General features: G+C 32.7%; 2 protein-coding genes and 1 long non-coding RNA gene across 5 annotated transcripts; 2 read left to right on the top strand and 1 right to left on the bottom strand.

Moving 5' to 3' along the window:
• Window positions 1-12,724: 12,724 nt before the first annotated feature.
• On the bottom strand, window positions 12,725-14,890 carry LOC146917523 (uncharacterized). Its single transcript, XM_085719340.1, has one exon. The coding sequence runs from the start codon at window positions 14,481-14,483 to the stop codon at window positions 13,527-13,529; it is 957 nt and encodes a 318-aa protein (XP_085575466.1). The 5' UTR covers window positions 14,484-14,890; the 3' UTR covers window positions 12,725-13,526.
• An 18,167-nt stretch (window positions 14,891-33,057) lies between these two features.
• On the top strand, window positions 33,058-40,733 carry LOC146917522 (uncharacterized). 3 transcript variants are annotated; one of them, XR_015015670.1, is made up of 3 exons: window positions 33,058-33,241; window positions 33,323-33,452; window positions 40,348-40,733. It is a non-coding gene; the product is annotated as an uncharacterized LOC146917522 (long non-coding RNA). The 3 variants fall into 3 exon arrangements; XR_015015669.1 differs by lacking the exon at window positions 40,348-40,733 and adding an exon at window positions 38,110-38,389; XR_015015668.1 differs by lacking the exon at window positions 40,348-40,733 and adding an exon at window positions 38,104-38,389.
• A 2,560-nt stretch (window positions 40,734-43,293) lies between these two features.
• On the top strand, window positions 43,294-53,081 carry LOC146917521 (uncharacterized). Its single transcript, XM_085721889.1, has 8 exons — window positions 43,294-44,143; window positions 49,554-49,772; window positions 49,920-49,982; window positions 51,002-51,062; window positions 51,116-51,486; window positions 51,598-51,719; window positions 51,808-51,951; window positions 52,810-53,081. The coding sequence occupies exons 1-8, from the start codon at window positions 43,294-43,296 to the stop codon at window positions 53,008-53,010; spliced, it is 2,031 nt and encodes a 676-aa protein (XP_085578015.1). The 3' UTR covers window positions 53,011-53,081.
• The last annotated feature ends 4,720 nt before the right edge of the window (window positions 53,082-57,801 follow it).

The raw sequence follows: 57,801 nt of genomic DNA, 5'->3' as shown, positions 1-57,801 counted from the left end.
AAACAGTTAATACCGCGATTTCAAAATCCGATTTTATTGGACAAATACTTTAGGCTAGTTGTTCGTGAATTTCTCTCGCACTATGTAGCACTGATCTTTCATAATAATTCAAAAGAGAAAATTATGCCCTCTTTATTTGCAGACTAGCAAGAAGATTTATTTACGGTGGAATAGGAAGTTTTGTAACGACGATGACCACAGTCTACGGTGTACCGTCTGAGAGACTTCTATGGGTACACATAGTTTTATTTATAATGAAACTAGTGGAAAGACGTTCACTCACATATTCGTTCTTTTATTGGCCAAATACTTTAGGTTAGTTGTTTGTGAATTTATCTCGCACTATATAGCACTGATCTTTCAAAATTATTCCCTCTTTATTTGCAGACTAGCATGAATAAAGCAAAACAAAATTCTCGATCTCTTTAATTTTTTTTAACACTCCTAGGTTAAGTTGAAAAAGATTACAATCACTTCATATAAGTGCTGTTATTTAACTCACAAAGAAGTTGAAGAAAGATAAGATAAATTAAGAAAGGCAGAACGCCGCTTGGTGGAGACCCACCAATATATAATGCATGCATTGATCTATTGTCTTAACCTAGCAAGCCCCCATAAAGAATGTAGCCTTGGTGTCCCCATCCGTAGGTTTCAAAAGTACTACTACATTATTACTACTCCCTCCGTCCCAATTTATTTGACCTCTTGGCTCATTTCACACAGATTAAGAAAAATGTATAAATAAAGGGGAAAGTGGAATATATTGTATTGGGAATGATAAAAGTAGTATTATTTAGTGTTATATTGTATTGGAAATGATGAAAGTTGTATTGAAAATTGAAATGGGTCAGTTATTTTGGGACACTTTTTTTTAGAAAATGGGTCAGTTATTCCGGGACGGAGGGAGTACCAAATTCCATTACTTGCAGCTAAGCTTGCAAAAAGGTACTCCCTCCTTCCCGGAATATCTGACTCATTTACTAAAAAAACGTGTCCTAAAATAACTGACTCATTTCAATTTTCAATACAACTTTCATCATTCCCAATACAAAATAACTCTAATTAATATTACTTTCATCATTCCCAATACAATATATTACACTTTCCCCTTTATTTATACATTTTTCTTAATCTGTATGAAAAACCAAATTGGGCCAGATATTCTGGGAAGAAGGGAGTATGATTTTGGCTATTATTTAATTAGGAAATATCATCATGGCACTTTTCCATTTAATTTGTTTATTTATATACTAATTGGCACTTTCATTTATTTAAGCATTATTTTACTCATCACATATATTTTTTTTTTTTATAAACGCATGTATATAAAAAGCTTTATTTCACTCATCAGATATTTTTTTTGTTTATAAATACATGTAATTATAAGCATTATTTTTTGTTTATAAAATTATATATATATATATATATATATATATATATATATATATATATATATATATGTCCTCGTGAGCTTAACTCAGTTGGTATGTACAATGTATAATATATGCAAGGTTCGGAGTTCAAACCCCGGCCACCACAAACAAATATATATATATATATATATATATATATATATATATATATATATATATATATAATTTTGCTTGTGCTAAAAAAAATGGAGGGCTATATATGGTCTAAAATTGTGTAGGAAAATATATGCAAGAATTCAAGCTGAAAAAGAAAAACTACACGGGAGAATGAAATGGATCAAGTGAGTTGTACCATTTAGTCGCTTTGAATTTGAGGAGTCAAATACCATTAGCAAAAGAATTTAGCTCAAATGATTAGTGATTAATGAATTTTAGTTAATAACAAATGGTTTGATGTATAGTTCACATACTCCCTCCGGTCACTATTATAAGCAAAAGTTGACATTTTAGGTTCATTCAATAAATAATGTATGTGGTCTATATTTAAACAACATACATCTTTTATTGAATGAATCTAAAAAGTGAACTTTTACTTATAATAGTGACCGGATGGAGTACTTCTCAGTCAAAATCTAGTTTGACAAAAAAAAAAAAAGAATTTAAGGATCCTAATAATTTTATTTTTTAGAAAAGGAGTAATTAAGATTTTTTTTTGAAGAACAAAAGGAGTCAGGATCAAAAATGCTCAACTACGCATTAGTTCTTATAAATTGATCAATTTAGTTTTACAAAATTATCAGAGTCATATTTGCCTCTTAATTAATGGGTCTTTTTATATGCCCTAACAAAGAAAACTACAGAATCAGGATCATGCATGCTATATGCAACTGTTAAGTTGACCCTTAAAGTAGCAGTCTTTTATTGAAGAAAAAGAGAAGATTCGGTTTTTCCGTACATATAGGCCTCCTGCTTGAGGTGATCTATATAATAGACGTAAATCCATATGTTTCAGAGCCTGGTGAAGAAACAAAACCACTTGATTGATAGGAGCTTCTAGGATGACAAAATGGTATATAGTCTATTGCCGACAATAATAGAGACATGATTGATATTTAAAAATTGTTCGAAACTTGAATAATGATCGTACTGTTGCTATTCTAAGTAAAAAATTATAGTACTATACCCCTTCTCACAACTATGATAGGGTCACAATCGGTATTAGTTCGACAAAAAAAAATGAAGATTAATGCTTGGAAACTAAACTTTATTCATATTATATACTCCATCCGTTTCAAAATATAAGCAAAATTCATTTTTTAGGTTCATTCATTTAATGATGTATGTGGTTCATAATATGGACCACATACATCATTAAATGAATGAACCTAAAAAGTAAATTTTGCTTATATTTTGAAACGGAAGGAGTAGTTACTTCTTAACTAACATTAACTAAGTCATTTTCTTCACGATAAGTATACGGAGACCCTAAACTTTCAGGGACAAACATGGTCTTCCGAATATTGGTTTCCCTTAGTTTGTTCTTTGTTTAATTTTCGTTTTTGAAGGTTTTGGCCTAATTCCCCATTTTGTATAGTTTTTCCTTTTTTTAATAAAATTTTAGAGCAGGTGGTAGAGGATGGGAGCAACTATGGGGTGCCAACCTAGTTGAGATGTCTAGTTGCTTCATGATGCCTTCCTTGCTCTCTTGATTCATAAAAAAAAAAGACCATAAACTTTCTATTTAAAGGTGATAACATGACGTTAGTGAAATTTTGAGTGATTTTCAAGCATCGATCCATTGTAGACTAGAAACTATCCATTTTAAATAGTTTCTTCTCAATGAACACTAATTAGGTCAATTGCTTTAATTTTGTTGTATAATACACATACACACATCAATCACGATTGCAGCCTCCAATCAATTATGTTTGCAATTTTTTGTCATGACCTATTCTTAGGTAAACCCATGATATCCATTTTGTTGAGAGAATCAAAGACAATTGGAAAACAAGAGAAAGAAAATAATAGAAAATATTGCAAGTTGAAACATAATTTTCTGATTGAATATGAAAGTCGTTTACGAGTATTTATATTTTTAGAGTGAGGGATTATGCTAAGCTATTATGTGTTTATACTTACAAGATTATAACTAACTTTCTTAGAACAAGGGAGGTACACTAAGAATGTGTGGAATTTGCGTGGGACAATTTTCCATGCAAAGTGCAAAAAAACTCACGCAAAGTGTATTTTGCGGCGGAATTTGGCCACAACAAAAACCACCCTCGCAATTGGTTGTGTTGGAATATAGCCGCAGCAAATACCAATGTGTCATTGCGTGGGATTAAATCCGCCGCAAAAACCATTACGAGTTTCATAAAATGCCTTTTGCGTGCCACTGCATGTCTGCCGCAAAAGACATGCTGACTAAGAAGGGCATTTGCGTGGGACTCTTGGTTCGTCGCAAACACCAATTTTCTGCCGCAAAAGGTTTTTGTTTTGGCTAAAGTGCACTTCCCCCCCTTAACTTTCAAAAACTTACAATTTTGGCCCTCTAAGTATAAAAACTACAATTTTGGTCCCCTAAGATTTAGCCCCTTTGCATCTTTCGTCCTTTTGGTCAATTTTGACTTATTCAACACCTACGTGGCAGGCCACGTGTGTAATTAATTAATTAAAAAATTTAAAAAACCAAAAAATCAATTTTTAAATTAAATAAATTAAAAAAAAGAATTAAAAATCCTAATTAATTCTCTCTTCTTCTCCAGCGACACACACAACACAGCAACCCACATTCATCATCATCAACATCCAACCCACATTCATTCAACACATCATCAACAAATACAAACCTATCACAACAAAAACAACCCTCAAATAATACCCTAATTTGTTCTCGAACTTGGGTATTTACTCGTTAATTAAACTAAACATATGCATATCTAACCATAAAATACACTGAATTATTGTTGTCTATTTTCCTAGTGTCAGCCGAAGCAAGCAGTGATACAATATGTTATCATTCAAAACAAAAGCCACGCAACAAAACATAAGCACACTCAGGAACAAGAACATTTTCAAGACCCAAATTGATAATTGCTTTGGTTCCTTCAGCCAAAGTTCTACAGCCTTCAAGCTTCTTGAGAGCAACGTTAATGTAAAAAGTCAAGTATATTAGAAGCTTATCAGCAGGGCTTTTGATGTCAAAGTTTCTGAAGAACACATTGGCTCTGAAGAATGTGATTGCTTCATCCACAATATCAGTTCTATCTACCATTCATAATACACAACAACAACATATATCACATTCTGAAAAAAACCAAAAATTAAGTAAACGAGTTGAAAGAGAAAAAGAAAAAACATTGACCTGAAACAGGTGCATGACCCTTAATGTGGCTTTTTAAAGGGAGAAGAGGGCATCCACAAGCTCTATTAACTCCTTCATCGTCCACAAAACTAGAGTGATAAACCTTAATTCACACATCAACAACAACAAAGAAAGAATGATTTTTATTCGGGAAACAAAATTAGGGTATTATTATGAATAAGAATGAAATGAATTGACGTGCCATGCTTCAATTTACCATGCTTCTTTGTTCTGGTAATTTTTGTTTGTTTGGGTTGGATTGGAAGAGATGAACATAGACATGAACATGAAGAAGAGTTTTGGGTTTTTTTTTTCTTCTGATTTTTAAATTCTTTTTTTAATTTATTTAATTTAAAAATTGATTTTTTGGTTTTTTTAATTTTTTAATTAATTAATTACACACGTGGCCTGCCACGTAGGCGTTGAATAAGTCAAAATTGGCTAAAAAGACCAAAGATGCAAAGGGGCTAAATCTTAGGGGGCCAAAATTGTAGTTTTTGTATTTAAGGGGTCAAAATTGCAAGTTTTTGAAAGTTAAGGGGGGAAAAATGCACTTTAACCTTTTGTTTTTTAAACAAAATTTGCGTGGGCTTATTCTGCCGCAAATGCATATATTTCCAAAACAAATTTGCGTGGGAATCAAATCCGCCGCAAATGGATGCTGCTAAAACCATGAATTCTTGTAGTGGTAGTTATGACAGTTTTCTCAACTAGGGTAGAACAAGGGAGGTTGTTATGACAGTTATCTCAACTAGGAATTAGTTTAGACAATGATATCTTATGCTGCAAGCAACTATGGTCTATGGTTTTATTCTTCCTTATCAAGTAGCAAGCTTGATTTTATCTTATCTATGTTATTCTTCAATACTTTTGATGTAGTTGTAGACTAATTCCTTAAAATCAAGATAAGGTCAAGAGATATGTAGTTCTAAAGTGAATGTTAAGGTAAGATCTGAGTAAAATATATACAAGAGAAGTTACAATATAAAATATACAAGAACCTTAAACTTCTACTTAAAGGTGATAATATTGGTTATCGCATAAGTTTTGAGTGATTTTCAATTATCGCTTTCGCTCTAGTAATTGTCTTCATTGTATTATACACATATATGCATCAATCATGATTGTTGTCTCCAATCAATTATGCTTGCAATTTTTTTTGTTTATCGCGACCTATTATTTATTGGTTGAGCCCAAATTATCCTTTTATGAAGTTAGAGACTAATTCCTCAAAATTAAGATTGGTAACAAAGTTATATAATTAATGTAAATGTTAAGAACTTAAGTAAAATACATACAAGATTAATTAAAATATATATAAAATATAAAAGAACAAGAACAATATACTTAGAACCAAGAGGGACATGAACTCAAAACCCTTCAACGGTGGGTCTAAAGAAAGGGGGTTAATTGTCTTGTGATTGATACTGAAATGGAAATGTTTGAATTTTTTCAACAAATTTTATTCCAAACGCACCAACATGAGACACATTACTATGGCCTATAATAGCCCTATTGTGAAAACTAATTAATTCACAAAACATTAACATAGCCCTGTCGTTATTAATTGGAATAAGGCCACATGACAAAAGCCAAGTTTTACGGAATCTAAAAGAAAAATTATCCACTAACTACACACATGCAAATCAATAAATAGATACTCAAAGTGTTTAGGTATATTACACACGAGTGGACCAAAGGCAACCACAGACTCATACATTTCATATCACAGCCAAATATTTCTATCATCAACAAATATATTAGCATTCCTTCAAAAAAAAAAATATATTAGCATAATATATATTTACAATTATGGAAGAACCCATAATGATTAATCATGGAGCTAATGTTTGATAGAAATGTTTAATAAGAATAACAAATAAAATTTTTGAAAATTCATGACATAATGGCAAATTATTTAAAAGTTTAGTGACTTAATGAAAACTTGAGGGAACAATTATAAATTACTGATTACTAATAAGTTCAGAGATCTACGCTATAATTATTTTTCTTTGTTATTGCAGAAACTATTTCAAAATTTTCAAGTAGTTTATGTACTAGTAATTTTAAGATTTAATTCATTTGCACTGCAGGTGTAAAACTATTTCACACTATCAATTAGTTTGAAGTATCATATCACTAGAAACAAAGGGATCGCAAAATGTGTGAGGTCCGTCGGTTTGGCCCGTTTAACTTGTCTTTCTTAATGGGGTGGGATGAGATTTTAAACCCGCCACTAATAAGGCGTCCGCTTCGCCTAACCCACTAAAAGGTTGGGCGGTGACGGGGCGGGGCAGGTTGACCTATTGGGTTGATTTGTTAAAAAAGAAACTCTATTTTTCACTTCTTTTTATTTATAACTCACAATCAATTTTTCAATTTTCTCCTATGTATATTGGGGAAAAAATTCAATTAATTTTATCACTTTTGTTTCATGATTTTAGCCTCATTTTTTAACAGCTAGTCAATAACTCAGGAAGTTTTAATTTTGAATGTCTTATTGATTTATTATAGATTTTTAGATGATGAAATTTTTATGTTTGAAAGATTATTTTCATATTTTTAGTGGAATCATCAGTCATATATTTGAATTTCCTTAACTTGGCTTTAAATTTTTATATTTTTACATTGCTTATGTGAAGTTTTTAATTAATATCATTTAAAAAAAACATTGACGGGTCAACTCGCCAATCTGCCGGTCCGTCATAAAACGAGACGGGGTGAGATTTTCAACCCTACACCTCTAGTTGGCTCGCCCTGCTCCGCCTCTTTTTGGACGACTTATTGACGGGACGGGACAGGACGGGTTGACCCTTTTTGCCATCCCTAAAGTAGAAACCCTTGATTTTTATTTTAATTATTTACAATATCACATACATTATTGGTTGTGATAGGTTGAAGTGTAGACACATGCATGCATCCTATGGTGTGAGAGTTTTATAGGTTTCTTTTCTGTATATCATACATATTTCTAATCTAAATTCAAACTTCCTCTACATTGCATATAGATGTTGTAATGCATGATTATCAAAATTCAACATATATCACATCTACTCAATTCTAAAAATAAAGACCGAGACTTTTTTCATTGAAAGCAATCAAAAACCAAGGTTCGTGTCTACTCTTATATGTTGTTTAGTTTAATGCATGCATAAAAGTGCAACGGCTAACTTTGGGAAGCACCTAAAAAATGGGAAAACATTTCTAAAGTATAGCTGATTAATGGGACAAATTTTTTTTTTTTTTTGAGAGACAAATAAAAACAAACAAAAGAAATGGTTGGAAAAAGTTTAGAGTTATTCATATTATTTTAATTGGATGGCCTCAAACATCTCCATCACTATTTTACATGAGACAGATGGAAGGGCATATAATATATGTAAAAGTGATTTCTTTCCTTCCAACAAATCGTCTAATTTGCACATGATACTGTCGGTTTTGATATCAATAGTTTATTGTTTCTATTTGTTGTTTGATGTATGATATAACATCCATGCCATTTACAATCTCATTCATTATGAACTAAAAGAATTGAATACTTATATTTTGATTGTTATCATTTTGTGCAAGAAATTGCAAAGAACTTGCATGAGTACTAGTATTGTCGTTGTCCTACAAGCTCTATTTACATATTGATATTGCATTTAGATTTGACCAGACACTTTGATCATGCCATTACACGTACGTTGAATGAAGGTAAGTTAGATCACTTAATTATATGGCTAAGGGACCTCGATGAATAGTTGAGTTATATCAACTCAATGATGATAGTGATAAATATGTTTTGATTGCAACCATGCCTTGGTGTACTTACAAACAAACGGGTCAAAACATCATAGTTTTTTTTTTTTCTTTCTTTTGGAATAGTTTAACACATCTACATTATATTAATATCATTAATAATTTTTTTTTAGAAGTTAAAATGAAAATATTAACTGAAACTCTCGGTCTTCCAAGCACAAGGAGATCAGGAGAAAGACGAAATTGTTACATCAAATGTCCAAAAAGGGGGAATGGAAAACCGAGCCCAAAAAACAAAGCTTACTACAAAACAATTTCCAAGCACAAAAGAGGATTAAGCCACCACATACGATAGTTAAAAAAATATAATGTGATTCGCTTTCGGCCACCAAAAAAATTGAAGCCTAACTTTTTTGAGAAGATTTTGAATAGTATCCCTCTTTTGCTACAAAATCCGAGCATTTCTTTCGCGTCAGATGACCCAGACACATGAAACCAAATCATATGAAGAACTGAGCATATATTTTTTGGGTGCCCGTCTATTGATCCTAATTTCAGAAAATGGCATGTTATGTGCGCCTTGTGAACCATAGAAATGCCTAACCAGGTAGAAATACCAAACCAAATTTTTCCAAAAAAATTCACAAGATAGGAAAAGATGATCGACGTTCTCCTAGTTGTCACAACCACTCACACAGAGCTTCACATTAGGCTGAAGAACCTTCCTCTTAATAAAATTATCTATCGTTGGGATACGGTTATGAAGTAGACACCAAGCGAAAAGGCCGACCTTTAGGGGAACAAACTTATGCTATATTATTAAATTCTGGCTGGCTAGCAACAGAATGTTCTACGAGATGTTCCAACACCAAACACAGATTACGGATGTTGAATGAGATGTTTAGAACATCGTGCTAGCAGTGGACATAAATAAAACAACAAAATAAAAGACAGGAAAATAAAAGGCACAACAGAATTGTTGACCCAATTCGGTGCAACGTCACCTACTCTGGGGGCTACCAAGCCAGGAGGAAATCCACTAGTGTAGTCCTTATTCTCTAGCTCTCAGCAAACTCCTCGTTTACACTAAAGACCTAGGACCTACCCGTATTGACTTCAACCTAGGAACTCCTAGATCTGAGATCCCATCTCACTCCTTACAGTCAATCATAGCCCCCGTGATTCTCAGATTACAGACTCAATCAAAATGAAGTTACCTTCAAAAATAACAACATGCAACCTTGCTTAAAAGCTTAGATGCAGTTCACAGTCTACCTAACTCCTTGCTTAAAAGCTTCAGAGTAGTGCACAATTTACAACTCAAAGTACAGTCCTAAACATGCATCAAGATGATACACGAAAGGCTCACAATCAAAAGACTCAAAACCTAGATAAACTCTATTTCGTAAAATGATGTCTTGAATAATTCTTCAGGTCTTGCAGCCTCCTTTATATACTGAAGCAAAGCGTTTCATCCCTTCAATCATGCTTCAGATCGAACCAGTGACTCATTGCTCAATCAACATGGCCGGATAAGGAAACTCCTAGAAAGTAGGCACATTAAAAGTCACATTATTATCACCTTAAAAACACTTTCCTAAGTCAATACCATTCCCTTAGGAAATCACATCTGATCTTCTCATAAAAACACGCAGCTTGACCAACAAGAATAAATGATTCCTTAAATAGAAAAACGCGTGCGTAAATCAAGGCACATGAACAGGTCACACTGAACCTTGCCAGGATGTTGGAACATCGTATCCAACATCACACTTGAATATTTGTTTTAGGCAAAAGTGAAGCCAACATACAAATATCCAACATATTATGTTAAAGTTTTGATCCACCGGTAGCAGAGGTAGTTGTAAGCACTAGTGACATTGTATATTTTTATTTTTTGCATGCAATTGCCAAAGCTACCTCTCAGTTACATTAGCATGTAAAACAATAAGATTTAAAAGCTCGTAAAGCTCTCTCACCTATTCTTCCTCCCATGGCAACAACCTGCACCACTTCCAAACCTCACCACCCTCTTCGACCTAAATAAGGCATATCAACCACGGTTGTCATCTTAATGTTAGCCAAGATCAAAGAGATGACTAAACCTACACTTTAAAACCTCTTCATCTAACCCTCCACCAAAACAAACATCGCCATATCTCAACTCGATCACCACATAAGTTGTCATCAAACCATCAACCAACACCCACACCATCAATGCATCTAATACTACAAAAAGTATTTCCCTCCTCCCTGTAACGCGCTGCTAAAACTCAAAATCATAAACTCTCACACTCCTCCTTTAACCTCCAACACCATTTACCAAGTAATACCAAATTTAATTCTCTTATCCTCCTAACCCCCCAACCCACCATTACCTTTTCTTGAACAAATAGTATCCAAATTTATTCAAGAAATTTTCCTAATTTCCTCAACCCCACCCCCCCCCCCCCCCCCCCCCCCCCCCCAAAAAAAAAGGGTTGGAAGTAATAAATTTTTCATAAATGTATGTTATTATTACCAAATAACCCTTTGTCTATAGAGATATTTAATGTTAACTTTTCATAATTCAAGGTATAATGATAATATTAATGAAGGGTGTATTTGGAAAAAAGTAATGAATCCATCCAGAAATTTGTAGATAGTCTTATATTTATGGACACAACTTTTTTTGTAGAGTAGTTTTATAAAAAGGCACGGAGTTTTTTTTTTAGAACCTGCCTAATGATCCGAATTTCAGAAAATGATACTTATAGGAGCCTTGAAGAAGGAAATAAAATAAATCGGGAGAGAGCACAAAACAAACTTAAAAAGAATCAATCGGACGCCCAACGAAAGATTTATACTCTTCCACCCTGACATTTTAATTCGATCAAGCTAGGGACATAAAAAATTCAACTTATAAGAATCACCACCAATAGGTAGCCCCAGATAAAGAAAAGATAAACAACCCATTTTTCAATTTAGAACCGAAGAAACCTCAATTAACCAAGAATTAACCACAATAATAAACAAAACATACTATTGTGGAAGTTAACTTTGAGATCCGACGACACCTCAAAAAGGATAAGCAAAGCTTTTAAAACTTTGATGCATTATGTGAGTTCTCTATTTATAGAGAAAATTCACAACTAATATGCGAGAAACTTTGGGAACAAGTAATTCAAATATTAGATCTAGTACAAAAATATATTAAATTGAGTACCAAAATATATTCAGATCACGCACCAAAATATAATAGATTGCATGCCAAAATATTTCAGATTGTGCACCATGATATTTCAGATTGCGTTCCAAAATATTTTAGCAAAACTTAGAGACTAAGAAAACACTTTCTAATTAATTATTTAATTTAACATTTCCAAATAATAAATAAAATATATAAATATATATATATATATATATATATATATATTTTTTTTTTTCTTTAGTGCTTACTTCGTTCGCTTAATTTATGTACCCCATCTTAGAGGTACATCCCTGATATATAAACACTACTAATGTGTGTGTTACATCCGATGTAGGACTTCCACTTTTTTCAATCCACACAACAGTAGTTATACGATAGATCTTCTACACAACGTGTGAATTTGTATTTAGTCTTTTAACTAAAATTCCACACATGTTCCATCACTTCTGGTGCTAGATTTTTGTTGTGGTTTAATTGGCATAGCACTCTGGTGACATTGGTGACATTTTTCATATCTTTCTTAGTCGATCATTCTCTCTCACCAAAATAACTTATTTTAATCATTTATTCATCATTCTTTCTCATCTAAAATGCACTAATGTCACCAAAAACTAATGTCACCCGTTTAGTTGTTCATGTTTTGTACTGTCGGGCTTCACCCCGTATTTCCCTCACACACACATATATCTTGCCAACGTGCTTAGTGAATGCAATGAGAATATAATATCAAGATTTGATATCCAAGCATTTATATGAAGTTTAGAATGTAATCTTGCAGTTACGCAGTAGGGACTATCGAAAGGAAATTGCTGTTTGTCGCGAGAGAATACCTCACGACAAAATCACGAGTGCCTAATCCCTTATTATATTCCATAAATTACACCCATTGTCCTTCCATGTTTTCTGCTCAGCAGCATTTTTTATTGGCCAATTGCTTTTCGGGAACAGTTCGGGATAGAATCCCTCTAGATGAATAGCAGCACTACTATCGAAATATGACGGTCCACGTTCTGGCTCGAGTTTCAAATCACATGATCGTCAACCTGAACTATTGAATTAAGATCAGATGATTCAAGTTTTCAATTTATATTTTGAATTCAATTAATTACAAAGTAGGAACATGGTTATTCCTTTCTCATGATATTCCTATACAACTACGTATATTTCTTAAATCAACGTAAATTTGAGAAAATCACTATAAAACCGTAATTTCGTTATAACTAAAAGGCTTAATTGCATGTTTGGTCCCTTATGTTTATTTTAGTTTTCAAGTTGGTCCCTTACGTTTTGAAAGTTTCAAGTTGGTCCCTTACGTTTTAAAAGTTTCAAGTTGGTCCAAAACGTTGCTCATGTTGGAATAAGTTAGTCCCTTATGTTTATTTTAGTTTTCAAGTTGGTCCCTTATGTTTATTTTAGTTTTCAAGTTGGTCCCTTATGTTTTGGACCGACTTGAAAACTAAAATAAACATAAGGGACTAACTTGAAACTTTCAAAATGTAAGGGACCAACTTGAAAATTTTTAAAACGTAAGGGGCCAACTCGAAACTTTCAAAACGTAAGGGACCAACTTGAAAACTAAAATAAACATAAGGGACCAAACATGCAATTAAGCCTAACTAAAAAATTCATCCACTGTTCTTACATTCTAGTTGTTGGCCGTGAACACCTTTTATGCATGTGTCTGGTTCACATTCTAGCTTTTGACAAAATTATAGGCATATACGTAATTATGTCAAATTCACCGTCAACCCAATCATGTATATTATTATATCCATATAATTATGAATATGTTCAAATCATGTACCTCCAAGTGGTAAATATTCTTGCAGATAATCAATTTTCTTTTACCACATCATCATCAAACACCACGGTTAACCAATTTCATAAAACGATGATAAGATTCCATCCTCTGCAACTTCATCTGATTATTAAACTTCTGGATAAAAGCTTCAGCTCTTTTATTCAATTCTTCAGGACTGATTGATTTTTCTCTCTTCAATGAAGCTCTACTATTGAAAGTTTCAGACTTTTTGAACTCCCTTTCAGCCCAAGAAACAGGATCATCATCACCACTACAAAATCCACCGTTGTTACGAAATGGTTCTGCTTTCTCAATCCTTGCAGTCCAAGTGCCACTTTTCTTCAGATGCGGCTTCTTTGTTTTCTCCTGTGCTTCCATTATTGCTTGCCATGTTGCTTCTAAACTGTCATCATCACCTTTATCACCTGAATCAGGCAAGTTGTAATCGTTGCAACATTTTTCCGGTGATGGATCAGTGATGAATTTGTTATAGAATAATCCGAAGTCTTTAACTTTGTCATTAGAATCTGGCAAGTAATAGTCCTTGCTGCATTTTTCCGGTATCGGATCAGTGATGAATTTGTTGTAGAACAATTCGGAGTCTTTAACATCGACAACCCTTTTTTCTTCTTGTTCTTCTTCAACTTCTTCAACCTCTTTTTCTTCTTGATGTGGTTCATTGGTTTGGGTTTCTAGCTCAATTGGGTTGGTGTTAGTTTCTAAAATGCTTGCTGTTGTGTGATTTGGATCAGAAAAGCTTGAAGAAGCTACAATGGTAATGATGATGAAGTTAACAATGATGTAAAGGAAAGGAATTGTAAACCATGTTCTTATTGAGAACCAAAGTTCAGGAAGAGTTGAGAGAACAAGATCAAATGTGTATGGAATTATTGCAACTTTGAACAAAACAAGAGTTGAGATGATTCCTATGGACATGAGCACAAGTTTTGCTACACATATAGGTGTTTCCATTCTGTTTGATTTTAGAGATAATGGGTTTTGAAAAAGATCCATTTTTGATGAATTTTAACACTGTTATGTTATGAGGCTCTTGAGAAAACTCACAATAGATACTAGAAAAAGAAGGGTAATATGGTCAAGAAATTGAGTTTCTAGGGAAGGAATTTGTTTATCAACCAAGCATCGTGTGTTGAGGAGAATGAGAAAAGAAAAAGAGAGACTTTAGGAAATTGTTGTTGCGGATGTCGAACTGAATTTTAGACTGAGTTGCGGACTAGGTCGTCCAGTTCAGTTTTAGGCTTCTAAGTTTTGAGTCTGAATATCAAATTAGAAAGTTTGGTTTTTATAGAAGAGAGAATAAGAAACTTTTGAAGATAAGAAGGTTAGGATCATTGAATAAAAAAGGGACAGAAAACAAGAGAAAGAAATAAGGTATTTTTTATTTTTTTTAAGGTAGAGAGAGCTTTCAAAAAGCACTGTTTTCAGGTGCTGTAGTTAGATTAGAATGAGATAGAGTTAATCAATATTCCATAAATATTGGGAAGGGTGGGTGGTTTATGGAGTATAGAGAGGACCAAAGTTTTAAATACGGGTCTGTTACTGCGAAAATGATTGTGATAAAAAGCCGATACAACCGTAAAACTCCGTTACGAATGCGACACACCATTACGGAGGCGGAAAAACACAACACCGCTCATAAGGAAAAATAGATAATGAGAGGCTGTGATGAACCAATAGTATCTCATATTCCTTTCATCGCCTATTTTTGTGTTGTATAGTGTTGTAATGTTGTAATTATTATATTTATTTTACCCATCTTATATATATTTATATATATATATATATATATATATATATATATATATATATATATATATATATATAGAATAATAGTTGGATTTAAGTTTTTTTTTTTTAGGAAATAGAATAATAGTTCAATTTAAGTTATTATACACTATATGATAGAATAAATAATTTAATAATATTTATGCATTATTATGATTAATTTACACCACGACGACCGCGATCTGTAACGAAACATTTGTTACAGCCGAAATCGTGACAACTTTAACACGATCGCGACCGAGACCGCAACAGTTATTTAAAACCTTGGAGAGGACCACATGAGTCAAGAAGACTCCCTCAGGTGGGGATTTAAATGAAGAACTGACCTTTTTTTATGAATGAAATAATATTAACCAGTTGAAATTACATTTTTCATTGTGCTTTGCCTCTTCCTCTAGCTTGCAAATGACACCTCACTTGTGACCTATCTATCACTTGTGAAATAAAATAACATTTTTAATCATCAGAAAATATTACATTACTAGAATTGTATCCGTAGATTTTTTAATAAGTTTGCTAAAATTGCATCGAAGTAATAAAATTTATAAGATTTATTTTCACATAAGCTTGCAAATGACACCTCACTTGTGACCTATCTATCACTTGTGAAATAAAATAACATTTTAATCATCAGAAAATATTACATTACTAGAATTGTATCCGTAGATTTTTTAATAAGTTTGCTAAAATTGCATCGAAGTAATAAAATTTATAAGATTTATTTTCACATAGATTGTTTCAATTTCTACTCGGCAATGTCGTTATTATTAAGGATGTGTTAACATGGGGTTGCACAAGGCAATTGGTTTGGTATTAACACATAAACTAAAAGCAAATTTATGATAAAAGTTGGTAACAATTTTTAGGAACTATGATCAAGTCTTTAAAATCTCTTGTTCTTTTTGTTGGGTAAACTGCACCTATGATTTTAAAAATCGTGACATGATGCTGAAATCGTATTATGATTCTGAAAATCCTGCTATGATTTTGAAAATCTTGATACGATTTTCTCAGGACATAACCATTGATTTACCGCCCGTCATCATATACCACAATGCATAGGGCAATAAGTCACCAATCTTTCACATAAACTTTGGATTCACCTTTTTGGATTAGGGCTATGTTTGTCATGTTTAAGGTTGATGGGAAAGTACATGTCGAAAGCCAACCACATTATTGATTAAAAATTTCTTCTACACATGTCGGCCCGAATTTTTGAAAAAATTTCTAGATCGTATCTATCTGATCAAGGGAATTTATCTCGCTTCATATATAACAGATCTTCTTTAAATTCCTCAATCACAAAAGATATGGATTCGTGAATCAACTTTATAACCACATCACAAAGTTTTCCTTCATTTGTTATCCTTTTTATTGGTCGTGTGCACCAAAGAAACGATCATATTCACCTTCCTCCTCGACAAGGTTGCAACGTGGACAAACTTTGTATTAAGATCTTAGTCTCGTAACCAATACGTTTTAGCGCGAAAAAGCAACCTCTTGCACAAGAAGTTGAGCCATACAATTCCTTTAAGAATTAAAGGAATTGATGTTGTCGACATCTACATGATTACACATGATATCAATCTTTCTCCGGAAATCATCAATTCCGCGCCTAAGTGTTGGAAATTGTGCTTATTCCAATTGGAAAGGTTAGGAGCACACATTTCAAGCTTGTCTACGATATGTATTCCATTTGTCTTTAACAAAATCAGGATCAAGCAACCACACATTTTCAAACTTAAATATTGAGAGATTTCTTTTGAACCTTCGACCCGTTTCACCTTGTTGCATGATGGGGTAGTGGTTAGATGATGTTGCAGGAAGGTTCTCAAGAATAGCATTAGGAAAGTTGTTGTGCCACTGATCTGTACCTAAAGTGTTACATTTTGGAGGCAGATAAAGATGACACAATTGATCGTCTACAAGTTCTAACTCAAATGGTAAAAAAGTTGGTTGAACATTATGATCGAGATTCGAGTCCTGATTCCTCCACTCATGTACGTTACTTTCTATTGACTATTGCTATTTTGTCTATCTGAAAAAATTAACTAGATGGTTCAAGAACATGGCCTAGTTAAGCGGGATAAATAGTAACTTGGGTCAGTAAGAAAATTATTTTTTTCTGAATAAAAACTACCGGGTCAATTTAAACTGTGGGTGGATTTTTGTAGTTTTTCCATTTAAAAAAACTAAGTAGATTCGTGGTATCAACCTAGTAAGAATGACTAATCATGCTACTTGTTTTTTTTCCTTTAAATAAATAAATTAAAATAATATTTGAAAAAATGGGAAAATTAACCTACTTAGTTAAGTCCTCACAGTAGAATTCTCCCTTAATTTATGATGAAGAGAGGTTGTATGTTTTTACCATCTAAATTTAAATTGACTCCCTTTTAACTGACTTGCTTTAATCCAAAGAACAAAAACTAATTGTAAATTCCCTCCAAAAAAATAAAAAAATATTGGTTAATTATTGCAAGTCGTGCGTCAACCAAAATTAAGTTGATTATGTAAAACTAAACTATAGATTTGAATCTTATGTATATAAAAAAAAATGATTGAAAGAGGAGACTTTTTTTAAATCAGATTTTTCGGCAAAGACTTACTTACTGCTGTCAATAATGGTTATGTATACTTTCTAGTGATAATATACAGTCAAGAAAATAAAGTTTCCACACACGTGTAGTATGTACATTAAGCATCCCTATCCATTCATATGTTAGCTTTAGAATTTGTTCATAAAATTGGGCGAGAAAATTGACAACATGATTCACTATAGATGTATATAGTAGTAGGATCTTGTTGCTACAATCTATTCAAAAAAGTATTTTGTTGGTACTTGGTGTCATGGGGTCACAGGTCACTTGTCTTACCCTAGGGAACCAATCACAAACTGAACCACGTCCACTATGGCCAAAGCTGCTCTAACTAGAAAACCTCCTCATTCTCTATTTTTCTATAAAATGAGTTGTGTTTGATAACGTGGGTTTAAAGTGTCAGTGATCATGTCTTACATCGTTTTTGAGTGCGTAAAATGTTATGACATCATCTTTTTTTGATCAAGTAGTCGATTAGTTCAAGGTCACATATTCTAAATGTGAAGAAGTAGAGTGTTTGGGGTTCAAACTTCAGCCCCTGCATATATTATGCAATGTCTCTATCAACTGAGTTAAACTCACAAAAAACGGTCACCGTGAGCTTAGCTCAAATGGTTAGGACAATACATAATATATGCAAGGTCCAGGGATCGAATCCCGAACACACAAAAAAAAACTCACAAGAAACGGTGCATAAAATATTAGATATATAAAAGAGGTGAGGAAGTGGATCTTGTGTTGGATCCAGTTATAAGAGGATGGAGTCGCACTTATAGGGGAGATTGTTGGGTTTCAATTGTGAGTGGTTAAGTCCAACATCACATAAGAGTGGGAAAACTGTTGGATATATAAGAAATGTGACACATACATAATGTCTTGAAGTTTTACATGAGATGTGACATCTTTCTCTTGTTATGAAACTTAGAATAATAACAAAAATAGAGAGAAGAATATGAGGAGAAAAGAGAGAGAAGTATTTTGTTATTCTACTGTGATTTACAATTAGGTTACGTTACATGTGAGCTCTATTTATAGAGAAATGCAATGACATGTGAAACAGACACAATAGTATGTATGAGTTAATAATATGACACAATCATTTTATAGAATCATTTTTATTTGTTTTGCATGTACCAAACTAAATAAAAATAATAATTGGTTACTCAACTAAATGTATGAAGAAAAACTATTTAAATTATGTTGGGTGATCGATTCTAGATAATATTGAGAAATTAAATTCTCTTACTTGTCTTAATCTAGAAAAACAAAGAAAAATGTATACAAGTCTAGTAACGAGGATGAATTCTTTCATTGTCACAAGCATAAATGAATAGTATTTGGTTACACATACATTAATTATTATTTTTAATAATGTATGTGTGTCCAAATACTATTCATTTATGTTTCTGACTATGAAAAAATGCCTCAATAACGAGATCTATTGATGGGACGAAGAAAAAAGTTTAATAGATGTATTTTTCTTTTTGGTGTGTAATAGTTGAATAGATGTCTATTATGGCTCATTAATGTATGGTATACTGTTCGATAGTAATTGATTTTCTTTGACGAGACGGTTTGATAATTGATAAGTACCTAAAGCTATTGAATTATTATAGAATTGTTGCATCTAAAGCCAAATGGTGAAGACAAATTTGCGTGCTTTTGTTAGAAAAAAGCTGCATATCCTTGATTATTTTGATTGTATACTTAGCCCCATTCATAGAGTTGAAATAAAATTGTTAAGAGTCCCACATCGGTTAGGAGTTGGCCTGACAATTTGTTTATAAGTGGGGGCAATCCTCACCTCACAAGCCGATTTTGTGGGGTTGTGTTAGGCCCAACCACCATTTCTAATATGGTATCAGAGCCTCTTCACGATTCTTTGGGCCACCTGTTATCAGGTTTCCGTTATCGGGCCACCCATCATTTATGTTCACGCTTCAGATGTGCAATCCTGAGCGTGAGGGGGTGTGTTAAGAGTCCCACATCGGTTAGGAGTTGGCCTGACAATTTGTTTATAAGTGGGGGCAATCCTCACCTCACAAGCCGGTTTTGTGGGGTTGTGTTAGGCCCAACCACCATTTCTAATGTTTATAAGTGGGGGCAATCCTCACCTCACAAGCCGGTTTTGTGGGGTTGTGTTAGGCCCAACCACCATTTCTAATAAAAATATCATCAATCATTGGTGAAAAAGAATTGAACTACGTCAAAAACACCATTTTGCCCGATTCACGAGGTTCTATTTTATGTTAGACATGATAAATGATTAAGTAAAGGGTAATGTTAACCGTAACATAACCCTTAAGTAAATTCAATTCAACTGTGTTAAGTGATTTCATTACGCATTAGAATGTTCTATTCAATCTATTATTACTATATGCTTCCAAGCAGGTCTAGGAATTTATAGGGGGCATAGAAAAAGCAAGATTAAATAGGTGTGTATAAACAAGCATTGTTTAGTAAAATACGTTACAAAAATAGGTGAATCATTTTGAGAAATTTATGGAAAGATATAATAAATAATTTGGCATTGATTAGGGACTTAGGCCCCGACAAATATCACTAATACTTTGTTTGGAAGTTTAGAAGGGAGGAGAATGGAGGGCTTTCGGGGTGAGAAATATATGGAAAAATAGAGAAATCTTTTACATTTTTTGAAAGAGTGATTTTTTAGAAAATGATAAATTAATGCTTATGCTTAATATATTTTTATTTTTAAGAATAGTATAACATGATGAGGAGAATTTTGTATTATGAAGAAAAATGAGCCTCTAAAACCCTCATCTTCCAATGTCCTCTATTTTTTTCACTAATTCCTTTCTTTTTTCCAAAGTTCTCCCCTCCCTTCCCTTTCAAACTCACAAATGAAACCTAAGTATAAACTAAATTTTATATGTCATCTTTAAGGTGTAGAACTAACTCATATAATATACGCCTGATCAATCGATGCTTGCGAGTATTGTTCAATATTTAATCGTGGTCAGTTATGCTTCCATAAGTAGAAGCTTATAATATTACTCGTCGTCAATCTGGCAGTGATGGCTCATAATTGTGTCAATTAAAGAAAAGAAAACATATATCTGAGTCTCAAAACTCAACATCCCTTATAAGTTTTTCTTTTTGTTTTCGCCGAATAAATGTCGATCATGTCACTTTTTCAATTGTACGAACCTACAAAACTTAAAACTTCTACTTAAAGTGCCAACTTCAATCGTCTTCAATATTTTGAAAGATTTTCAATACCCATTGATCATTGGTGACACTTCTACACCTCTGTCATTTTTCATTTTATGTTTGATCCTCTCAGAACTGAGATTATTGGGTTGATGGTGTTAAATGTTCTTGTTAGCAAAGAAAATCAATAACTAGAAAGAAACATAACCGCAATAAGCGATGATCCTTTTCTCATGTTCTTTTATTCATATATATTAATATGTGTTTAAAAATCATGAGGAGCTAATTACTCTCTTCGTTAGGTCATGAAATAAGAACTACCCTATAATTATTTGTTCATGTAATTTTAAATAATTCTATGAATGTTTAGTCGATTATGTTGTATTTCATTTAGTTATTATGCAATCAATGAGTAATAACTCTAACTTTGGTTCATAAATCGAATAATATGTTACAATGATCATGTATTCTAGCTTTCTTGGCTTGACCCAGTTTAACCATTCAATTATTGGTTAGATTTAGACATAAACTAATAATAATTGTTACTTACTTTAGTGTTCTTAAACCTTCGAATTCAGTTAGGAATCTGAGGGGTAGGTAGTGTGACCGATCAAAGAGTGTTAGTAACTAAGACATTGGTCTGACTATTTTGATCAAAGGTATTGAAAACGAGTAATCAGTAGCATTATATTCATAATTCGTAGTCACTCAATTAATTCACAAAAGGAAATATGCCATGACCTAATCGTTTTCTATCTTTCTATCCTTAAATCATTCAACCAATCATTTGACACGTGCAAAACCCCCAGTTATTTACGAATAATTAACCAAATTGAATTCACGGTAGTTGAGTTAAAGCGAGGCAATCCCTACAGATATCAACTCTTTCACAAGAAATATTACTACTTGGTGAAAAACTAGTGCATTTTCTATTTATGTTCATTAGTTCATGATAAGACTTAAAAAGTGATGAACAACTTAGGAATTCTTCTATATCTCACGACGCGAGTTAATTCGTAGCGAAGCACTTACGAAATTCCTAAGATGTCGCGATGCGTGGTTCGTAGTACGCGGCGCGAGTTTGGCAATAGCTGGTCCTTCTGTTTTTCCTCTGTTCCTTTTCTCATTTCTTCTCACCAAAATGTTTGTACTACACCCCAAGAATTAACATGATAAAACTTGCAATAAGCGTAGTACGGTCAAGGAGTTGTTTGGTTTGAATAATTTTTTTATGCTTCCAAGATCTTTCTCCCAGTTGTGCTCTTTCTTGACTTTGGAACGAATCCTATACAAAACTTTACTAAAATACAAATAAACTAGCTACTTATACTCTAAAACCCTATATGATTTTATGTCATCGGTTAGAGATCCCTGTGTGGGTTGATAAACACTTAAGAGAGGAGTAGAAATAAGGACTGTCGTGTTGAATCTAATTTCTTGTAACCTCTTTGTATATCTTATCTTTGTGGAGACTCAATTATATTGGATTGGAGAGCTGCTCTCTCCCCCATAAGTTGGTCAATTTAGGCTAAATAGGGTAAACAAATTCTCATGTGTTTGTTTCTCTTCTCTTTTATCTTTGTTTTTTTTTTATTGTGAATTTTATATGCAGGTCGCTGGATTTAATATTGATTGAATATTGTTCCTTGGGTTGTTTGATTGTTGATTGTCTTTGTTATTTTCTCCACACAACATTATCTTGGGTTGATTTATTCGAATTCATAGCAAAATTAAACACAATTAGTACCTTTTTTTTTGCAACAGATAAGCATAACAATGCAATTTACTTTCCATTTGTTTCCGGTAAAGAGTCTAATATTTGACAAAAGATGGTTTGAACATGTGTTAATAAGTGGAGACAATTCTCGCCTCACAGGTCGGTTTTGTGGGGATGAGTTAGACCCCAATTTTAACATGGTATCAGAGCCGGGTTAAGGATTGCAATGGAGCAATGATAGGTAGACACCCCTAATGTGTACACCCCTTTGTACCAGTCTGAAAAATTTAAGTTAATGAAATATATGGTATGTGTGACCACATTTATTTAGTTGTGTGACCATTATTTATTTGGTTAACTAAGTGGAAAAATAGTGGTCACGCGCATTTTAGTTGTGTGACCACGTTTTTCATCTTTTAAATGCTGGAAAATAGTGGTCACGCAACTGAAAAAATGTGGTCACATAGACCATGTATTTGGTTAACTGAAATTTTTCAGAGTGGTACAAATGGATGTACACATTAAGAGTGTCCACCTATCTTTATTCATTGCAATGTGGGAATTGGACCTATGCTAGGCTAGAGGGTGGGTGTTGAAATTGGTTTTAAAGTTGTTTGTAGTTTGTTATTTCTCTCTCACATTGCTCAGGTTCCCGAGTTGTTGAGATTATAAACATACTTGAGTACCCTCACTCTTTGAGCTAACTTTTGGGATGAGATCCAAACCCAACCCGTTTATCAGTTTCAATCAATTTCAAATACAAACATGATTATTTTAAAAAAAAAATAAGGATCAGCAAAGTTATGATAAAAAAAATCAAATGCATATACTCCCTCCGGTCACTATTATAAGCAAAAGTTGATTTTTTAGGTTCATTCAATAAATGATGTATGTGGTCTGTATATAGACTACATACATCATTTATTGAATGAATCTAAAAAGTGAAGTTTTACTTATAATAGTGATCGGAGGGAGTACCAAACTAGTATGTCATAATTGTGCTTAATACATGTAAATATGTCAGTAAGCAGTAGCCTTATGAGAATTACTCCTAGCATAGGTTTTTACTACTCCCTCCGTCCCGGAATATCTGAGCCAGTTTGATTTTTCACACAAATTAAGAAAAATGTATAAATAAATGGGAAAGTGGAATATATTGAATTGGGAATGATGAAAATAGTATTAATTAGAGTTATATTGTATTGGGAATGATGAAAGTTGTATTGAATATTGAAATGACTCAATTATTTTGGGACACTTTTTTTTAGTAAATGGTTTAGATATTCCGGAACGGAGGGAGTAATCATTAATCACATTAAGAATACTAGGATACCCTGCAAAAAAGTTACAAACATTATTTTACTACTCCATCCGTTTTAAAATGAGTGTCACTTTAACCAAAAAAAATTGTTTAAAAATGAATGTCACTTTATATTTTCAATACAACTTTAATTTTTTTCTTCCAACTTTACCTTCAATAAATACTCCAACTTTTCTCTCACACAATTTTCAATGCAACTTTAAGTTTGTCTTTTTCTTATAAAACAAGGTCAGTTTATTAAAAGTGTTATGTCTAGTGATTATTTCATTCAATTCCTTAATCTGTGTACAATTGACTAAAGCGACACTCATTTTAAAACGAATGGAGTATAAGATAGCACAATGTCAACTTGTTAAAGAATTCATAGTTATGCTTAACTTTATGGAGTCATGCCTTTTACTACGCATCCATTCTAGATTTGTAAATATATTTAGGTGAGAACTACGTTACCCTCAATTGTTTAGGGGGTAATTACCCGTTCATGATATCAACCAATCAAAATGTAATATGCATAGACAACATTAAATGTCAAATAAATAAATCAATTTTTTCTAAAAATAAAAAAGTTAATCTTAATCATAAGGTTTTTAATTTTTATTTAGAGTAAATTACACTCCCCTCCACTCTTACGTTAAAATATACACTTTCCTCCCTTTAAAAATAAAATCTACACTCCTCTCCCTATAAGATGCTTGAATTACAATCATCTCTCTTAATAATTAAATATGTACTACACTTTAATCTATTTTAACATAAATAAATATTTTTATGATATATACTAATTTTGAACCACCATTTAAGAAAAATAAATTCATTTCTTTATAATTTAAATATCAATGGTAATTAAACTTAAATATTTTGCTATTAAGTTTATAATTTATAGTATAAAACTATTTTTTAAATAACCATATTTTACTGTATTTAGTAATTATTGTAATTTTATTTTTTGGTTGTTTAATATTTTATAATAGGGTTTAAAACTATATGTTAATGTAATTGTGAATAAAAAATAGCGAAAAATATGTATTCAAATTTTGATTATGTTAAAATAGACCCGCAGTACTTTTTTTATTTAAGTGTGTTAGATTATTTTATTTTTTTTGCTAGATTATTAAAAAAAATTGAGGAAGTAAAGTGTAGATTTTAACATAAGAAGAGAGAGGAATGTAATTCAAGCTTCTCTTAAGGGAGGGGAATGAAATGTTTTCTAATATGTTTGGAATAAGGGGGGAGGGGAGTGTATATTTTAACATAAGAGGGGAGGGGAGTGTAATTCAAGAATCTTTGAGGGGAGAAGAGTGTAATTTACTCTTTTATTTAATTATATTAAGATGTTCAATCTTAATTAATTTACACTACAAGACTTGTAACAAATAAAATTTTTACATGAAATTTCTTTCATCTGGATGTCCTTAAATTCATCACTTACATTCATAAAATTTCTTCCATTCCACCCCGAACATGAGAACTAAAACATCTCCTTAATTCAAATCTCTTCTTTATTCTTCCCTCTTGATCAATTCTTGTTTCTTTTTCGTTTTCTTCCCATTTTGATTGTTAAATTTTGTTGTTCTAAAATGCTGCAGTTTCAAATTATAGTGAGAATTGTCGTTGTTTCTAGAACCACGTCAGATATCGTGACTTTTTTTTATTTAAGCAGCCAACCTAATAAAATTTGCTAACACGCATAGACCTATCTCACTATCAGCCAAAGCCTTTAAGTCCAAACAAAAGAACAAAAGCCTCATGACATAACCATTTCAGCAGCAACCGAAAAAAATGCTAGCAAACTCCCAAAACATCACAGCGGCAACACCTGCTAGCAATCCTTAAAGTATAACGGATGACTTACTCAATTGTTATAATTAACTACCTCACAACCAAAAAAATCAAATCAAAAAGAAAAATCAACTCACCATACCTGACGTGCTTCTGGAAATAACGGTAATTCTCACGATATTTGGAATCAAAACGAACGACGACGATTCTCACGAAAATTGAAAAATGCGGCAGTTTAGAACGACAAAATTGAACAATCAAAATGGGAAGAAGAAATTTTATGAATGTAACCGATAAATTTAAGGACATTCAGATGAAAGAAATTTGATGCGAAATTTTAATTGTTCTAAGCCAGTCTTGTAGTGTAAATTAATTAAGATTGAACACCTAAATATAATTAAGGCAAGATTACATTAGGGGTCCTTTATCTTATTTTTTTTGTAACAATTTGGTCATTTATCTATATTTTTTCCCGTTTAGGTCCTTTATCTCTCTTAAAACCACATATACAGTACATCTTTTTTTCTCATTTTTTATTAAAAAATACATAATTTTATTTTTAAAAATATATTTTTATTATAAATGAAAAAAAAATCCAGAAATATGATGAAGATGTTCATCTTCTTCCTTTGAATCTTCATCATCTTCTTTAAATAAAAAAAATCTACTAAAATATATCTCCAAATATCGTGAATTAATGTGTTATATTCACCTCAAATCTTCTTTTAAACACAAAAATCAAAACCTTAATTTCACAAATGTTGCAAGGCGGATGGTGGAGGCTTAGTCACTGGCGGAAGGGTTAGGCTTTACAAAAGTTAAGATTGTTCTGGAAACAACAAAATTGATGTGCAAAGCTGCTCTCAATTTTGGGGTTATTTTTATGCCGGGTTTGAATATTGAGTTAGAAAATAATAATAATATAATGTGTGACAATTTATATAACTAATTTTTTTTGTGATGAAACTAAATCTCTTTTCTATAGGGTTTTGATTTTTGTGTTTAATAGAAGATTTGAGGTGAACATAACATTAATTCATGATATTTGGAGATATATTTGTGTAGAATTTTTTCTGATTCAATGAAGATGATGAAGATTCAAAGAAAGAAGATGGAGATGATGAACATCTTCATCATATTTCTGGATTTTTTTTCATTTTTAATAAAAATATATTTTAAAAAATAAAATTATGTATTTTTTTAATAAAAAAATGAGAAAAAGGATGTATATGTGCTTTTATGAGAGATAAAAGACCTAAACGGAAAAAAAATAAAGATAAAGGACCAAAATGTTACAAATAAATAAGATAAAGGACTTATAATGTAATCTTGTCTATAATTAAATAAAAATTAAAAGTATTAAAAGTTACCTAAAATTGATTTTTTTTATAGAAAAAATCTACTCATTTATTTGACATTTAATGTTGCCAATGTATATTACATTTTGATTGGTTGATATCATGAGGGGGTAAATACCCTCTAAACAAGAGAGGGTAATCTAGAAAAAAACGGATAATACTTTGGTAACATAATGTAACCGTGACATTAAATCTGGGCCACACAAAGGGTTGTGTTGTGTGGCCCAGATGTGTTGTATGAGTGACATTAAATCTGGGTCACACAAAGGTGTGTGTTGTGTGGCTCAGATTTAATGTCACAGTGACATTATGTCACCAAAGTGCCACCCGAAAAAAACCATATATTTATCTCAAATGAAGAAAAAGGAACCATAATTTATCCCAATGATTGAACTCGCCTTAAATAATTCAATTCAACACTCAAATGAATGCATTATCTTCTTTGATGTTCACATAATGGTCTAGATACATATTATATACTATTTGATATACACATAAGATAGCATGTGAGAAAGTGCACATATACACATAAGATAGCATGTGAGAAAGTGCACATGTGCCTAGAAGGGGGTAAAGTATTGTGGAAATGGCTAGGTAAGATTATTGCAGCGTGTGCTATGATCATGCACATAAAATGGGAAGGCATGCCTTCTAACTCCTAAGGGCCCTTAATTGATTCACATCTTGTTTATCTAAAGACAGCTTCTTAAAATTTCAAAAGATTCAATTCTTAATTTTGAGAGCCTCTAAAAATTTCAAAAGATTCAATCACCAAAAACCAAACTTTCAAAAGATTCAATGTCTGGTTAAATATATTTTCAGTCCATGTATGAGAGCTTTCAAATTTATTTCCTACATGATTTTAGTTCCTGCAAAAACATATGTTAGTTGACTTGATCACAAGTGTCAAATGAAAATTGATTGGCCAAACAAAAGTTGGCATGCTGCATAGACATTTTAACTGACATGGCATCCACATGGCATGCTGACTCACATTTATTCAATTTATTAAAATTATCAATTTATTATTCATTATAAAAATCAAATAAATTTTATTTGTTTTATATTATTAATTGTAATTAAAGCAAAACTATTAGTGAAGGGATTAAAAAAATTTATTTGATTTTTATAATGAATAATAAATTGATAATGTTAATTAATAAAAAAAACGTGAGGCGGCATGCCATGTGATGTCATGTCTACATTACATGTCAAGTAAGTTTTTTGATTGTTCAGATAGCTACCATTAAACATAAGAAACTAAATTCTTCTAACAACTGTTTTTAAAAAAGACGATTAAAATTACTATTAAAATTATTTAGGGACTAAATTTGAAAGCTTGTATATTTATAAAAACTAAAAACGTATATAACTTTAATGAGAAATAAGTTACAATTTATTTTTTTTACAACAACAAAATGATATTCATTCATTTAAATCGATAGAGTAAATTAGATACAAACATCCGCTAAAAACGTAAATGATGAATCTGCGAACAAACTCACATCACCCAAGTTAATAGCATACAATGACAAAATGCCTACAAATATTATGATAAAACCTAAGTCACCGAAATACCCATGTCTCCGGATCTGCAACGTTGATGCCCAAATCGTTGGTTGAATTTTTAATTGAGTGATGTCGATCTTTCAATATGAACTAAACGAACACCGCGACAAGACGCGAAATCAAACGCCGCACAAGACGACACAACATAACGCCGCACTTAGACGACAAAATCACAAAAAACACAAAAGCAAAAACTTGATATATATGAAAACCACTTATTTAGATTGAAAGAGAGGGGAAAATAGATGTAGAAGGGTGATTCTAGGTCAAAAAAATGACCTAAAACCACCCCTCCTCAATGAAAGAAGGAGAAAGAAAGCTTAGAGAAAAGTTAGAATTTCTCTTGGAAAGAAATAAAATGGAATTGGAAATTCAAAGTACAGTTACAAGGATTTTTTTTATCAATCGAGTATTTTATGTTTATAATTGTAGAGTTTAAATTTTCTTTTCAAAAATTTAATACTAATGCATTCTCAATGCTTAATAGAACCTCTATTTATCTCATCCAAGTGAATTTAATTAATTCTTTTAGGAGATCAAGTGAATTTAGTTTTTTTTTTAAGAGCCAAGTGAATCTAGTTAACTCATAATGAAGTTCAAGAAAAATAAATTTAAAAAGGCAGAACGCCGCTTGGTAGAGACCCACCATTATCATGTGTTGCTCCCTAGTCTTTAGTGGCAACAACTCCATTGCCACAACCTAGCAAGCCCCCTCAGTGTCCCCATCCGTAGGCTTCGAAAGTACCACATTACTACCAAATACCACGACTTACAGCTATGCCTTCAAAAAGGCAACATTTTGGCTATTTATTAATTAGGAAATAATGGTATAATGATGACACTTTTCCATTTGTTTATTTATATATTACTTTGCCACTATGATTTATTTAAACTAGCGATGACAAATGGATCCAGGTCCGATAGACACCTGCAAAAAATACTTGCAATGGGTAGGGTAAAGCCCCGTTTTTATGGATATGGGCTTGGGTCCGGGTAATTACCCGCAAATTTAGATGGGTATGGGTGCGGGTAAGGGCACTATACTACTCAGCCCCGTAACCCGCATATACATATTTATTGAATATAATAAATATTTTATTTATTTTTGGTGTATAATTATTTAATTTATTTAGCTATTTAAGGATAAACCTAAACCTAAAAACTTATACGGTAATTGTTTCATCCTTACCTTCATAAGCTCACGAGCTACAAATTTATGATTTAAATCAATTTGATATTTATTTTAGCATACACTTTTTTTTTATGTATTTTGAATGTTTTTATTTTAATTTTCGAGGAATATTTTGGATGTTTTTTTATTTGGTTAAATACTACGATTTCTACTATTTTATGAGTTGCTTTAAAAAAAATTGGATCATAGTTTTATTTCAGTTGTGATGTTTTTAATTGTCTTTTTATAATTAAAGTGTGGGTAATGGGTACGGGTATGGACACTTAGGTGCCCACATGGTATGGGGAAGGGCACTAAAGTTGTTACCCACCAGGGTACGGGCTCGGGTACGGGTATTTTTTTACAAACACGGGCATGGGGAAAGGTACTATAGTACCCTATCCATTGGGTACCCATTGCCATCCCTAATTTAAACATTAGTTCAATTCTCACATAGAAACTTAATATATATATATATATATATATATATATATATATATATATATATATATATATATATATGCATTTTATTTTATGTGTGTTTAGTAGTGCTACATGGTCTACAATTTGTGTTGGACAAATTTGCAACAATTGAATCTGAAAAGCGAAATTACATGGGTTGATAATGAAATCAATCAAGTGACTTACCATTTAGTCAGTCGGATTAACTTTTTTTAGGAATTTAGTCACTTGGATTTGAGGAGTCAAATGATTAACTTGATCTTTGAAATTGATTAAAGAAATTTTAGAATATTTTTATAATTAAAAATGCTTTATTATTGTCGTAATGGACTAATGGATTACATGCATCTTAAAGTAATCATCATTCGTCACATTATATTCATGTATATGTGTTGGACCTTTTTATATGCCAGGAAAACTACAAGATTATGCATGCTATATCAACTGTTAGAGTTGACACAAAGCATTATTTGTTCCTAGCTATATATCTTATTAAATTAGCTAGTCTTTTTCTTTTAGAAGAAAACAAAGATCTTTGGTTCTTCCGTACATATAAGTCTACTACATGGGAGATCTATAGTAGACTTAGTCACTTAGGTCCATGTTGCAGGGCCACTGAAGAAAGGATCAGGATTCCATGATTTTTTTTGCGAGAAAAGTCATGCGACTTTGTTGAGGGTCGATTAAGTGAATTTAGTGGTCTAGGACGAACCATCAAAATTCATACAAAAAACATTGAGTTATTTATTTAATATTCAAATGCTCAGATAATACATTTTCTGAGAGCATTTTTAGATGTAAAGTCATTAATAATTGTTTCAACATCAATATGTTCTATCATGTCTTTCTCAGTAAATAAAATGGCTAGATCATTCAACCTTTAATTATGACGGTGATGATCTCAAGTAATTTTTCAATAATTTTAACTTCAAAAACATCTTTTGATTTTGACGGAAGGGTTTGAGATGGTGGAAGACTATAGATTTGAACTCCATTTTTAACATCACAATAAATTATAAATGGGTCAATAAAGAACTTAGGAGTTAGGTCATTACTAACAACCACACCTCCAATTAGAATTTAAGTAATTTTTTTTAGGACCTAATGAACCCCTAATTTTTTTTTGTTGGGGTCCAAATTTCGTACTTATTTTTTGATAGCCATGCCTCAGATACGACCCTGACTTTGACATATTCTCGCTCGTCGGATCAGTTTTATGCTTCAGATCATGCCATGGGTCTTTTTATTATTTCTTTGAAAAAACAAAATAAATCACCCAAGTCATGACCCATTTCTTGAAATCAACTGAGTATTTGCAACCGTCATTGTAGCATCCCGATCGTTACTCCACCAACTACTTCTCATCTTTTAATTCTCCAACTTGCGCACAACGGCATCCTGAGCGCCACCTTTGACGGATGCATTCAACGACGTAAAACACAATTATTCTGGACAAAACACAAACTCAAGGAATCAAATTTGAACTGAGCAAAACTACATCAAAATTACAAATGTAAAACCAAAGAATCAAATGAAACATGAATTGCTTCTTGTTGTACACGTGTATTCGCATGCTTTACCACATGGTCAAAACGATTGTGACTTCTTAGAAGAACAAGAAAAGGAGAATAAGAGATGGAACAATGGGTCTATGCCGGGACTCGAAACACCGGTTGCATGAGGGACAACGATGACCTGCAGGGTGGCGACGACCATGACAGGCGAGACCACAACGGTTGCAAGCACCGGTTGAGGTCAAGAAACGGGTCATAATTTAGGTGTCAATATGATTTATTTGATTTTTAACAGAAATAGACATATGTCATGATTTGAGACATAAGAATGATCCGACGGGCGAAAATAAGCTAAGGTCACAAGACTTTCCCGCCAAAAAAAAACAAGGAATCCCGATCCCAAAGCCACAAGCTAAGAAATTTAAGATAAAAATATTTATCTCAAAAGTTTTACATTCAACTTTTTTAAGTCAAAATTTTATTGTTTCATATGGAAAACTTCTATATTTTTGGATTCCTTCAAGACCCTATTTTTAATTGCGAGCTTTGATCTCTATTATTGTAGGTCTTCTAGGGTGGGAAAATGTAATATATAGTCTACCAATTGATGAATCATTGATGATTAAAAATCGTTTGAAACTTTTTCAAACAATGATCGATGTTGCTCTCTGCAATTGAAAATTCATGGTTGAGTGTTCAAACTTCAATTGTTGACGTATCATGAACAATGCAAAAATCAACGAATTTTCCTATACTCTATCAGTATTAAAAAAACTAAAAACATACTTTTGGTATATGGAAATATAGAAAATTCATACTCTGAATTTTTTGTTTTTTTATTCTTTGCAATTTCCGAAACCGTAACTTTTAGTTTTATTAAAAAAAGAAATTGATGTGACAAATTTTTGATGATGTGGCAACGTGTGATAGGATATGATTACGTGTAATTCATAAAATGAAAAGTTCTTAATAAATTAAAAAAAAAACTTTATGTGACAAATTTTGGATGATGTGGCAACGTGTGATAGGATACGATTACGTGGAATTCATAAAATGAAACTATAAAAATGGTCAAAATTAGGGTAATTCACCAAAATTTCAAGCCTCTTCTTGAGATATCGTCATCGTTCTTTCATCTTTTCTAATCTTCTACACCTTTGAAAATATCAATAAGTAGATTTTGATCTCTGAATGAGACATCTAGGAAATACATGATTCCTTTGTGTGGATTTGACGTACGTATGAGAATGTACCACCATTGGAAATACAGACGTAAATTCTTAAGAAGCATTAAATGGAGTGTGGGTATCATATATCTTTTCTTATCATGTTAATTATGTTTTGTTGTTTTTATCATGTTAATTATATTTTTCTCTTTGTAGAAGAGGGTGACAAGAAGTTTTGATGGTATTGTAGTCAACCGTAAATCTCAATTTGACTAGTACATCAATTGCACACGTCTCTTAAAGCATCTACAATGGAGCACCAACTATGCCCTCAACAGAATCTCAGGTATACACGTAATTCTTTTACAATCTCTAAATATAAAAGCATAAAAAAACTTGGTATCGTAGAAAAATTTGTACGCGCGAATAGAATCCACCACGACTACGAGGCAGGTAGTTTAACTGATATCCACAAGTAAGATAAACAAATATTAAGACTATGTGTTAGTTAGTGCATACATATTTGAATTTAATTGTATCCGTACCCGCGGATAACCGTACCTTTTAATAAATTAATAAAATTACATAAATAATTCTTATTTAATACAATGGTAAAAATAAAATCATTTATAACTCTTTGTGAAAAACTATTTGTATTTAATTTGGTTCCCCTTGGAATTATCATTATTAATTTTTGATTTGATGAATTTGGAACTATAATTATGTGGTAAAAGGGGAAAAAAATAAATATGATGCATTTTATTTTGGTTAGAAATTTTGTTATTAAATTGAAAGTGAAATGTATAGATATATTTATGTGTTAATTTTTGTGCCTTTGAAAGAGACTGAGGAAATACTGGGTACTTAAAATATTTTAAAAAAAAATTGTTATCCATGAATATCTACAAATATTTGTGGATATATCAAAATCCACATATTAACCGATTAACGGATACCCACATAGATATGGATGAACTCATATATAATATTTATCCAACGAATAAGCCCATGTGTCGTATAATCGTATTATCCATACCCACATATACCAATTGTCGTCCATATAACCATTTTTAAGGTGGTTTATGATATGATTAATAATTATCGAGTGAAAATATTATGTCATTCTTGTGATTTATTTTTGTTAATTTCGATTGGAGTCACTGATAGTCTATACCTTAATCTCATAGTTTGTCTTCACTAAACTATCATGCAAAATACCCAATATTAGGAGGGGCGAAATTAAAATTGTTTCTCCAAAATGCCGAAACTTAGATAGTCTTAAGTCATATCTATTTACCATTTGTAATATTTGACTTATGGGAAACATGTGAATGAAAGGAAGTTTGATTATGTCAGCTACTGTAAGAAATGAAGATGGAGGAAAACTAGGGTAGACATTTGCTACTGGTGTTGCGCTAGGATGTTACGTGGCATTGGTGACATTAGTACTTTTATTGGAAATGAATGATAAAAACTTTTTTTTTTTCGTAAATCAATTTGTATTTTTTTCAATATCATCACCGAATAGGAGAAATCATAAGTACTATATATTAGCTATAAATATGTTGCAGAAAAAGTTTTGTGTGAAGTTTTTGAGACACGATATCTGACAAGGGCAGACCAATGACTTGTTCTTCAAACAACATATGAGGTTGGTGGAAACACAGTGAAATTTGACAATATCGGTCTAGCTGCAATTGTAAAATATGAAGAAGAAAGACGAATTTCAACAATGAAAGACATGTTGAATGGTAAACCAATATCACTTTACTCATTGATTGAACTACCTTAGACAATATTAAGTTGACTTTTATCATCAAAAATGTGGTATCATTATCTTCCACAAATGAGATATCCTTTAGAAAGAGGAAAACATCCACAATGGTGGCCATCGGAAGAATAATCATGGTGGAATGAAATAAAATTTAGCAAAGATCTCGGCCCACCACCTAATATAAAGCCAATGGATTTGAAGAAAGGTTTGGTAAGTTTGAGTTTTGGTAGCTGTGAGAACACATGTCTCTTAAAATTTAGAAAATTAGGAATATTGTTAAACATTCTAGGAGTTTGCAAGATAATCTCAGTACTAAATAAACATCTATTTGGTTTTTTGTTAATAATTATGAGGAAAGAATTGCTACAAGAGTGTATCCTAATTTATTTTCAAACTTTTCAAAATGACGGTTGTTTAAACTTTCACCAAAACAAGAAAAATTTGAAAATAAATCAGGATACATTCTTCTTGCAATTGTTTCTTCATAATTAAAAACAAAAACCAAAATAGTTGTTTCTTTAGCTGTCAGTTTATCCTGCAAACTCCTTGAATGTCTATCGATATTCCTAATTTTATGAATATTAAGAGACATATGTTTGATAACAACCGTCAAAATACAAACTTTCCAAACCTTTCTTCAAATCATGTGGCTTTTAGTAAGGTGGTGAGCAAAGATCTTTGCTAAATTACATTTCATTCCACCATGATTCTTTTCCTGATGGCCACCATGATGGAGGAATTCCTCTTTCTAAAGGATATCTCCTTTGTGGTGGATCACGTTGCATTAATGATGATAAAGTGAACTTAATGTTATGTTGGGTATTTTTTTCAATGAGTAAGGTATTACTGGTTCACAGTTATGTTTGTCATTAATTGTTGAACATTCTCTTTATTCTTCATATTTTGCAATTGCAACAAGATTCTTTTGTCAAATTTCTCTTTGTCTTTCCACCATCCTTGTAGATTATCTGAAGAACTATTCATTGGTTTGTCATTGCTAGATATTGTGTCTCAACGATCTCACACCAAACTTGTGATGCAGCATATTTAAAGGTAATAGTTCTTAGAATTTCTCCTAGTTGGTTATGATATTGGAATACTGAGAAATATATATTGATTTACCGAGAAAAGTTGGTATCGTTCATCTCCCATAAAAATAACTGTTTTCAGTTCCATGTAACTGCCAAGCATAATACTAGTAGCAAATATCTCCTTCCGTTTCCAACTATCAGTTAGTGGAGATTAGAAGGTTTAATTCTATCTTAAGATATTTTCATAATGGTATCTAAATGTAAATGGTAGTGTTAGGACTTTAACTTAAGGATATTACTGGTCTAAAAATTTTTAAAATAACATGAAAGTCATGAAAGTGTTGTCTTACCATCATCCAATATTGCAATGATAAAAACCAACAAGATTTCAAAATCAAATATCCATATCAAAGCAATAAACAATGCAATTGATTGTCGATCATATTTATATTGAGTCAATCACCATTTTTATCATGGTAAATGCTGAAATTAGTTTTTGGCATAATTACATTAATATTTGAAGTTTGAACACTTAAATCATATACTTATTTTGATTGGTTTTTCAATTTGGTAGTTTAGTTTCTTATTTATTGTGTTGATCTGTAAGTTTGAGTTTCGCATTTTTCATGATGGTCTTGGTTGTAAGAAACTCAGCCATGAAATTCATGGTTGAGTGTAAGAAGCACGTTTGATATTGTCATAATAGTACCTAAAATTAATATTAATGCTTCAAAACTCAGCATAATCCATTTTCTATAACCTTTGTCGAATCAAAACATATTAGATCATTGTCTTAGTTTGTAAGAATATAGAATATAGAAGACAGTAAGAAAAAAATTAATCATAATGCATCAAAACTCATCATTAAAGTTTTGTCTGATTTTCAATTAACTATTGATCCGTCATGTAGAAGATGTGTCACTTCTCCACCGTAGCAATTGTTCTGATTGTGTATAATTTTTTATGAATCAAAACTGATGATGTCATTGACTTAGTAGTAAGAATATAGAAGACCCAAAACTTCCACATAAAGATGATGAAATCGGTAGTCGATGAAGATTTGAGCTGTTTTAAAAAATTGACCAGTCCATCGTAGAACTTATGCGACACTTTCCCACCCAAGAAATTGTTTCGTTGTATTATACACATACACTCTCCAGTTATGACCGTGGCCTACACATGCATTCAAGATATCCTTTGATGGATTCAGAGATTAATTTCTTAAAATCATGATCGAGTCAATAATGTTGTAGGCCTAAAGCAAATGTTAGAGTAAGACTTTAAATAAAATACATACATAATAAATTAATATATAAAACACACGAGAACCCTAAACTTTTACTTAAAGATGTTGACTCTTTATCTTAAAATTAAACCGGCATACTGAATTCGATTGCACTAAGGGGCTTCAATTTAGCTGAAAGATGGAGTTGAAAAATAGAAAGATATTGGTTACATCTCGCGTACTTGCCCATATTACTTATATGGGGTGACCCACTTCTACTTAAGTTGATTCCAAAGCCGCTCCCATTCCTCAAAGTCCTGCTGCAGAGTCAACCCCTCCTTCGGTCGGTTCATGAGCTGCCCTAACTCTACGCTCGGTAGCTACCAGATCTAATGCACCATTCTTCGGCCTTGGTTCTTTCCTTTCTATATGCTTGTCCAATCTTTTTCTTTGAAGCATTGATGGTAGCCAAAGTTTTGAATGATTTTTAACAATAGGTTTATCGTAGATGAGGACTGGACAAAAACATGTCGCTTGACCCAATTCTCCCAGGCCAAAAGTCCCGCTGATGATCGGGTCGGTCCAAACGAGTAAGGCGGTTCAAACGGGTTAGCATATTGGGTCTTAAGTAGTTAAGTTCGGTTGGCTTCGGGTGGGTGATGCAAACCCAGCAAAGCCCATATCCGAAAACTATTACATATATATATGCCCAAATTATACAGTTAATTAATAATAATGAGTTAATGTTAGAATAGTTGATTACTCATCATTTTCATATTAATTTTCGTTAGTTTTATACTTTGTTTTAATTGTTTTTCTTAATTTTTAATTAGTGTTAGTTGTTTTATAGTAAAAATCATCATCATCTGATATTTAGAGAAAAAATTGATTTGTGTTGATTTTTCTAAAACTAGACAATCCTTGGAGCGTTTGGTTTATTTGTGTGTTTTAACATGTTTACATTAAGTTTTAGAAGTGGTAAGATGTCTAAGGAGTTTTGGAAAGTCAACCATGAAAGTCATTTCACAAGAATTCAAATTTGGAAGAAGAAAGGTCAATGATGTCATTTTACACCTTTGGTGCACTAAAAATTCAGAAAACCAGTGTTGCTGCCATTTTGCGTTTAAGTGCAACCAGTTGAGAAGTTTATTTTGATTATTGAAGAAGTTTATTGAATCATTTTTTTTATCTCTGTTCTTAATGCTTTTATTGCATGGACGCCTTTAAATTAATTTATGGTTTATATTGTTAAACGGAAGTTGAGTTTATAAACGTTTGAGATAAGAAATTATTGCCTTTGTAATCTAGGAATAAATTCAAACTCTTGAATCCATTTAAGAATTCTTGTTTAATCATGCTTAGTTCTAATTTTAAATTCAATAATGAATTAGGGGTTATTTTATAGTTAACGATTCTTAATGAATTAGGGGTTATTCTATAATTAACGATTCTGTCACTAAGGAATTAGGGCAAGAATAAATTATAAAATTCGATAATGATTTGATAATTCAATTCAATAGTCATATTCAAGTCGTTAACTTAAGATATTCATATAGTGAAACTCATCCCTGATAATTTTATTATTATAAACTTGAAACTAATTTTACTTTGCTTAATTTTCATTATTGCTATCAAACAAATTTAATACCTTTTTGTTCCATTAAGTTATAAATATTATTCAACAGTATAATGCGATCCTCGAGTTTGACACTCGATCTTACCGTTTTAATTTTACTACTTGCACGATTTCGTACATTTGCAAAAATTACCATCACTAGCCTTAATGTTATACATATTTGGATCTAGGCCCAAATATTTTATATGGCCCAAAATGAAACCCAGTCTAGTTCGATAGATTATAAGGCCCGAATTAGGGTTTCATTCTCTCTCTCTCTCTCTCTCTCTCTCTCTCTCTCTCTCTCTCTCTCTCTCTCTCTCTCTCTCTCTCTCTCTCTCTCTCTCTCTCTCTCTCTCTCTCTCTCCCCCCCCCCCCCACCCTCCTCCTTTCAAGTTCCAATTCCAATTTTCGTTCCTTCTTCAAACAATTTTTCTTCTTCCTCTTAATCTATCACCCCCTTGCTCTGACTCATATTCCTTTAGTGCTTTTGCAGCTGACATAGTTTTTTTTTATTCTATATCAACTGTTTTAAGTTTGTTTTGTTTTTGGGTTTGAACTATGAATTCAAATTTGTTGAGTTGTTTGTGCTAATTTTCTAGATTCGTCAAAAAATTTCGTACTTGTAAACCCGATACAAAACCATTTGTCCGCCCATCGAACCCGCGAAACCGACCCTGTCGAAACCAAAGACTCAAAACGGACAGACTAAATGGCTTGTTATACCTCAATTGGCGGTTTACTTGGATTGGAATTTTGAGCCCGAGTTCCGACCAAGACTGACCGATGTCCACCCCTATTGTAAGCCACAACAACAATTATCTTCACTTTATTATACACATATACACACCAACCATGCTTATAGTCTCCAGTTATGTCCATAATTTTTATTTTGTTTTTTGTGACGTATTCTTAGGTGAACTAGAGACATCTTTTCTTTTAAAAAAGTCAAACTAACCTATCAAAATCAAGAATGGTTCAATTTCAACAAAGTTGAATTCTTAATGCAAATAGTATTAAATAAGAACTTGAGCAAAATAAATGCATACAAGATAAATTAAGATGTAAAATATTAAAGAACGAGAGCAATATACTTAAAACCAAGAGGGAGTGAAACTCAACACCTTATTGGTGGACCCAAAGCAAGGGTGATAATTGTCTTGTGATTGATACTGAAATGGAAATGTTTGAATTTTTTACAACAAAATTTTACTCCAAACGCACCAACATGAGACACAATATTATGGCCTAGTATAGCCCTATTGTGAAAACCTAAATTCACAAAACATTAGCATAGCCATGTCGTTATTAATTGGATTAAGGCCACATGACAAAAGCCAATTTTTCCGGAATCTAAAAGAAAAATTATCCACTAACTACACATGCAAATCAATAAATAGATACTCAAAGTCGGTAGGCATATATACACACACACACTATATGAGTGGGCCAAAGCCAACCACAAACTCATACATTTCATATCACTCAAGTTATGGAAGAGCCTAGAATGATTAATCATGGACCCTTCTAATTTCACCTAAATGGTTTGTTATAGCTTTTAATTGAACTGTTGGTACCTAAATTGCTTGGCAACAGGAACGGCACGGTGCTCCGGTGCGGTGGCAATGCAATTTCACGGTGCATGCAGGCACGTTAGCACTCTAACGATCAAGTCAGTATGAGAAATCAGAGAAGTGTGCAAGAAAGTGTGGGAAAGTGAATCATACCATAAGGGTGAAGTAAAATCATCTTTATATAGACACGTGTTAGAAGTAACCGTCTCCTTGGATGCGGCGCCTTACCCAGGGTCCGTTGAGAGACACGTGTACAGTGCTTGATGCACGGGGCGCGTTCCAGTAACACGACGTACTATTGTTGGCATGTTCCTTCACGTGATGCACCATAAGTTGATGGGTGTTTAGTCCACGTGTCATTACATGATTGACCTTATAACTGGTCCAGAACACTAGTAAAATAATTAATTTAGGAACTAGAAATTATTTAAAAATCATGACTTAATTCTAAATTATTTAAAAGTTCCAAGTGATCCAACTATTTGGAAAATTTAATCCTATATTAAAATGGAAATAGTTTAAAAAAATTACTTTAGTTTTTTCACATTAGAAATGTCAAATTGTAGTTTTTTTTCTCGACTAAAAATAACTTATATTTTTTCACTTATGTTTCATTGTGATGAACTAATTTTTTTTTTTTTTGCAAAAACAAATGATATTCATTTATTCAAATTGATAAAGTACATTGGTATAATAAAAATTTACAACATACATATTAATAACATAAAACGACAGAGTACCTATGCCTACAAACATAACTACATTCAAGTCTTCGGATTTGCAATGTTGACAACGTTAAAGTCATTAATTGAATTTGCACTTGTTCAAAACTAATCTTTTTTTGGTAGTGATCTTTTAACCTAAAACAAACAAGCACCACACTACGAAAAGAAATAAAAAACACACCACACAAAGATGCGAAATAAAAAAAAAAAAAAAAAAACAGAGTCGTGCAAAGACGACGAAATCCCAAAAATAAGCAAAAGAAAACTGAAAATATGTGGAAATAACTTATTTAACTAAAAATAAGGAAAATCAATTTGGAGAGGTGATTTTGAGTCAAAATTAACCCTAAATCATCTCTTTTGTAGAAAAGAAGAAGAATGTTAGTGACGGAAAGGGTTTTGGAATGAGAGAAGAGAGATAAATAAGTAATAAATTATTAATATTTTTTGTGATGAGCAAATATTGTTAACATTTTTCTACTAAAAGTGGATGAAAATTAAATTCATAATTGCAAACTAAAAAATAAACACATACATGCACCTATGGTGTGGGAGTTTGATGGGTTTCTTTTCTGTATCTCTTTTTCTAATCTAAATTCAAACATCCTCTATATTATTATTGCATATTGATTTTGTAATGCATCACTATCAAAATTCGTAATACATCAAAACTACTATATTTTGCGATGAACATATCAAGCCTCAATTCTAAAAAACAGTGAGACTTTTCTATTGAACAAGTCAAAGAACCAAGGTTTTGGCTTGTACTCATTATTGTATGTTTTTTTTTTTTTGAAGGAGACATTATTGTATGTTGTTTAGTTTAATGCCAAAAAGTGTAACGGGTTGTTCCAGGAAACACTTAAAACCTAAAAAATAGGAAAACATCTCCAAAGTTTAACTGAGGAATGGGACAAATAAAAACAAACAAAAGAAATGGTAGGAAAAAGTTTAGAGTTATTCATATTATTCTAATTGGTTTGCCTCAAACATCCCCATCATGATTTTACATGAGACAGATAGAAGGGTATAGAATATATATTAGAATCCCAAGTAAATTTTTTCCTTCCAAAACATCATCTAGTTTGCACATGATATTGTCGGTTTTGATGTCAATAGTCTATTGTTTTTATTTAGTGTTTGATGTATACTATAACATCCGTGCCATGTTCCAATCTCATTGATAAAGAATTAAGAGAATTGAATACTCATATTTGATTTTATCATTTTGTGCAAGGAATTGCATAGAAATTGCATGTGTAGTATTATTATCTTTGTCCTATAAGCTCTATACAATGGATCATATAACTAGCTAATTAATTTGCATATTGATATTACATTCAAACTTGACCAAATACCTTGATCACTCCGTTGCATGTTGAATGAACTTCTAGTGAGATATCAACTCAATAATGACATTTGATAATATGGGTTTGATTGCAACCATGCATTGGTGTACTTGCAAACAAACGGGTCAAACCATCATAGTTATTTTGGAATATTAAAGTTGGTTCTATTTTTGTGACTCATTTAAAAAATGAGAATACTTGGAATCAATAATACCCGTATCTTATACCGTATAATTGTGGCCCAACGGTTCAACATAATGATGTTATTACTAAAATGATCAAATGGTGGATGAGTTTGGCAAGGATAACTATAATTGGATTCGGCTCTTACAAATTATTTATTAAAATATTAATTCTTATTATTTTTAGTTAGTTAGGTAGCTCAACCGGTTTGAATTAAAGAATAAGGAGTTGAAATTTCTAAGTTTATTCCCATATGAAATAGAAAAATTTAAAGTGTGTAGTGGAACAAGACACCTTTAACGTAATTAGCGCTTATGCACCTCAGGTAGGACTAGAAGAACACCTTAAAGTAAAGTTTTGGGAGGAGCTAGAAGGATTAATTCAGGATATTCCATTAGGAGAAAAGATTTTTCTAGGAGGGGATTTGAATGGGCATGTAGGGAGGGTTTCGAGAGGTTTCGAGGGCGTGCATGGGGGTATGGTCTCGGGGAGGTAAATGCGGAGGGAAATTCCATCTTAGATTTTTCATCGGCTTTTGATCTTACAATAGCAAATACGTGTTTTAGGAAAAGAGAGGAGCATCTCATCACTTACAAGAGTGGGGCCTCTTGTTCTCAGATCGATTTCTTTCTCATTAGGAAAACAGACAGGAAGATCTGTTTAGACTGTAAAGTCATACCGGGAGAGGGCTTAACTACCCAACATAGAGTAATGGTGATGGATGTAAGGGTTAAGAGGAGGGCAAAGAGAAGAGACCGTAGCGGGGCTCCGCGAATCAAGTGGTGGCATTTAAAGGGTGACAAACAAAGGATATTCCAACACAAGATATTAGAGGGAGGTTTCAGGCAACCACATGGAAGCGCTAATGATATGTGGGAGAGGATGGCTCATGAGATTAAGAAGGTGGCAAAAGAGACATTGGGAGAATCTAGAGGTTTTGGACCTAGGGGTAAAGAATCTTGGTGGTGGAATGACAGTGTTCAGAGTAAAGTTCGGATCAAGAGAGATTGTTTTAGAGATTGGTCTAAGTGTAAAAATGCCGAAACTTGGGATAAATATAAGATAGCTAGGAAAGAGGCTAAGAAGGCGGTGAGCGAAGCGAGAACTCAAGCATTTGAAGGATTATACCAATCTTTAGGTACCAAGGAGGGGGAGAAATCTATATACAAGCTTGCGAAGGGACGAGAACGAAAGACAAGAGACCTGGACCAAGTGAAGTGTATTAAGGATGAAGAGGGTATAGTTTTGGTGCAAGAGAGAGATATTAAGGATAGATGGAAGAAGTATTTCCACAACTTATTTAATGAAGGATATGAGATCTTACCAGACTCTAACAGGTTAGACATCAGAGAGGAGGACCGAAACTATAACTATTATCGTCGGATTCAGGAGCACGAGGTGAAAGAAGCGTTGAAAAGGATGAGTAATGGCAAGGCAGTTGGGCCGGACAACATACCTATCGAAGTGTGGAAAAGTCTTGGCGATAGAGGAATTGGGTGGCTCACAAAACTTTTCAACGAGATTATGAGGACGAAGAAAATGTCGGACGAGTGGAGAAGAAGTACCTTAATTCCAATCTATAAGAACAAGGGGGATATACAAGATTGCGCGAATTATAGGGGAATTAAGCTAATGAGTCATACCATGAAGTTATGGGAAAGGGTAATTGAGCGAAGACTAAGAAAAGAGACTCACGTTACGGATAACCAATTTGATTTTATGTCTGGGAGGTCGACTATGGAAGCGATCTACTTACTTCGACGCGTGATGGAGCGATATCGGACGGATAAAAAAGACTTGCACTTAGTTTTCATTGATTTGGAGAAGGCGTATGATAGAGTACCTAGAGAGATTTTGTGGAAAGCCCTGGAGAAGAAAGGGGTGAGGATTGCCTATATTAGAGCTATCCAGGATATGTATGAGGGGGCTTCGACTAGTGTGAGGACGCAGGATGGGGATACCGGAGATTTTCCCATAACAATAGGACTGCACCAAGGGTCAACCCTAAGTCCTTATCTTTTTACTTTAGTTTTGGATGTACTGACGGAACACATCCAAGAGTTAGCACCGAGATGTATGCTTTTTGCAGATGATGTAGTCTTGCTTGGTGAGTCGAGGGAGGAGTTAAACGGGAGGCTAGAGACTTGGAGGCAAGCCTTAGAAGCGTACGGTTTCCGCCTGAGTAGAAACAAGACGGAATATATGGAATGTAACTTCAGTAAAAGGAGAAGTGGGTCTACTTTAGAGGTGAAAGTTGGAGATCATATCATACCCCAAGTTACACGGTTTAGATATCTTGGGTCCATAGTACAAAATGACGGAGAAATAGAAGCTGATGTACATCATCGTATTCAAGCTGGGTGGTTGAAATGGAGAAGAGCCTCAGGTGTTTTGTGCGATAAGAAAGTACCACTTAAGCTGAAAGGAAAGTTCTATCGGACAGCAGTCAGACCGGCAATGTTGTATGGTACGGAGTGTTGGGCGGTTAAGAGCCAACACGAGAGTAAAGTAAGCGTAGCGGAGATGAGGATGTTGCGTTGGATGAGTGGTAAGACTAGACATGATAGGATTAGGAATGACATCATTAGAGAGAGAGTGGGGGTAGCACCTATAGTAGAAAAGTTGGTAGAAAATAGGCTTAGATGGTTTGGACATGTAGAGAGAAGACCCGTAGACGCCGTGGTAAGAAGAGTAGATCAAATGGAGGAGAGTCAGGTTAAAAGAGATAGAGGAAGACCTAAGAAAACTATTAGAGAAACCATTAGAAAAGATTTAGAGGTCAATGAGTTGGATCCAAATATGGTCTTTGATAGAACATTATGGCGGCATTTGATCCATGTAGCCGACCCCATTTAGTGGGATAAGGCGTTGTTGTTGTTGTTGTTGTTGTTGAACTAATTACTAACACATTTATTATTAAAAAAATGTCTAAGCATTTTAGTTGCATTTGCTATAAGATCAATGTTATCGACAAAATCTTTTCAACATGCACTTTCTAATTGGTTGGAATTTCAACAAGTCTTTTAAATTATGTAAGTTCCAAGTAAATTTGGCGGAACTTTGTTTGAATTTCAAGCAATCAACATATCTATGTTGAGATGACTGTGTTAGAGATTATGTTGTTTATAATATTAAATAATTCATCAACAAAAAATTGTTTTACTTAAAAGAAAAAAAATTGGATTGCAAAAAGAATATTAACGCGTCATCACATTGGACCAAGAACTAATCATTTTCATCAATTATATGTTACTATGTACAAAATATTAACATTTACATCACATGTAGAATCTTTTGTCTCATCTTATCAACAATCATTCCCTTAAATATGACAGTATATCTAATTTATTTGTGATGATGTTCTTCCTCAAGTGAAATCTTTTTTCACTCACATCAACGAACATGTCATTTGACTGCCGCGAAAAAAGCAATAATATTGAATTAGTTGTTGATTTATTATTTAAATTGTTCAACAGGATTCTTCCTCGTAATGAAGACGACGTAGAAAAATATCATTAAGAAACAATGGAGAAAAAAGACATCCAAAGGAGAATATTAAATGTTGGCGCTGTTTTTTTTCAAGTATGACTTAAAAATCCTACATCAGTTAGAAAAGTGGTATCAGAACTATGGTTTGGTTCGATGAGGGAATGAAATCTTAGTGTCGATCGGAAAAGTGACGTGGATGACTCATAATTGAAGGGGAGATCGTTAGATAACAAATGTGAGTAGTTAAGTCTCACATCAACTATAAATAAAGGAAATATTGAATTTATAAGAGAAGAGAATCATATACCTAATGCATTAAGATTTTGGATAAAAGTGCGGTGTCATTTTCACTTGTGTGGTTGCTTTTGCCTAATATGAGTGGTCCCCGAGGCTTCTCTCAAAGCCCAACAATGGTATTTAAGTCGTAGTTGGATTAAAGGTTCGACCAGCTCCTTCTGTCGAAAATCTTTCTGGAAAGTTGTCCGGACAGCGGGTTCAATTCAGTGCGAAGCGGCAACAAAGTTACAAGCAAATGCACGTCGATGAAAAATCTTAAGTATGACCCACTCACATTTACTCCAAAAACATTAGGAATAGAGTCTCTTCTTTTATATACAATATTTCGTACATTCTCGATTGATGTGAGACTTAACTACTCACACTTGATATCTATGAATAGTCTCTCTTAAGTATGACCCACTCACATCTTTAGCTTGATTCGTACTATGATATCCAACAATCTCCCCTCTCAAGTGCGAGCTACCCATATCATTAGTTTGTTCAACATAGGATCTCGCTTCGTCGAGCTGAACCATGGCCTTGATACTACTTTTCTCATGAATGTGGGACTTGTAACTCACAATTACACTATGCCACAAAAGGGATTTAATAGCACCTTTTTTGCCCTTTAATAGCGCTTAAAAGTGCTATTAAAGCCGCCGCTATTGTAAGTATACTGTCTTTAATAACTCTTTAAAAACGCTATCAAATCCTCTCAAAAAAGAAAAAAAAACGCTATCAAATGTGAGGTCTTCAATAGCATTTCCTTAAAAACACTAATATATTGTAGTTTGGCGTGACTTATAGAGGTTCTTTTAACAGAATTTAATAGCACTTTCTTGTAAAAGCGCTATTATAGACCTGGTTTTTAATCGCCATTATTAGTAAAGCGCTATTGTATGAAACACTTTTTTACAAAAAAAGGGAATTATCTTTTTAAAAAGAAATCCCATTAATCATTTAAAACATTATATAAGGCATTTAAATTAATTAGAAAATAAACTAACAATAAATACAACTCAAATTTCAATAACAATGTATAAAAGTAAAGTTGCAGCATTTGCATTTCATTAACACCACTCACAAACCTAATAAACCCATAACCCATTGGAGATATGTTGTACATATATAACAATTACACTTGAAATTCATATTTTGATGTAACACACTTCAAGTAGCTTAGTCATTTCATTACAATATATAAGCATATGATTTGTGTTCTCAATAGCATTTAATCATATAGGTAGCAAACATTATTATAACCATAAAATCATGGACTTGCAGCTTGAGACCATCACGAACAAACAGTATAGTCCATACACAACTAAATCAAATCATCAATTTCTTCACATCTAAATTCAACCCACAACACCAAATTCATCAATTGAAAACAAAAAATATAATTAAAAAATATAAGCAGCAAGTCCTGCCTACAATAACATAAAGAATCATAGAATTAGTATAACATAATTTATAATCAGCATAAGGCTTCACAAGTAAGTAGCTAAGACATAAACACATAAGAAAATAAAACCAGCTGCATGCTACTTCAAAAATTGAAACCTCACATGAAATTAATGACACTACACAGCCATGCCACAACAAAGAAAAAATAGGCATCTCAAATTCAAATAAAAGTGTAAAGAAGACATGAATGATATAAGCGATAAGCCATGAAGGACATTCTCGCCTGAATTATTTTTATAGAACTATCTTCTAGTTTACTTTTTCTTTTCACCCTGGTATTTTTCGATGAAAAAAAAATTAAGGGTATCCACAAAGGATTTCTGTTTGACAAAAAATCTTAATCCACAATAGATTTTTTGAAAGCTACCTTTCCCTAGAACTTTTTTTCTACGAAGCACAAACTCTGACACAGACACCTGACATGACACAGACATCAACACATTGACATCGCTAATTTAAATGACATGGGACACTGACACCGCTACATATACATTTATTTGTTTATAAATAAAGGGTAATGTTAACCGGTGCCCCCGGGGCACTGGTTAAGGAGTCAAATGTGGTAAGTATTATATTGGAACTTGTGCTGTCAACTTTTCAAAAGTATAAAAAGTGATGCTTTCATTTTATAACTTTCTTTCTTTAGTTTCCTTAACCAGTGCCCCGGGGGCACCGGTTAACATGAACCATAAATAAAAGATCAAAATTAAGAATGAAAACATATACATGCAAATATGAATTGTGCAATTTATTTCAGTTTCAAAAAATTCTAAAACAAGACATAATAATATTTAACTTTTTATTTGTTCATCTACTATAAACAAGCTCAAAATGTTATATCAAACTTAATGTTACAACAATCTCTCTCTGAAGTGTGAGTCCACCAATTCATGATGATCATCCATCAAGTTGCTGAGGATGACAATTAGCGAAAACGAGGTATTGAATGAATGTAAAAAAATAAGGGGGGTCTATTTATCATTTTCTATGTAAAAAAGAAAAAAAGAATCGCTACATTTTATATTGAACTAAGGCCCATATAAAAGAACTTTACACCCAAAGTCCATCAAAACACTCATCACACCCCCTATAGTAATCATTTTCTTATAATAGTCGGACCATCCGGCGAGAATCACTTAACGACCTCAATTGATTTATGCAAAACTCTTAAAGCTCAAGTATATAATTACCTCTTTACATAGGAGAAATGTTTGTATCATTTTAACGACATCACATTCACCTTAATCTCCCACTCGAGCATTTAAGAGTTTGCATGTACAACACTCGCAATCGAGGAGTTGTCAATGCCACGTTTAAGCAACCACTAGTACAAAAATGACTTATTAAAACAGGGATTTAAAATGGGATGTTATCCACATGACTTAAAATCCCGTGTGAAGGAAAGGTATTTGAGACCATTAGATATTAAATCATGTAAACCCATTTAAAAACAATTTTATATTAAAATTAAAAAATAAGACCCAAATTGGACTTGTCTCTACAAACCTCTTTCTAAAATATTACTTGAAACCTCCTTCTAAATTAATCGTTCTCCTCCTTCTCTCTACAAACAACCCCAAACCGACTTCACTTTTTCTTCCTCCTCAAATCCAAACTAGCCTTCATCATGTAGATCCTTTGGCTGGTGGTGCGATGTATTCTTCTCCGCACCACCAGCGCCCCTCGTTCTTCTCGTCGTCCTTCTTCCAGATCAACTTCTCTCCGTCAGATTTGAGTTTTTGCGGTTTCGTCGGATCTTGGGTTTGGCTGTCTGTGTGTTGGTTTCTGGAACCGAATCAAGCAGGAGCAAAAGAAGAAGTGGATTTCCAATCATTCATTCACGAAAAGGAACAACACAAACGTTCAAATCGGAGTAGATCCTGACCGATTCGTGAGGAAGAAGAATGATAAACAAAGTCTCAACAACAACAGCAAACCGAACATAATCGAAAGAGGTAAATAGAGGTAGTAGTTTTTCTCTTCTATTTTCCTTCTGTTCAAACTTTTTTTCGAATTTCCAAACCTAGATCTAGTCTCTTTGAAAGTTGGTCTAGCTTTGACACTTGTTTCGTTGTTGTATCTAATGGAACCATTGTACAAAGGGATAGGAAAAAATGTTGTTGTGGCTGTCATGATTGTGGTTGTCGTCATGGAGTTTACAGTAGGTAGGAAATTCTCATTTCTCATTCACATTATTATTATTATTATTATTATTATTATTATTATTATTATTATTATTATTATTATTATTATTATTATTATTATTATTATTATTATTATTATTATTATTATTATTATTAAGTGTTAAGATTACAGTCTCATAGGTATTAAATATGATTGCAGGAGGAACCTTATGCAAAGGTGAGCTGATTTGATGATGAACATTGACACTCAGATTGCATTTTTATTTTTGTATTTAACTCTGAACTGGACCGATTTTTCTTTACTCACGAGGTGAGCTGATTTTCATTACGGTTTTTAGCCTTTGTTGAGATGATGCAATGAGGGTATAATATTATGCTTTCAGATTGATTACACTAAGGATTTTCATGTTTTGTTCTTATGATATTTATTATGCATGAAAATACAACTTAGTTTCGAGAATGAATTGTAGGTAACCTTAAAAAAGAAGCCTTTGTTTCTAAGTATCCAGTGTAATGAATTACTTATGCTATGTTTTGCTCTTAGAATAACTAAGAAAACAAAAGTTACTCCTCTAATTAATTTATTCCAGTTATAGGGGAAAGGTACTGATAGAGTTTTGTTATTGATAAGTCAATGACAAGCACACTAGCAGAACATTGACCTTAATCAGAAGATCTCAGATAAGAATCTTAGTGGAATACTCTTGATTGGTAAAGAGTATGATGTTAGAGCGAACTTACTTTTGATTGGTTTCCATATCCCTGATAAAATTAAAATAAAATGTCAAAGTTAAAACTTAAGACTTAGACAGATAAGATACATTTACCTAAAAAATTCTCTGGACTCTGGAGTTATGCTGCATAACTTATGCAATCCAAATTTTTTTTTGTTTTTACTATTGTTGATTCACTCATTTTTTTGTATTCCTATTGTTTTGACTGATTGGTATTGTTTGACTGATTATTTGTATTTACTTTTTAAAATAATAGTGAAGATTTTAAGTCAGGATTATTGGCATTTTTAATTGAGTATCTTGCAGATGCACCTGGTCGTATTTTTCGAGCGGTTTTCATTGGTGCTGCAGTTTTTGATTTAGGTAAGTATTTATTTATTAAATCATGAAAGAAACTTAACTCTTTGATTAATAATACAGTTTTAAGAGACTTTCTGATCATGTTTTGAGTTTTTTGTCTTGTGGCTGGAGCTTCCCTAATGTTTTGCTTAACCATTGGATCATTGTTGGTTTTGCAGGAGCTTCTGCTATTTATGTGAGGTCCATTCCTTATATAAAGAAGAATTATGACTATGGTGTTATGATATTTCTCTTGACCTTTAATTTGATGATTGTATCAAGTGACCGCGTAGATAATATTATGAGCTTGGCAAAAGATCGCATCTCTACCATATGCATTGGCGTTGCTATTTGTCTTGTGATGACCCTATTTGTATTTCCAAACTGGTCAGGAGAAGACCTTCATAAATCCACCATATCAAAGCTTGAAAGCTTCGCCAACTCTATAGAAGGTAAAATACAGAACTGATGAAGAAAAATACTAGTAATAGTTAATGATAAAAAAAGGTTTTATGGTTCTATTGTATCAATCTATATAACTGATGGTGAAAATAATGATGCAGTTACTGTTGTGGACTATTTTTATGATTCTGAAAAACAAGCAAATGAAGATGATTCATCCGAGGATCCTATTTACAAGTGCTACAAAGCTGTTTTAGACTCTAAAACTAAGGATGAAACGCTTGTAAGCTAGTTAGTTCCCTTTTGTTGACGAAAAGAATATCATGAAATTGGTGTTGTGACAGAAGATCTTATCATATAGAATTGAACAGGCAATGCAAGCTAATTGGGAGCCAAGATACTCAAGAAGCTGCCATAGGATCCCATGGCAACAATATGCAAAAGTCGGAACTTCTCTTTGTCATTTTAGTTACACTGTCGTAGCACTACATGGGTGTCTTCAGTCTGAAATTCAGGTACTAAATCATCTATTTTGGAAATAATTAAACTGAAAGAGTATTGTCTGTATGATGCCCAAAAGAAATTTTTCTAGTAACTTGAGAATGGGACTAAATGTGCTTATGGTAATTAATTATTTAAATTTCCGCCTCAAAAATCTAAATAAAAAGCTATCATTCCCTCAAAATCTTTAATATAACTTAGAAATATCTTCAATGTTGTTTGTAGTACATAGCAGCTGAGAATGCAATGAGAGTTCTAGAAGCACGTAACAGATTAGCAGATCTTAATAGAGTTGCATGATGCAAGCTTATATCAGTGATTAAAAATTAAATTAACTTACCACTATATCTCTAGTTATTATACTAACTAATTTTTTTCTCAAAAATTGCTTTAAAATGCTTCTGTAGCTTTCTATGAGGTTCATCTCATCATTGAGCTCCAAGGTTACCTGTCAATTTGTTATGTTATTGATATCACATGGATCACTAGCACCTAAAATAGTGATCATTGCAAAGTTCTATTAATAAGTAGACTGATCAGGTGTATGGTAATTTCTAATTAGTTATAAGTTAGCCCATTTGGATCACATATTTCAAAGAGAATTTGCAATCATGTCATTGAAATCCTATTAGACAATCATTACTTGAGAAATAGTAGTGGTCTTTCAGACTCTATAATCTTGATTTGAATCTGTTGTTAAACAAATGCACATTTCATTGTGAATAATATACTATTAAATTATGGTTGTTGATTTTCTGCATTTACTCTGTCATTGTTCTTATGTTGTAATGAAATTTCAATTACATTATATTTTTAATTTATTGTTGTTGTCTTCTGTTTCGGTCTGCTGTGTGGTTTTTTGGTGTTGATAGCAAGTCTGCAGTCTTCTGTTTGAGTTGCTGCGGTTGGTTGTTTTCTGCTGTCACCAGTTGTTGCTGCTGCCAGCAGCTGCTGCGGTGCAGGATTGCGCGCGTTGGAGTATTTGGGGGCTGGGTTTGATGTTGTGGTGTGGTATGCGTAGGGGGTCATTCCTATTGTCCGGTTGTTTTTTCCGGGTGTGTTTGGTTCGTTGAGAATTTCTTGTCTTAATTATGTGTATGTACAAACGTTGTAGATGCAATACAAGATGGATACTGATTTTGGATGAGCTTGCTCAATTTAGTAATGCATGATACTGATTTTTTTTTATCCCTTTTGAGACTTTTTAAGTGGGTTCATCCGATTTAAATTAAAAGATACTGATTTTTTTTATCCCTTTAAGAGACTTTTTAAGTGGGTTCATCCGATTTAAATTAAAAGATTTTAGATGGGTTCGACCGATTTAAATTAAATGATTTTAAATCGGGTAAGGGGGGCTGACTTAAAATCAAAACCACTTTTTAAATCGGCCACCTATAAATCGGATGTTCACCCGATTTAAAAAGTCATATTCACCTGATTTAAAAAGTGTTTTTTGCACTAGTGAACATTAGCCATCATTCGATATCCACATCAGAACTTCCGTTTGTCTCTAAGAAACGAGGGCAAACATGTAGTAACTCCTTAAACTCAACTAAAGTTATTCTGAAGAAGTCTCGCATCATTTAAAAATTAAAGTTAAGGATAATTCATAAACACTCAAACTCCTATATGTCAAAAAATAAAACTGAGCGGACTCACACAAAATCCAAAACAAACTCGAAAATAGGAAAATTCTAAAAAAAAATATTGTACCAAGTTAGTTGATATAAACTCAAAATTGGATAAGATAGAAAGTTCCTAGTTAGTTTGTTTAGCCGTTAGCTATTTTAGCAAAGTTAGTTAGTTTGTTATTTTGATTGCTTACTAAGCAAGTCATGAAATAAGTTGTATATAAGCAAGTTGTAAACACTTTTCATTAAAAAATGAGAATCACAATTTAGAACAAACTCAATATCTTCCTTCTTCTCTCAATTTCTCAATTCTATCTTTCTTAGAAATTCAATAACTTGCATTGCAAGTAAGTTATGATGCACTAACAAAACAAAGGTTCACTATATATAACAACGCTCATACCAAAATTGCATCATTTAAGGTTTAAGTGTTCATTATTCTATATATATTTTATTTCGCTTGGACGAAACAAACGATACATGTAAAGCACCAGGCTTGTATTACCACTCAAGGTCCCAAACAGAGTGCCAGTGCCATCCATGACGATAAATCCAAACTTACCCTCAGGCCCCAGAAGCTCATCAAGGTCAAAATGGAAAAACGCATTGATAGGTCTAAATGGTTCAAAACAAATGGTCAACTTTTTCTCCTTCCCATCATTATTACTCACAATTGTGCCGGTATACAAAACAAGTCTATTCGGAGGAACGCTGTTATAAGGCTTTAGCTTATGCTGAGAAGAATTGATTGCACCAAGCACATACTGTCAGTTCATCCGACTATTGATGTTTGAAGCAGTTTCAAGGTCATCACAAAGCATGTTGGTAACACGAGCTCTTTGATAGTGGGGGGAATGATAAGGGAAATCATACAGCTTGCCCCATTTCCTTTGGCAATAAGAAACTAAAAGGAAACATGAATTGAAAAAAAAAACAAATAAGTATTATCCACATAAATTAAAATTGAAAAAAATAAACTTGTTGCATGATCAAAAAACATAATTAAACTGAATATACTAACAAAAGGGATTCAATATATACCCCTTTTTACTAACAAATGGGATTCAATATATACCCCTTTTTATTTATTGGCTATGTTTACTTATTTGAAGTTAAAACCAACGTTGATTTCAGAATTCGCAACCAAAAGAAACTGTGATATTTGCCAGAAAAACCCTAACCCTAGAGTGACAGATGATCAACAGTCAATAATTAAAGTTACTAATCAAACCCTAATGTAATCACAGTCGGTATCGTATCAGTGTCAAACAATCACACACATGTCAGACACTAAGACATGCATTTGGAAAATTGTCGGCGCTACACAACTTATCTGAACATTATTACTTTATCATAGTTTTGAAAAGCAACAGTTACTAATTAAAGTTTTTCATCCAGAAATACAATACAGATGTTATAGAAGCAAGAAACTTTGTAATCGCAAAAGAAAGTTTTGGAAAAACATGATCAAACAACAAATCCATTGAATCGTCAAATCAGAAAAAATAGAAAGCAATATGATGAACAGGTAAACCCTACCGTTTGATTTGTGATGCTTGTTTAGTATGTAAGCATCTTTAAGCACTCTTAGTTTTAGTTTTCATTTTATCTTTTTGTTTGTTACAATGATTATCTTTCAAATACTATTGTTATATTTTAAAACTATTTGAATATTTTGTTGGTGTTAACCCTTCATTTTTTGTCTTGATAATTTGAAATTCGGACAGGAGTAAGTAAAGTTTAACAAAAAATTGTTCTACCGGTGAATAGAAGTTAGATTCTCCTGAACAATTTGTTATTTGCTAGAATTCATTAACCACTTGAGCTCAATTGCTTGGTTAAAAGTAATTGAAATATTAATCAGATGTTTCAATTAACATAATTTTTTTATTCAAAATGTTAATTATTAATTTATAATCGGTTGTTATTCATGATATAACAATCAACTCCAATTAATATAGTTTATTTTATAGTTAATAAAATGTAAGCTTAATTGCAGTTCTCGTCCTCTTGTTTTTACGGTTTTGCGAAACCGACCACCCTATTTTAAAATTTGATAGTATTGATCCTCCATCAAAATTTAGTCTAAAATATGATTATGTGATGGATACACAATTGCTAATTGTTAAGACAGTTGGGGTTAGTTAAATATTACTAGTTTAGTTAGGTGCTTTATTAGTTGGTTAGAGTTAGGGATGGGAATAGGTCAGGCCAGGCCAGGCTTTGATAGGCTTGAGCCTGACCTACGAATTTTTTTGCAAGCTTGAGCCTAGCCTATGGCCTTTCATAGGCCTATTTTTTTTGGCTTGGCCTAGCCTATTAAAAGTCTGGCCTGGCCTGGAAGCCTATTTACAGGCCTACTTCATACTAAAGTCATTAAATACTCAATTTTGTCTACTTCTAAATAGGCCAAATTAGCCTTAAAGCCTATTTCATCGTAACGCCTGTCTATTGATATCAGGCCTTTAAAGCCTATTTCACTATAAGACCTCAAAGCCTATTTAAAAAGTCTATTATTTATGTTTTTTTCTTGATTTTTATTCTAATATAAATTATATTTTAATATAAATAAAAAATAAATTTTAATAATATACATAAATAGGACTGCCTATTAGGCTTCGTAGGCTTTTTTTGATAGCCTAAGCCTGACCTATTTACTTAAATAGGCTTTTTGAAAACCATAAGCCTAACTTTTTTCATAAATAGGCCAGACCAGGCTTAGATAGGCCAGGCCGTAGGCCCCTGTAGGCCGGCCTGGCCTATTCCCAACCCTAGTTAGAGTAGTTATTGGTTAATTGCTCAATTACTTCCTTCGTTCCTAAATATAATCCCCCTTGAAGAAAATTGCTCATTTTGTCCCTAATTATTGGGAGGACATTTACAAATCCATTCTGATATGGTGATACCACGCTAATATCCTTCACTCACAACCCTCCCTCCGTTTGTGGTTGACAAACTTCACTCCCAACCCTCCCTCTGCTCGTGGTTGGCAAACTGTCGTCCATTTTATCCAACTAACATTTTTTCCCCTCCTCACACCTCCTCAAAGAAATTCTCTTTGGATTCTAGTAATCTTCATCTACACCTTCACCGACATTTTTTAAAAAGGATAAATAAAAAACCGAAAACACATTTAAGATCGGATTAAGAAGAACAATCCGATAAAGGTTCCCAACTTGATAAACTTATCGGATTTGCCCCCACAGGTATGCCCAAATATTTAAAAGGAAGGCTATCTTAGCTAAAATTCAAAAAGTTACATGTCATTTCCATAAACTCAACTCCCATAAAATATGTGAAAGAACCATATCGTTCAGTCCAAACCGAAATCCTTTGAACATGTCATGATTCATCGCATTCGTCATCAAATCCACTAAAGCATGGAATTTATCAAATATTATTTGGACTTCGTTCTTCAACAAATTCCAAAATTGCTTCAAAAAATCAAAGTTAAGAACCATTGGAACCCGAACTCTTGATCCAAACACTCTCCTTAATCACCACCTCTATCTCAGTCAACGAAAACGGGGGCTATCCACACATCATTCTCCACTTCAGAGAGACTTTGGAAATTTAACCCCATCCAACTTTGACCTTCCCAAAACGTTGTCGTGACTTGCCTTCTAAAATACTCCACCACATTCCTTCTAACATCACTTGGCTTTTGAACCCATTCCGCATTCACTTGAGTGCCTTAATGTAATTTTGAATTTATCACTAATTTGAGGAATTCTCTTAGTTACTTTCAGAAAAGCAATATAAAATTAAGGAAGTGGGTTTTTGGATTTTTTTTTTTTTTTAACTATTATACTCTCGTTTTAATCCATTAATAAATTCCTATTTTTGCTTTCTATTTACAATAAATTTGATTTCATATCTTTCTTTGTAACAAACAATTAATAATATATTCTCTCTAACAAACTCTTTTTTTGCACATTTTCTCTCTCTCTCTCTCTCTCTCTCTCTCTCTCTCTCTCTCTCTCTCTCTCTCTCTCTCTCTCTCTCATGTAACAAACAATTTTTTCATCAAAAATATTCTTCTAATTTGCACTTAATTTTTTTAACAATGTTACAATCTTATTTATAAAAATTGATACTCTTCATGGATCCATGATTATAGGTAACAAAAATTTCTTTACAAAAAACCAAACTTGAATTTTCCAAATATGTAGGATAGATCCATTATTATAGTTAACAAAAGCTTCTTTTTTTTTTTTTTAGGGAAGATAACAA

The sequence above is a fragment of the Medicago sativa genome, chromosome 6, assembly GCF_051527215.1.
Source record: "Medicago sativa cultivar Bolivia chromosome 6, Bolivia_mono, whole genome shotgun sequence".
Classification (NCBI taxonomy): Eukaryota; Viridiplantae; Streptophyta; class Magnoliopsida; order Fabales; family Fabaceae; genus Medicago; species Medicago sativa.
Note: the sequence above shows the minus strand (reverse complement) of the source record. Positions and strands in the feature narration are given on the sequence as shown.

Coding starts and splice junctions, on each gene's coding strand:
- LOC146917523 (XM_085719340.1), bottom strand. CDS start 14,483: ATGGATCTTTTTCAAAACCCATTATCTCTAAAATCAAACAGAATGGAA.
- LOC146917521 (XM_085721889.1), top strand. CDS start 43,294: ATGGTGATGGATGTAAGGGTTAAGAGGAGGGCAAAGAGAAGAGACCGT. Junction 44,144..49,553: donor GTCGGACGAGTGGAGAAGAA/GTACCTTAATTC, acceptor GTCAGATTTGAG/TTTTTGCGGTTTCGTCGGAT. Junction 51,487..51,597: donor CTTCGCCAACTCTATAGAAG/GTAAAATACAGA, acceptor ATAATGATGCAG/TTACTGTTGTGGACTATTTT.